The 72,089-nt window shown below is 38.3% G+C and overlaps 2 protein-coding genes across 3 annotated transcripts in view; one reads left to right on the forward strand and one right to left on the reverse strand.

The window, feature by feature from the left end:
- Window positions 1-4,797: 4,797 nt before the first annotated feature.
- Window positions 4,798-60,555, reverse strand: LOC136850699 (uncharacterized). 2 transcript variants are annotated; one of them, XM_067124518.1, is made up of 14 exons: window positions 59,937-60,555; window positions 54,584-54,689; window positions 43,780-44,000; window positions 41,338-41,538; window positions 37,610-40,898; window positions 35,184-35,330; window positions 28,654-30,641; window positions 18,488-18,618; window positions 18,296-18,371; window positions 17,981-18,146; window positions 15,152-15,446; window positions 12,184-12,318; window positions 8,191-8,305; window positions 4,798-7,098 (listed from the first exon to the last, which is right to left on the reverse strand). In XM_067124518.1, the coding sequence occupies exons 2-14, from the start codon at window positions 54,652-54,654 to the stop codon at window positions 6,908-6,910; spliced, it is 7,026 nt and encodes a 2,341-aa protein (XP_066980619.1). In that variant the 5' UTR covers window positions 54,655-54,689; window positions 59,937-60,555; the 3' UTR covers window positions 4,798-6,907. The 2 variants fall into 2 exon arrangements, with proteins under 2 accessions (XP_066980619.1, XP_066980620.1); XM_067124519.1 differs by having other exon boundaries at window positions 5,481-7,098; window positions 18,488-18,615.
- Window positions 60,556-71,426: 10,871 nt separating this feature from the next.
- Window positions 71,427-72,089, forward strand: part of LOC136850701 (testis-expressed protein 2) — a 44,790-nt gene continuing 44,127 nt past the window's right edge. Inside the window, exon 1 of the mRNA XM_067124522.1 lies at window positions 71,427-71,566. The gene's annotated coding sequence lies outside the window, so the exon portion shown is untranslated. The remainder of the gene's footprint in view (window positions 71,567-72,089) is intronic.

Genomic DNA, 72,089 nt, shown 5'->3' on the forward strand with positions numbered 1-72,089 from the left:
CATAGGGGCTGAAAAAGGCTTTCATTCTTGAACATATTACAGACCCAGTTAAGGATTTTTACAAAAGATGTGTCATGGAGTGTGCTGAGCCTCCCCAGCATGTAAGTGTTCTACCAACAAAATACTATCCTTGTCTAAAATCAAATATGGCCCTCCTCAGTGATGAGTCCCAGGAACATTAGGAGCTTTCCAAATAGGAGATGTAATTCTGAGTTTGAGGTTTTTTATCTAGTTCTTTTTGTAGTTTATATTTTCATTTTAATTTGCTCAATGTTTAACAACATATTCGTGTCTAGTTCTTAGGGCATGATTAAATATACACAAACCAACAGACTGTTGTCAGGTATCTTAACTATGATCACTCAGGCAGCACCAACATGAGTAAATAATTCTATTTGTTCTTATGGAATCAAAGTTATTCTAGCATAAATTTGTTAATCAACCTTGTAGCAGGTAATAAAAACCTTACAGTACCTGTATGTACATGTATTCATATAACTATCATTATCTATTATGTCAGCAAAATGGGACACAGGGAAATGGAAGTTTCAGAGAGAAACAGTTTTACCCAGGTCAGCTGAAGTGGCAGTGTGACTGGAAAATGACAATTATGCTAGTTTCACTGCTGTTTCCCAGTGGTCCCAAGAACCTCAGGGCATAGTCTGTGAGGTACATATTATAAAGGTAAAAAGTAAAATAAGAATTAGAAATTGTCTATATATACTCAAGTTATTTGACATACATAAATCCTATATTACACATAAATCTTCATTCATTTTCAACAGGGGAGGCACTTTCCTTAATAGCATGAAGTATAATAAGTATATAATGACAAATACACCGATTCCAAAGAAAACTAAAAACTGAACAGTAAAGAGAATTATGCCCCAAAATATACAGATATAAATGGTTATTTGAATATTCATATGTATACACTGGTATGTACATAGTAATCAGATACAACACACTACAAAGAATAAATTGCCTCAGGGCACTACTGGTCCAACAAAATGGAATGGTAAACATGAAAACAAAATTAATGGAGAAAAAGACTGAAAAATGTAATACTGTGTAGGGGTACATAGATACAAGTTAATGGATAACTTTAACCGATTACAGCTAAAACAGAAAGTACAAAATTCAGTTTGACCTCTTTAAGTACATATACAATGTCATAAAAACAAAACTGTCACAAAACCTTCGTACATAACATCCCAAAGATGTGACATTTTTGTTTTGAAGGATCTACTTCAGTTTTCACAGGACTTTTCCATAAAACTGATGTTAAAGGTAAAATACTTCAGATGTTAGTAAAAGCTGATGGATACCTGTACATGTAATTTTACCATATTGAGGTAAGACTTGTAGAACTTACCCAAAATGAGATTTTTTTTTGTCAAGCAAGTAACAACTTTTTTACAGCTTGCTAACACAATACTGATGAGGACTTTTGAATTAACATCTTATGAAAATCAACCTCAGGTAATCATCACACTAGCATTCAATTAAAAATTAAATACCATATTGTACAAGACTTATAGCCTAAAAACCTGCATTGTTCCTTCAACACACACTTTCACATTCATGGTGAGGCTTTGTTAAACACAAGAAAAAAAATCTTTTCACTTTCATGGTGAGGCTTAGTTAAGCACAAAATAAGAAAAAAAATCCATCACCAACCATCAGAGATTTCATGACCACTTTTACACTACTGTGCTAAAATACAAAAATGGGCAGTGCACCTGGCAGTGTCATGTACTGGAACAATGTTGACAGTAATGCAGATTACAAAAGCAATCTGCAAACATAAGCAGTAATAATGCTTAAAATGTGTCACCCCCAACATCACAATACTTGTGTACAGCACTGCTAAAACAGAAGACAGCCTTTAAAAAATATGTAGCAACATGCTCACACTTGTCATACTGTAGGATTATTCATCACTTGGCATCATAATTTTACAACTGGAAATTTTTAAATCTCCCAAACATCATTCCCTAAACCAAAAAATTAAAAAATCTTGCAAATTCTGTATTACAGATGATAATCTCTTAACAATCACCCTTACACAGTACCATAATTGCTGTACATACACAATTATGTATGCAAAAAATTCATCAGGGTTATCCTTGTAGATTGTTATTTTAATGAATAGTTTAGCCAGACAAGAGTTAAAATTCTTAGTTTCATAGAGATGGTGCCAAGGGGTTTGTTCTGAATAAATATACTGATTGTATTAGACTGCTGTCTACATTGTACCCTCTATGGCACAAGTTAAATAGTAGTGATGAACTTCAAAGCATTCCTTTCAACTTGCTGGTGCTTTTCTTCAATCGAAACCCCACTCTTCTTCTATGAGACTGTCCAACTTTTATCTCAACACATACTCAATTTTTGCCTTATAATTTAAGAATGATTTCCTGTAAGAAGCCTTAATCTAGAATTTTAACTCTTTGTTCAGGTTATACTATAAATTATCTAATGCTGAATCTGATAGATAGAAAGCAAATTCATCATCTTCAAAATTTATAGTTTTGAAAATTAAACAAAAATACTGTGTTTTGTCCAACTTATTGGCTAAAGATGAATTATACTATTACCTCTACCATACAAAAATATGATTATCATCAACACCTGCTCAGTCTAATTTGACTCTTATGTATAGCACAGTATTCTCATTCCTAGAATCTAGGCAATTAAAGTATTTTGATTTTGTATATCAGACTTCAATTATAATACCTAAACATGCCTCTGAATCAAATATCAATAATCCTGGCAAGGGTTACCACTTACAGTGTGCCTTCCATATTCCTTATAGACAGAATTAAAGGTTCTTTGCAGGGTCCCTTCCACTCCAACTCTTTTTACCCATTCTTTAGGTCTCTTGCCACATATCTGTCTACCTTCTTGATTTTTTCATTGCTACATTTTCACATGTAATATAAGAAAAAATCCTTCGAGCTAGCTGTATGTGAGTCTAGAATTGTGACTTGGTGGTCATGTTAAACTTGGTGACCTCTTATTAGTACTTCATTTAACAAGACCACTGAGTGAATATTCTTGACTCTCATATGGCTAGCCCAAAGATCAGCCCCTAAAACAAATCCAATTTCTTTCTTCCTCAACATCATATACTTGAATTTAATAAGCAAAAGTACATACCTTCTAACATTACCCTCATCCTACAAATTTACTGATAAATTATAATTACTGTAATGACAATTTGGGAAGATATGTAGGGAACATGGGCCCAAACAAATTTTACTCAAGCTAAAAAAATCCTCTTGTACTACCTGATCTGGGTGCCTGTTAACTATGCCCATCAATTGACAAAGGGATGAGAATCTAGGAAGAGCAAATACAACCCATACTAGCAAGCAACTCTTTAGACAACCATACTTGAGAAACTTGACATGTAACCATAATTCTACATAACAAAAGACTAAACAAAATAAGAGGGTTATGACAAAAATTAAATCCAACTTATACATACTTTGAAAACCTGCTTATTTTGATTTCATCACAGCTGCTATTTAAAATTGAAAAAACAAAACAAAAAAAGGCTGAATCTTACAAAGAGTAAAATCCTAGTAGATATTATGCAATAAACAAATTTTTTAAATTGAAGTGTTATTTACAAACTCAAAGAAGCCATTAAACTGTTTTTCTGAAAATAATTACCACTAATGGAATCTTAATGAAAAAATACTTAAGTCCAACATTCCCAGGAGGGGGGGTACAGCCTAAAATGTGCCAACAGTGAACTGTACAGGTAGTGTGAAAGATCTTTTGCATCATCCCAATAAAACCCCAAAGAGCCCTGTTTTCTACTTTTACCTTTCATCCACTCTATGCACACCAGGAGTCTGGAAATGTGATCAATGGTTATAAAGTTTACAGTAATGAAAACACTGCCAAAAATTACCTAAGATTAAAATAAGCCAATTCAAAGCTATTTTAAAAGTTGCAGAATGCTTGTATTATAGTTACTGGCAAGTCCTGGTAAATATTCAATTCAGGGAAGTATGAATCCAATAAAATTAATGAAGGTACATATTCCATAGCAAACCCTTTAAGGAAAAACTGTGTATCAAACTAGTATAGAAAAATATTCATGTTAACAATCCAAACAAAATTAAAGAAATTCACAAAAATTTTGAAAAAATGGGACAAGCTAGCCAAATTGTTCACCACAAAACTTGTATTTTATAAAATAATAAAGTATAAAGAAAATCAAATGAAGTTCAATACAGAAGCATAAGAGGCTAGCATACCATACATAATCTTGTTTAAAAAAATTTAAACATTACTTGCTTGATAGTCAGTTAATAGTCACCTATGTTAAACCATGCTAAGAGATGACTATCAGAGATGAATAGGGAAACATATAGTGGCTATATTAACTTGGTCAAGCAACAAGATGATAAATATGAAAGTTCCTTCCTTACAAAGTTCATCTAAAAACACTTTCTGCTGAGAAGAGAAGTTTGTTTCAACAAAAAACAAGACAGCACTCACTCCATTCACACTGTACGTATATGGTAATTATGCAAAGCTGCTAGTATAAATAATATCATCTGAACCCCAGCATATGAAACGTACATCCTGAGGAAGATTTTCAGCACCTGTCAAACACATATGGCAAAAAATTTATTCTTTTATGCTGTTACTTTTCAGATTAAAACACAAGTGAAAAGAATCAAATTCACAAGTTTTCAAAGCTTTAGATTTTTTCTTGGGATTTCAATCTTTTAATATTGCTATTATCCAAGAAAACCTTGATCAAATACCTTCCAAGAATGTGCAGTAAATATTTTATTTTATGAAGTACTATACATATCTCTCAAAAGACAGAAAATAATTACTGTGCATTTTACAGACGAGATACAGTAGTCTCCATCCATATTTCTTAAATACTAATGATAGACATGATTGAGAGCTAAAGAATCAGATACATAAATAAAAGGCAACCTCATGATGGAAAAATCTCTAGAACCTGTAGTAGTAGATCTTATTGTAATGTAAACCAAATGACTGTAACAGTTCTCAATCACACAACTATCTTCAACTTTTTAGTTTCTTTAAGAAGCACACTTTCAGTTTTGTTTAAAAAGTAATATGCATCTAGTTCTATTCATTTGTGATGTAGAGTATGAATAAAATATGAATACAAAATCTCCAGGAAAAAATTCATTCTACGTTGGTTAATTGAATATGAAAATAACCAGAGTGCAAGAAAAGTAGTTTATTAACTTCACGAAGTCTAACCAGACTGCTGAGCACTACGTTGGACTCTCAAGAAATTAGGCCTGAGGATTCACATTTAAAAATCACCATACAATGAAAAAAACTACTTACAACTGTAAGAACATCTACAACTGGCAAATCTTCCAAAGTACTGCCAACAAGTGTACCTTACATAACACACTGTAAGCTTTACTAAAGTCCTTTATAACATCCCCAAATTTTCTAGTTATTCATTTTTTGTATATATTCAACCATTCCCTTTGCTTTCTTCTCCCTTGGCCATAAAACTTCTAGTTCAGTTTTTTCTCTCATTAAGTTCAAACACCTCAGGTTAGCCTGAATATTATAATCAAATTTGTAGCTGCTAGAGGACAAGTTATTTGCTATCAAGTCTTCTCCCATTAATTTGCATTGAAACCCAATCTTAGATTACTATTATCTGCATAATTCACACAACAAAAGGTTACATTTCAAGTAAATCATCTAAACAAATTCCTTCCCTGTCCCGAAAAGTTTACAATGAAAACAAAGACACATTTAAACACCTTGAACACAAAACAATAAACTCAAGAACACTTGAGTAATTACAAATGACAATTTTACATAAAATATCTTTGGTCATCAAGATAGAAAGTATAGAGGTAGTTAGTACACAGTCAAAGGGAATTTTGTATATATATGGTCATGAGAAGGGGCAATAAAAGTGTACAAAAACTTTCACAAAAATGAAAGATAATTATTTGCAGTAACTAATATGATGTAGTACAGTAAAAGAATTAGAAATATTAGACCAATTATTCAGTTTTCACTTTCATTCTCAAAATAATATTCCATGCACACTAAAATAAATTTTGACTTAGAAAGAACAAGCATACAAGCAAAGAGAAAGAAAGCAATAAGAATTCTCCTTATAAAATATATGAGCAGGACATGATAATTATATACACATTAATAACTAATGAATTATGAGAAACTTTTAAAGTATACCCCTCGCCAATTATCCAACCTTCTCTCTCATTTTTGAAACACAATATTGCGCACACACACACAAACACCAAAATAAACTTTGCCTTATCAAAGAAAGAACAGATGTACAACCAAAATGAAAGAAACAAGAGTCTTCCTTTTAAATATATGAGTATAAAACAAAAATCATACACACACCAATAACTAAAGAATTGAGTAACTTTTACCGTATACATCTCAACTTCACACTTACAAGGAATACAGTAAATTCTTCAATAGACAGGGTTAAAATATTCTATAAATAATTTTGCCATTATTTACAGCATGTACACAAAACAATATGAATATCTGCTGCCCATACAGTTGTAAGAAGGGTATTCTTGTATCCTTTCTCAAGCACTATGGATTCTTGAGCCTTACTTCCACTGTTATGCCCCTATACATATAACTATCTGCACCTTCACCTTTTAAAATAAGGCTTAATTTCACTGATTATATCTTCGAAAATTAAATAAGTACAGTCCTACTGTATAGTGTATCAAAAGACTAAATTTTGACTTGCACTGTTTCCAGCCTTCAATATCAGGCTATAAATGCAAAAGCAAAAATACCACTAAAGCTTTTGCCACTGTTAGTATCACAAGAACTCACTATTAAGGCAATTATTTATTTATGCTCCTTATCACAGATATCACTAAGGTACCTGTGAACATGATAACTCCTGACTTTCTTCCAAGAGTGCTGCTGGAATTCCTGAAGATGTAAAGTGGTGCTTGCGTGGGTTTCCTACAACAAATGGTGTAATGCAAACATGAGAATGCATTCCAACACATTCAATGATCCAGTCATGTCCCAGGGTAACTTTCTGATATTTTGTTAAATAACCTGAAACAAATATTACAAACATTGTTAACTGCTACTGTAATACTCAATACCAAGAGCCATTTCTTTATACAGTACCGTATTAATTTTTTCTTAGATTAATATTTTCAATGTTTCTAAAGTCTACCAAAAACTTAAAATATTTTTCACAAATTTTTTTATGATTCAAACACATTCTAAATGGTCATTCTCAACAACACTCAACCTAAAACAAACAAGAAAGAAAGAATATTTAAATTATGTTGCATTAATACAACCTTCCTTTATAAAAACCTGTTTTCTCCAGTTAAAAAGAAAACATCAATCCCAAATTACTAATCAATGATAAGCAGTAGTCACTAGCAGGTGAAGTATCCACAGTAATGAGAAAATACCTCCTTTACCCACTAAGTTTTCTTTTTTTATCTTGTACTTTCATGAACTAATTGGTGGGGGAGGAAATAGAGCAGCCAATATAGAGGAACAAGTTTGTAGTTATTTAAGAAAAATTGTCAAAATTCCAGATGAATTCAATGGAGGCAAGAATCATTATTTAAAAACACCATTCTTATACGGATGGATGAATGCTGATATTCTGAATGATTTAATGGTTAGAATTAATTTACTAACCAAAAGAATGTTTAAAATTAATTTACTAAACAAAAGTTTAGGTCAATATTTTGTTACACTTGTATGACTATGCGGTACAGTATCTCCAACCATTCATAAACAAAAGAGGACAATTTATGTAACAAAAATTTTTTGTTTAATTTCCTACTTCATGGACACTGCAATTTACTACAACTTTATGCCTATTCAGCCAAAAATACATGCTGAATTGCCAGTTAACACAAATGAAGCAAAAATCTGAAAATAAATAGGTCCTCCCTTGAAAGAAGTCATATCTAACCTGCCAAAAGCCATCTCTTTACAGAAGTTTTGTAAACTGGCAGGGTTGACAGGACACTTCAGGTAAAAGCAACAAGTACGTTATCTATATGAGAAATCCTTGAATCTGAAACAAATGACTAGAACAAAATGGAATCCCTTCATATTTTTAGTAAAACAACTTGCATGTTTATGATAATAAATTTCCACAGCATTAAAAGCACTTACTTTGGACATCGTGTTTGGTATCTGTCTGGACAATAATTAACTTCATGACGTTTTTGTTCTGACTGAACTCTCCAGGAGACTTTATGATTCTTGCACCACAGAGTTCAAGAAGATCCTGTTGGAAATAAAAGAATTTCAGAATCATTCTTAACTGTTTTTTACCTTAATTTTTTATCAACCACAATCTGCATATTTATAAAAGGAATTGAAGTGAATCAACTTCCATAGCAAGTTTTCAGCAAAACACAGCCCACATGTGATAAAAGAAAGAGATCTAAGAAAAGAAAATACAGTAGCTGGGTACGTTACAGAAGCAAGTTATCTACAATATTGTGGATATACAAAGAAAAATCACAGATTTTTAATCAATTTGTATTTTTCCTAACATACAAACATGTGGCCTTTACAATGGGAAATTCTCCAGCACAGCTGGAATACTAGTTATGAAAAAATTCTGTGTAATATGATCAGGGTACAGTGGAGTAATACATGGCATTATCCAATGGGGCTAATGAGTCGGAGGATTCTCATCTTGCTTGCCCCCAAGAATCCTGTAATGCAGCCAGTGAACTTCCAGCCCAGGAAAAACTGAATGAGGGGGTGGCTGAGGTGAGCCATTAATGTAAAGTATTCAGGTTTGTATGTTAGGAAAAATACAAATTAATTGAAAATTTATGATTTGTTCCCATACAAATACAAACCTTTGGCCTTTGCACTGGGAGACTTACTTACTGGTGGATGGAAAAGTAAGTACAGTAATGACCGACTGTAGGTCTGGCTCACCTGAGCTCACTTCTTGACTATTGTTGGAGTATAGGAAGGAGTTGAAAGCCTCTGACAAAGAGGACAAGCAGTTTTCCTAGTAGCCAGACATCCAGGCTTTTGCCACAATGGGAATAAGATTGAGGATTTGTACCTGTTGTAAAACCCACAACTGGTTAACTACCTGATCTTATGAAAAGAATACTATGTTTACAGAAGGAAGAATGACGTCATTTCCATTTCTGAGATTAATTCATTGTATGAAAAGTATAGAAAAAGAAAGATGCCTTCCTCACCGGTATCTAGACAGACCCATTACCAAAGATTGTTCTCTTTGCTGCTCGCTGTGAGCAGAGAAGGAAAAGGAGAAAGGAATAAGACCATTCACCGCAATGACAATCTCTTTCACACCAACATCTAGACTAGATACAATATGCCCACAAGGAGTATTGGCAAGTTAGACAACTTGTTGGGCAGCCACCACCGGACCCAAGGAAAAAGTGTCCTAGAACCTATGAGTGACATCCTTAAAGTAAAAAGAGGTAAAGGTGGTCTGATGATTCCACGTACCAGCCCTCAAAACTCTTTGCACTGATAGATTCTTCCTAAAAGCGATGAAGGGGCCGAGACCCCTGACATCATGAGCCCTTGGTCATAATAGGTTGTCATCTATACTAGATCGAACAATTCTTCGAAACGTCAAGATGTCATATTTGTCTGTCATACACCCATCACCCTGGAATGTGTCTGGTTGACCGCTGTGCTGAGTGTACTACCACAAACCCCTGCACCCGCACCATCAATGGAATGTCTCTGGTTGACTGCTGTGCTGAGTATGCTACTGAAAGCCTATGCACCTGCACTGTCAATCAAAGAGATGATAGGACACTAAAACCCATAGGATCAAAGGAAAAGGAGTATGTCAATTTGAAGTTGTTGTACCACAGCCTCTCTCAAATTCATGTGGTTTCACACCAAAATACAAAAGCAATGGGAAACTTCCAAGGCTTTAGAGCAATGGAAATCTATTGCATATAGCAAAGCATTTTCATGATTAAAAAAATGACAATGATGACAGAGCACTAGCATCTGCTAATGATTTCAGTTAAATAACCATAAGGCTGTTCCAGGTATGTACAGAATAATGGTTTCATCTGCCATAAATAATTAAATTCTGACTTTAACTTTTTCTTAAAACACTTCTTCCTGTCATAAAGGAATCCAAAGGAATCCAGCTATCTGTCCCCTCTGCACATTTTACAATTTAGAACATCAATTTTTCTCTTTACCTAATGTTTACCACTCTTTTAGTCCTACTCTTATATGATGCCTTAATACGTTCTGGTGGATTTTCCAACTGAACAGTTCTCAAAGTTACCTTTAACAAATTAGTTGTTATTCATGATGATCCTTAAATCTTAGCACTCTTCATCTTCTTGGAGGGTCCTACCTCTTCAGAAATTACATCCTCTATTAAGCCCTCTGCCAAGCTAAAATCCTCCAGTTCACTATCATTCTATTTTAATCAGTAGATTCTTGCTCTATCAATTCATCATTCTTTTCTTGATAACTTTATATTTTGCTTGTCTGATATCTTTTCTATCTTTCCTCATCCATTGCATATTCAAACATTTCCTCTTCCCCTGCTGTAGGATTCTGATTCCATTCTCCCTACATCTTCTTCACTGTAGCCACATGTATTTTGGCCTCCCCTCTTTCTCCTTTTAGACCCTATCCTCTTCCCTGCCTGACCTTTGCCTTGTGGCTTTGTTATTTATGTTCTTTTTCAACTGCCCACTACTGTATACTGTATCTCTTTTTTGTCACTTGCCAAATCTCACAACATGCACTTCTGCTGTCTTTCATAGGCACTCTTTAAAACCTCTCTAACTTTTCAATATCTTTTATTCTACTGTAAGGCTCCAATGCAGGTAGTTCAGCATGTTCACGGAAAAATCCTGAAAAAACTGGCATACAAAAGAATTAAAAAAAAATACCATGGTATAAGGTACAAGAGAACAATGAAGCAGTCTACAATAAATGAGAAATTGTATGAAACACAAACCAGCCAGTTTTACATCTGACTGCATAGGAATACGTTCTCACATTTGAGCCTAAATACCATTCAATGATACGGGTTCTAGATTAATGTATCAAAATGTACTGCTCTGGCAAACAGAGAGTTATAACTGATGTCAGTGAAAAGGAAACCCAGTCATGTCAAAGAAACCATTCTGTTAATGGTCTGGACATTAATATTTAATTTCAATCAATCACCCAATGGAAATGCCAAGAAAAAATTCCTTGCCAAAAGGAATATTCATCTCACCACTTAACAATTAACCCAGAAATGAGGGTCATAGTGGTGCATTACTAACAGACTACTGAGAAGTCACACATACACCATTTCCCAAGTAATTTAATCTACAAGAAATAGTACAAACATTTTCTGACTGGAAACAGACAATTTGTTCTTTCTGACGGCCACCTTCAAGTGCTTTTGAAAATGATACTTCTACACTGCTGCTTATCATTTTCCATCTTTTCTAATTTTGGGTAACATGAATATCCATAACCCTCTCTGGGTAGATGTATATTTGTCAGTATTCAACAAGGAAACCATCTATCCTGAATCACTGATAACTAACATGTACACATACCTTGTCAATCATTGATGAAAGTAATTACAATTCAATCACAGATTCTAATTGGGAATATATGAATGATCAGTTTGCCAGCAATCATTTGTGAATTATTCCTTAAAGTGGTGTTAATAAAATAGAAAAAGCTAAGTGGAATATATTTATACAGGAAAGCTCAATAGATGCTGCTACTGGGGAATTTCCCTGGATAGATGGTGCTTCAGAGCAACTAAACACTATTCTATCAGTAGCAGGGTCTTTTACTTTTTTACAACAGAACATTCTTTGCTTTGACCTGTTCCACAGTGGAATCATAAGTGTCAAATATCACATGCAACAATAAGAAGAACAAAGATACATTTAAATTTAAAAGGCACAACTGTGATCCTACCAAATTAAGTATCAAATACAGTTGTAAGAGTTTAATTTAGACTTAAAAGATGTTAGGCTATCCTTAAATTCAATACTTTACTCATAAGAACACAATTTTGTCAAAATTATGAATAAACAAACTGTTATATCATCCATAAAATTTACCCACTTTAAACTATTTATGTTTTTAACATTACAATATTATGTTTAACAATACCTTGAGCTGGTCAACAGAGACTTCAAGAAAGGGAGGTTTAAGGAAAAACTCGTAATTTTCAAAAATAGGTTTAAAGTACGTTCGACTTCGACGTGGTCCAGGAGCTCCAGTGCAATCTAATACTTCATAATCAATCTGAAAGTAAAAAACCTATGCTGTAAAGACACTAAGTTATATTACAGTGGAGTATTAAGAAGAAAAATTTTGTGTACAGTCTTCCATTATAGTATAATGACTCCATGTACCAACTGAAAAGAATAAAAACTAAAAATGTATGGAAAAATTTTGGTTCTAATAATCACAAAACTTTTTTTTGCTTCTCATATATATTATTTATAATACCTCTTTATCCCACCAAAGTGGTCTTGCTGACATCTGTTTCATTTAAACTTTACAACAGTATCAGAACTTCCATCAACACTCATATTGTATGCAATTTTAGTCTGTCTGATTCCTAAATCTTATTCAGCCTGCTCATTGTCTGATTTGCCTTTTTTATTCTTTTGCTAACTTTCACTTCAAGGGAACCAGTACTGGGTGTCAGTGTTCCTAAATATTTGTAACTTCAGTGTTCCTAAATATTTGTAAGATTCAACCTCATTAGTCCTTTTTACATCTTCCTCTGCCCTCATTACTTCTATTAAGCAAGTTTTGCAAATCTTGTGGTATTCTGCTGATTAAAACAGCATCATCTGCATACTCCAAGTCTGTCAAGTTCATAATGTTACTCCAATCTACACTTTCTCTTTCATCTCCAACCACTTTTTTCATTACAAAATCCATGGGAAGGGCAGTCAAGATGGCATATCATGCCCTGTTGCACCCCACAGTTTATGACTAATTCATCTGATAAGACTCAGCCAACATTAACTCTGTATCTGCATTGTTCACAGATGATTTAAATTAACCAACACATTTTACAGGAGTACCATAATGACACAGTAACTTCCTTAATATAGGTCTGTACATGCTGTCAAAGGCCTTCAGAAGGTATAAATTTTTGTGCTTTTTACAAATGCCATATTCTTATTCAGTGGTACTCAAGCATTTACATTCCACTTCATTCAGACTGTTGCTACTCTTTCTTACTGCCCTCTCAATATTCTTCACAGTCTAGCATGTCCCTAAGTTAAGTAAAATGTTCTGACCTCCCAAGACCTGCCACTTCACCTCTCTTTATACATTTTAGGTATAAAAAATCTCTATTTATGAAGGTCATCTATCATCTGCTACAATTGATACCTAATACCAAGTTTACTCTAACACCTCTTTTACAGCAACCTCACAGCAACTTTCCCAACTGTATTTATTTTACCTCTTTGCCCATCACACTAAGCTTTGTTTTTTCATTACACTGAATTTGAAACCTCTTGGTCACCATTACACTCTTTTGTCTTGTAAATATTTCTATAACATCCTCCAGTCATTCTGTTACACAACCACTAACGTACCCTGGGTGCTCATACTCTTGGCGCTGATAAGCTGGACTGGCACACACTCATTTAGGGTCAGAATGCACTTTCACACCTGAATGGGAGTGAGAATCTCTCGCTGGCAACTCCCAAAAGCTACAAGAAGGTAGAGGGCTATATTCTATCTCTCTACAGCTCGCTTACGAGGCGGGGGCGAATCTGAATCCAAGGAAGCACCCGGCCTCTTCAATGGCCTAGAAACTTTGGCAAAATGGTCACTGCGTTTCTTTGATGCAAGAGAATCTGAATCACTTGAAGACAGGGCGTGCACATCCATTCGAACACCTTCCCAATGGCTTTCTTCCGCAGCCCGGGATTGGCGGACAACAGGCTCGGATGAGGCAACAACTGCTCGTGGGCAAACCCCACCAACCTCCCTTGGACTGCCAGTTTGCTTCCTCCCAGGTTGGCAAGGGGAGTTTAGCAGGGACCTTGGTCTAGGAGCATTGGTGGGATGAACAGCCAACCCCTACACTGAAACTTCACTCAACACTACACTATTAAATTTGTCCATCAGGACCTTCACAGAACTCCCGATCTGGGAAACAGTATTGACAAGTAAATTAAATTTTTTATCTACCTGTGCTTTGAAGCTGACAATGGCATTGGGTTCAGCAGAATGAGAGCTAGGTAATGGAGTGACAGGGAAAAACTGGAGGACTGGAAATGGGAGAAAAAGCTGTCACAGGCATTGAAGGGATAGGCATAACATCAATATTAACTCCTGGAGAATGACCTGTACTAGCGGAAGCCTTAGCTTCGGCCCTAGCTGTAGCTTTTCTAATTCGGTCACGCTGCAATTTGTCTAAGTGTGTCTGTAAAGTCTTCCATTTACCCTTCTCCCAGTCTTTACATTCGTCACAATTCAATTCCGGAGAACAAATTTGTTCCCTGCAAGTACAACAAATGATATGTGAGTCATATTTTGCCTAGACAAACTAGTCAGACATAATCAAAATTCCAATTAGACAAGTCACAATCGAAGAAATAATCCAAATTCTAGCGAAGCTAAATAGCTGCGCTAACAAAAGCAAAGAGTACTTCACCAAAGATGATCTCCAGCCATCCGGCAAAAACGAATAAGAGCTGCTAATAATTGGTGTTCAGTCATTAGCCAGCAGAAATTAATTGAGCTCTTTAGCTACGTTGTACCTATTCATCCCTGATACTGGGCGGGGCAGTATACCTACACCCAAAACAAAAGAGCACTACCACGAATTTCGAATTTTGAGCTGCAGCGTAAAGTAGAAACTATAGCTATGTAATTATTTGGTAAGTTACTTATATAAAAATAATGGATGGGCACAAAAATAAAACTAAAACAAACAGGTTTCATGTATAAAAAGGATAGACTGTACCACGTGGTATATTGTAGTGATGCAAAATTGGCTAACCTTTTGTCTACACCTTACTTTTATATAAATAATACAATGCAAACATGGATAAAATTAGAAACTAAAAAAACAAACAAAAAGGGAGATATATTTAGCACATACCTCTGGTAAAACTTTATTGAGAGAAAGCGAGTCAAACACCCACTGTAATGAAATGACCCAGCATCCAGCTGCCACACCATATAGGTACTTGAGAGTTCGTTGAGCAAGCATATCTTTATCAGTTTTAACAATCACATGAGTAATATTAGATGCCCATGATTTCTTTAAAGATGATCCTGCAATAGCTACTCTCTTGATAAATTCATCTACTTTCAACATTTCATTTGAATTGAGACCTGTACAAACTAGATGACATGCTTCCTGGACAGGTGGACAGACAGCCTTTCCAGTGGATCTGGAACCGAATACAAAAGGAACACAGAATTACCCATTAAGGCAAAAAAAAATATAAAATAGTCTCAATCTTATTTCAATATCAACAAGGGTCATTTCTTACATTAGCCACGTCATGTACAGCTATTCCTCATTTTATGAGAATTATCTGTTCACAAACCTCATAATTCATGAGATTTGTTCTTAATAAGAATCCACAAGCACACACACATGAAATACTATGTATATCAGCATCATCAATAATGTTTGTATTACTGTACAGGCAGTCCCCGGTTAACGGCGGGCTTGGTTAACAGCGATCTGGTTTTATGGCACTTGTCTAGCGACGAAAATCGGCAATGTTCAGCGGTGAAAATCGCCGATTTCCGCTTATTGGCGCCAATAATTGGGTATTGGCGCTGATACATACCTAACAGAGGTGCCGATAACCGAAAATCGGCGCCAATAAGCCCCAAAAATCTCTGAAACGGTTAGCGGCGATTTTTGGTTATCATCACACCCTCAGAAACGGAACCCCACCAATAACTGAGGACTGCCTGTATTACATTTTCCCTTTGCCAGGTTAACATGAATGAGTTCTCTCCACTCTCATCTGTTGGGATCACTTTCTGCCTGATTTCCTAGCTTGTATTAATGATCATCTATGCATTTCCTCACCTTTGTTGTCCTTAAATATACCAGTACACTGTACAGCAGACAATAACAAAACCTTTACCAAATTAGTGACCACTTCTAATAAGTCACAATTACTTTTGTATATTGTTCTTTTTGATTTTATGAATTCCATATTCCAACTTGGGACTTGATATGTTTTAATTTGTTCTTATCTGGTTCATTAGGCCATATAATCCACTATGAACTCATTCTAATATGGTTTAGAGATGTTCTATAATAACTAACTTGAATATCTTAGTTTGATCTTACAGTTTTTGCAGCTTTATTGACTTCTTCAGTTTCTTTATTGCCTGCATGGGCCAGAATCCAACATATTCCTACTCTTTTCCCAGCTTCATATAATTGGTGAAGTGAGAGTAGTTTAAACATGGGTATTTTTTGCAATATAATTACAAAGGGTTTATATAACATTTCTAGAGAAACAAATCCACAGTTATGCAAGGGTATGTATATTTAAAAATAAATCTCTACAGAGAGCTTTTGGGAATCTGTTCGATTCCCCTTCGATTGAAAAGGGGAATCGAACAGATTCCCGAAAGCTCTCTGCAGAGATTTATTATTCAATATGTGTACTTATACATAACTGTGGATATGTTTCTCCATTTCAAGACTCATGCTACTACTATGAGTATTTTTCTAATAACATTTCTAGTCCCTGAAAATTACAAATTTCTGCGGTAGCATATCTCTAATCTTTGTCATGGCTGATACAACTGCACACAATCCTGCTGTGAAAACAAAAGCATTGTTAGGCAAGGAACATTTGTATGTTTTTTTGGGTGACATAGTTACAAAGATTTGGACCCATCAGTGTATAATACCTAATCTGAGCCTTTACATATATTTTTCTATTGCATATTATAATGTTTTAAATGATTATTTTCAGTGTAAACAAATTTATACCTTTTGTTTAATCCAAAGAGAAGGTAGTTCTGTTAGTGGAAGAATTTTAGTTTTGACTCAAACAGTCTACTGGCTTCAATTGGGAATGATGTTAAGTAACTATTTATAAATAAATCTCTTTGATCAAAAAGTTTCTAACCTGGAAAGAAGAGTATGGGGAAGCCTTAAAAGCTTCAGTGCATACTGTGAGTCTCTCATTATGAACTGGATCCAGGTTTTTTATAAGTTGTATCTGAGACTGAACTGTATATCTTGCACCCACAGTCACAATAAACCAAACAGAAAAAAAGCAAGCCAACACAAATGTTACCTGTGCTTAATTTCCTTATCTTTCCTTTTGTTTTCTATGAAGTATTACCGTACTTTAACACTGTTTACTTGTATGGAAAAAATTCATTTATACCTTATCCAGATCAACTGAATTACTCATCATTCTAAGCTACCTAGAATTAGAGTGAAGTCCCCTTTACAGTTTCATTTTCAGCCTCCCCAACCTCATAATTTTACCATCATATGAGCAATGGCTAAAAATGACCCAACTATACAGAATTTAATGAAATATAGGTTTATTGAAAGAAAAAACTGAAAAACTTTCCTCTTACATCAAGAAGCCATCTTTTGGTGCCATAAATCAGGTACACATACCTTGTCTTTTTCATATTCATGAAAACTATTTCACTGAGAGTTGATAGAGAAAAAAGTCTTGCATGAAAATACAGCATGTCTTTACATCTCCATGCCTCAAACACGAATGTTACCAAGGAAAAACAAATTTACTACTGGCTACAAAGAAATAGAGCTAAAAATTATTAAAATTTGTCATCATTCAATATCATTTAACAGAATAGTCATTTCTGATTCACAAATATGCACAACCTTACTGTTTTTGCATACTTCCTGCACAAGACTGTATAAGAAAAGTAAAATTTCTACAATATATTTAAGTAACACACTTACCTAATGGAACTGCTGGGTTTATTAGTAAGAGGTAAAGATGGCTCTGTTGAGGGATTAAAATCTGGAAGACTTGAGAACAATTCATCCTCAGATTCATGACCTTTGTCATCCTTATTCTCCTTGTGGCTAACTGGCTGTTCTGATCCCTTTGAATTTGTATCTGAAACTAACCCCAAATTATTTATATTACATCTAATAAAACATTTCTGGTAATGCTCCCCAATGCTGAACTGAGCCTTGGTATTGCATGAAAGGAATTAACACACTTCTTCGAGTTCAATAACTATGAGAACCTCTTTTGCTGAAAGAACTTACTTTGCTTTTCATTGGATTTCTTTTTCATTTCAGCTTCCAATTCTCGTACTCGTGCCTTTAACAGCTCTACTTCACTCTGAAAATGTGGTAAAAATACATTATTTTCAGTTCTTATTTATCATATAAGCCATATAAAATAGATCATTCACAATTATTATTCTTGTATTACAACAGCTGTCTTGAAAAACAAACCTGAACTTGTTTGTGTTTCTGAGTGCTTATTGCCTCACTCTGAGATGAATGTGCACTGCTGTGACTGACATTATCCAAATCCCCTTCACTGTCATCATCTGACTCTCCTATTACTTGTGCATCAGATCCTGCTTTGAGAAATAGAACTGTAAATCAGAACCAGCTTTGAAAGATGGTATTACTTATACAAAAATTTTACTGAATCTTCCAAGTGCTGCCACCATTCATATATTTCATCTATAGTATGCATAAATATGTCAGATTAAAAAGGATAGATGTTCAATGAACCTCTCCTATGTGCCTCTATCATTGGCACGTACATACTTTCAAAATATATTAAATAAAAAGTAAAAAATCACACCCTTTGTTCATGTAATACATTTCACATATGCATAGCTGTAAAACTCAAAAAAATTAACACCTAAAATAAAAGTCAATTTGCAATTTCAAACTGACAGAATTTTTTGTCTTTAAATAACAGGAAAAATAAAAGTCAATTTGCAATTTCAAACTGACAGAATTTTTTGTCTTTAAATAACAGGAATACATTATATTAACTGATGGGAATTCTATTTACCAGTGTTCTTGAAAGCTCTAACACTACCAGGTACCAAAAATAATGTAGGCTTATTTTCGACTTAGATAATGAATTTAATAATAAATTTTCATCGAAAATATTTTCATTTTTAAATACTAGGATGTAAAGCACTTTCCTCTAATATGCCAACTAGCATGATTTTTGGATTGATCTACTCAGTTTTGTAGAGCTGCTAATGTACGTTTAGAGGTATGTAGCAGTCAACTTTTTATAAGTAAACTGCTTCCCAAAAGATTTCCTATTTGGCTACTTAAGAAACTAGTAACTAAATTTGAACACAAAAAGTTACACTCTAAGTTTAATTTTGCTATATAACATGACATCTTTATAATAAAAGTTTTATATATACTTACCAAGTAATTACATAGCTATTAGTTTCATTTATTTGCAGTAGCTTAAATTCAAATTTTGCGGTAGCGACACCGATGTTCTGTGTAGGTGACTAGTCTCGCCCCCAACGAGATAGTTAGGAACAACTTAGCAGAGAATCCTCAGTCTGTTTATGCTTATGTCCATCAGCGGGGAGGAGGGAGGGCTCCGATCATGTAATTACTTGGTAAGTATATATAAAACTTTATTTTACTATAAAAATGCCATTTCTATATAAGTAACTTATCAAGTTATTACATAGCAGAATCCCACATTGACATGAGGTGGAAAACATGGACATATTCTACTCTAAAACATTAAGTCATGTAATGAATTAGAAATAGAAAGTTGCTAGCATTGACAATAATGCTTGCAGTTCCTTGTTAGTTAAGAGAGCCTGCAGTATAAACTGCCTCTGGTTGGTGCTCAACTTAACCTGTAGTGGCCGGCAGTAAAGCCGAGGGTTGTCTCTACTAAAGAGGGAGTTTTGTAGTGGAGGAGTACTCCGATTGCTACCAAAGCATCAGTGGAAGTTATGCAGTCAAGGAATTATCCGATGGCTAGCAGAACTTTAAAGGTGCCCTTGCCCTGGGTGCAGTACCGTAATAAAAACAACCAGATTATGTTGTCACCTACACTGAAGTAAAACCTAAACCCATCCACCAAGAGTGCCAGGTGCTCCGGGTACGCTGGATCCTGCCCGGCTACCCAAATTTCAACACTTCACAGAAAATCCTACGCTTCCTTCCGTGATACCATGCCAGTAACTAAAAATTGCAAGATACTGCCAGATTTTTAAAACACTGTTTAAACTCCCTCAAAATGAGAAACGAAGAACAGTCATACCACCAGTAGGTTGATTGCTGAATTGACGTACGAGATATATAGCGTTTGAAAGATGATGAAGTAGAGGCTGTTCTGACATCTTTAGCTTTCACTAAGAGGAGAAAAATGCTTCTCTTAAATCTAAGCGTGTCTCAGAAGATAAAGTCCATTAGGATAAAGAGCAAGATGTTCTAATCAGAGAACGAGACGAGCTCTTGTCCTAACTCCCTGGGTTATGGATGACCTGGGACTACTGGCTTTTAGGCAATACTATACTATCTAGCTGGGCAGAACTCTCTAAATTCCTCCTCAGAGCCAGTGAGCTCTACGGCTCTCTGAGAATGAGCTGGCATCAGGTGCAGTTGCTGCCAGGAGTTCTAGTCAGAGGAAGAAAGCAGTTCTTGCCATTACACCATAGGTTCTGGATGACCTTCAAACATGAAACATTCAAACTGGATAGAAAACTTTAGTCTTCCTCAGAGCTAGTGAACGCTACTGGGTGCTTAGAACGAAAGCTGACATCATAGCCAAAGCTGGTGCAAGGCTGTTGTTAGCAGCAAGAGAGCAGGGTGCCAGACGAGCTATGAGGTTGGATGTTGTCTGGCGCTCCTGGAAGACATGGATGTCTGTAAAATTCCTGTGAGGGGGAAAAAAAAAAAAAAAAAAAAAAAAAAAGATCCATGGCTTGGATGGGTCCTGTCCTTGACTAAAATCAAAGGAGAAACAAGCAAACCACTCCTTCCTTGCTTGGGCGTGTCAGGAATTTCAAAGGAGACTAAGATATCGATGCTAACGAACTAGGTCTCCATGCTTATACATGAGTTATGCATAGTTCGATAGCCCTTCATGGGGTAACTGTAAAAGGAACACATACACCTCGCAGAGGAGACGTAGGGCCTGAGATGCTAGCTTCGGAAAGTCGATCCCCAGGTCTAGAAGAAGGCGAGAGAAGATCAACTTCCATGTCTTGCAATGGTCTCTGCATTACGTCTAAAACAAAAATCTTCAATGATAATCCTCTGGACAGTCTGAAGTCTGTCGTGGAAAGATCTGACTACCTTGGATGATCTCTTGAAGCGAGGTCATCCGAGAACCCAGTGGGGGAGGATCCTGTAGAGTCCGCCCACAACTGAGCATGTTCAGGGACCATGATACAGGCTAGAATAGGGCTCAGCAGACAACATAACTTGGAGTTAGCACGAAGATTGTGTCATTCCTTCTTGACTGTGATGAAGGACATGAAGAGAGGTGTCCAACGGATCTGTCTATAGCATGAGGTCTGTTGCACATCCCTATGGACCACAAAAAGAGGAAAATCAAGATCCCTTGAAGGAGCAAGCAGGTCCAAGACAGGTCTGTCCCATAGATTCCACAGATCCCAGCAGCCTGGGGATCAACGGTCTCCTTCTGACGTCTCAGTACGCGTCTGACAGAGACTAGAAGACCTGATTGATCTGTCCACAGAAACAGGTCTCTTCCCATAGAAGTGGGGAGACGAGGGGTACAGCCTGTGTTCTAGTCTGAATGGTTACCACAGTCTAGGAGTGCAATAAGGTCAAAAAGCACTGAAGTTATCAGAAGAAACTTCCAGCTCTATGAGAAGGAACTGAAGGATCAGTCTTTCTGGGGAACACACCCAGAGAAAACCCTGGTTCCTTAAGAAGGCTCCCCAACCCACGACTAAAGAGTTGAAAAGAAATCCAGGACTAGGTTCACATATGAAGAAACTTCCTTTCCAAAAGACTCAAGTTCAGATGACTATAAGATAAGGGCTCTAGAGAAAACTTGTGCTGTCAGGAGGCCGACATCTGGCAAGGACAAGGAAGGGTGCTTCCTGTCTCCAAAATCCATTCAATAGCCAAGAAGATTAAAAGAAGAGGCTATCTGGTTCGTCCTCTATCCGCTGTGGGCATGCTTCACATTGGTGATCATGCACTCGCAGCCAAAATGCAAACTAGTAGAAGGACATGCAGAACCACAGACAACCCTACAAAGAAGCTGCTAAATCTGCAGACTTTTATGACAGCCAGGAGAAAACATCGAAATCCTTGCAGATTCAACAAAAACTCAACTTGATAACACTTAGCGTGGACCCAACGATACCCTCGTACAACAACAAAGACGTGCAGAACTGTACGCCAAGGAAAATTCCATACCCGTAAGAACCTGGGCCCTGTGAGCTTACGCCAGGTGAACGGAGATGGCTGCTGAATACTAGAGATGTATTGATGAACACTCTAGTGGTGTTGGGCACTCAACGAATGTGCCAGGCACTAAGAAGTGGTGCCAGGAGCTCGGGAAAGGGTCCAGGAAAACGGGAATTGGCACCTTATAGGAAAGGTCGTTCAACCAAGAACAAAACTGCAAGAAGACCATGAAAAGATGATAGCTTTAACTGTTGACAGGAAGCATATAACAGCAACTGTCAACATGTAGATCTTCAGCGGAGTGAACAGCCAAGAAGCTCATGGCATTCAGTCTTCCCCCAAAACCTTGGAACTGAAGTAAAATCTGAGGACACATTTAGATCTGTCCAATCTGGCCAGCGTTTTGTGGGAGCCAGAGCTAGAGTAGGCTCACTGCTAATGTCCCGGGCATGAAGAGGAGAATGAGGGTAAAACTCTCGGGCCATCTGAAAACAGAGATTCTTGGAAGACAGAAAAACTCGATAATCCGAGAGATTCTTTAGGTTGACAGGAGGACTCTGGCCAGTGTTCCTGATGTCAGTCCAGAAAAATAGGACTGCCAACAATCTTGACAGGGAGGTCTAGATCCAAATAGGTACTAGAGTGAGGGAAGATAAAAGACGTTGTCTTGCTCCTTTTAAATGAAAGCCAATTTTCCAACCTTGACAGATGCTGGGATGACAGAAATAACCCAAAGAGGGAGCTTCCTCTTGGTCCCTGCTCAATGGCAACTGGTGCACAAGACAGGACAGCAGCGTGTTCTTAAAATTCAGGCACTGAACCAAAAAGGAACTAGCACCAGACACAGCAGGTTGGCGCTTGGATCCCTCAGATCCCACTGGACACTTGGATCCCTTGGATACCACTGGACACTTAGATCTGTCGGATCCCACTGGACACTTGGATCCCTCAGATCTCCCACTGGACACTTGGATCCATCGGATTCCACTGGATACTTGGATCCATCGATCCCACTGGACACTTGGATCTGTCAAATCCCACTTGACTTGGATCCATCGGATCCCACTGGATACTTGTATCCATCGATCCCACTGGACACTTGGATCCGTCAGATCCCACTTGACTTGGATCCGTCAGATCCCACTTGACTTGGATCTGTCAGATCCCACTTGACGTGGATCCGTCAGATCCCACTTGACACTTGGCTCCAACAGATCCCACTGTACAATTGGATCCATCAGATCCTGCTGGATGCTTGGATCCATCAGATCCCACTGACCACTTGGATCCAACAGACCCCACTGGATGCTTGGAGCCATCAGATCCAACTGAAAGAGCATTTGGCGCCAATACTGGCACTCCACAAAATACTCCCAAAAGCGTCAACACCCCGTCTACACTGGGATCCATGTCTGTCCACACTAGGATCCTGGAAAAACACCGTTGATGCTTCTTACATATATTGGAATCCGTAACTGTTCACACTGGGATCCGTATCACTAGAGGACAAAGAAAGCACATCCCTATGGATGCCTTTCCAATGGCTTTCCGTTGAGACCTACGGACAGTATCGACTGAGGAGCAACTACCCGGGGGCAAAAAACCCTTCAGATCCCCATGGACCAACAGTATGTCTCCTCCCAGATTTAGGGGAGTCTGACAGGGACTGGGTTTAGGAGATCCGATAGGGCCGGATAGCCACATCCTCCACTACACATCCAGTAAGATGCCTTTCCAGTGGCTGTCTGTTGATACCTGGGACCAGCAACAGGCTCGAATGAGGGGACAACTACCCGTGTGTAACCCCCCGACTTCCCTGGGACTTCTAGTATGCCTCCTCCCAGGTTTAGGGGAGTTTGACAGGGACTTTCCATCTAGGAACATTGGGGGACGAGTAGACACCTCCTCCACTGCACAACACTTCACTATTTCAAGGTTAACTTTTGTTACCCAAGACACAAGACTGGCAATGGCATGGGAAGGAAGCGAGGGAGATAGGCGCAGGAGCAATACGAAAAAATTAGAGGCCTAGCAGTAGGAGAGGATCCACTGGGCACTCGGATCCACTGGGCGCTTGGATCCACTGGGGGCTCGGATTTCACTGGGCGGTTCGCCAGGTGCTGGGTACTCCCAGGTGTAAATGGCGCCAGGCAACTGGGCTTCAAACGAGCTAGTACCTCGTAAGCTAAGAAATCGGGGGCTGGTGAGTGTACCTGGGCGTTTAAAGCCGATCCTTGGCTGTCAAGAACGTAAATTCTTTCGAAAGCCTAGTGTAACCAAAATAAGCACAATTCTCTCTACTACGTTCTGCCCTTACACTTTTTCAGTTCTCTGCAAAGGAAAGTGTAATAAGACGATTTTAATTAATACTTGAGGTACACAGAGTACCATCATACAGACAAATCTCAACTCCTAACAAACATTATTTGAGACTTATGGAAATATAGTATATAATTATCAACCTTGTAGCGAATGCAAAGTTTACTTTATCACATTACTCTGCAGCACTTAGCATTATTACATTACTCGTCGTAGTGAATGCAAAGTTTATCACGTTACTCGGCAACACTTTACATTGTTAAATTACTTGTCGCACATGCGAGTAAAACCATAGATGTAATTTCACCACTGTAGCATCGAAAAATTCAGTTCAGTAGCGAACATAAATACTGGTTTGGCAACAAACCAATGTTTACAATGTAGTACGCCACTCGGCAAAGCAGTTAAACGATTAACTGCAATTTTCACTGTCAAAGCGAAAAATTGATATACCATTTAGTATCAACAAAAGGAAAACTCATCCTGAAAGTTTTCAGCTGAAGCTACTCGACTTTCGGCTTGAACACCGAAGTCCAGTTAAATAACCTGCGAAAAAAGAAAAGCTGTTGCCGACACCCGATGTTAACACCAGACATCGCAGAAACAGACAGGGATTGTCTGCTAAGTCGTTCCTAATCATCTCGTTAGGGGGCGAGACTAGTCACCTACACAGAACATCGGTGTCACTACCGCGAAATCTGAATTTAAGCTACTGCGAATAAAAGAAACTAATAGCTATGTAATTACTTGGTAAGTTACTTATATAAAATTATACTTTTAATAATTTTAATTAATGAATTCTTCTATTACAACTAATCAATTAATGTGGTTGCTTATTGGTGTAGTTATGTATAAAGCTATGGATTAGTTAGTTACAAATGATTTGTTTAACCAGACCTCTGAACTCTTTTAGGGTTCTTCTAGGGCTGGAAATAAAGCCATCGATAAAAGTATATCTTTTATAGTCAGGTATTCCACATAATTATAATGGAATCACATAACTTTCCTTCAGCACCTGCATAACCCACAGATCTGTACTTAATTTGTTCAAGACAGGCCAAAATTCAGCTAATCTGGCTCTCACTTGGATCTATGGGTTTATTTCTTTATTTCCTTCTATGTTCTTTTCTATTAGTGACAGAGGCACTTCTACATTGAAAGGGTCTCTCTTCTGGGAAAAGGCACAAGAGGACTGTGTCAAAATTCTTCTAGTGGGTCAAATAACTTGAGGAAAAATGTCTTCTCTTGGTCAGAAGTCTTAAACTTAGGCTTAGAAGTTTAAACACTCAAGTTCTTTGTGTCCCTTTTGGAGACCCCCACTGAAATGTTTTTCAGAAGAGCCATGCATGTTTGGTTCCAAGTGTAAAAGTCTTGAGAATCTATCAGACCATTGGAGGGCTCTCTCTCACATTCACCCTCAAAGGGGAATGTGAAACAATCAATATCTCATGATGGGGACTACCGTCAGTAGAATTTTTAACATTTCCTTTTATTATATTGAACATCTGCGACATAATTTTCTAGGGATATCTACATCCCTAGTTAAATTAGCTTAAACTTCAGGAAAGTCAAAAGAAAGAGATTGATTTGTAGGAGTAGAAGGAATAGGCTAAGGGATGATAGAGGATGGAAGAGGGCTAAGTAGCAAAGGATCCTCCATTAACCTATCCTCATATACACTAGCATTAGTATTCTTACTTTCTCTAACTGCATTTTCTCTCTATCTTGAAGCAATTTCTTCATATATTTAATCAAAACATTGATTTCTCTGTATCACTGCCTTCACACTCTACAAATATTTTCTAAACTGTAAGTCTGGCCAATGCAACCCTCACAGTGTGTGTGTGTAGCCATCATCTTTTTGAGCACTCCTTATTGAACTCTCATATGATGACACTGTCACAAACAATAAAAATTAAACAACAGACTATAATCCAATGGCACCACTCTGAGAAGAGAGCCTTTCTCAATGGAGGTGACTGGAAAATGGGGAAATTCACTCAAGCTACCTGCATGTGAGAATTTAAAAAACAGACCGCCTATCAACCCAACCATGTATAACTGTGAAATAATTTCTTTTGCTACATTGGTAAATTTATTGCTAAATGAATGTTTGGTAAATTTTACTGAAATAAAAGAAATTACCTTGGTAAAAGGACCTTGTTTAGAGCCCTCAAAGAAATAGAGATTTTTTAAAGTTATTTGTCTGGGAAATAAAAATGTTTACATTTTCAGCTTTACTATTATACCTCAAAACAGACAGACAGGCAGACAATCTCCCTTCATGCACATCTTTGTATGATGGTCTACCTTTGACCAATTTTGACTTAAATCCTTTAGCTGTGTAGCATGGGTTGCAGCAAGCTAAGCATGATGAACACGATAATGAATGGACAGACACATGCCCTCTCTTTATACACAACTATGCATGATGCTCAACCTTGGTGCCAACTTTGACTAAAATACCTACAGCCATGTAGGAGTTGCACTGGCCTGGAAAAATGGGAAAGTTAACTGACAAGCTGAAAGACAGACAAACAGATGTTCTCCCTTCATGTAGATCTATGCACAATGGTTCATAATTATAACAAGTTTTAATTAAATCCCTTAAACCTTGTAAAAGGAGTTGCACACACAGACAGACAGACAGACAAACAGGTGATTTTCCTTGATGCAACTCTGTACATTATGGTCTAGCTACCTTTGTACCAAGTCTGAATGAAAACCATTCAACTGTGTAAGAGTTGTGATGACAAGGTAAGCGAGGCAGTTGCACTAACCAACTGACAGACAAACATGGTCTCCTTTCATGCATATCTATGCATGTCTACGTTTGTACTAAGTTTGCATGAAATCTTTTCAACTGAGTAAAGTTGAAATGACATGGCAAGTGTGACAAACACAATGATGGACAGACAGAAGGATGATCTAACTTCATACACACCTATGCACAATGGCCTACCTGTGTACTAAGTTTGACTGAAATCTCTTTAAATGTAAGCATGCAAAATGGTCTAGTTTTACAGAAATGCCTTTTATATAGGGGGATGTGCAGTGACAAGGTAAATGTGACAGGCACTCTGATGGACAGATAGATGGATAATCTTCCTTTATGTACATGAAGATTTGTTGATCAACCTTTGCATTAAGCTTGACTGGAATCCATTTTAAAAAGTAAGGGACTTAAATAGCACAGTATATGTGACTAACAGAAAGAAAGATGGAGAAAGAAAGGAAAAACTATTGTACCTCCTTTTGTAAGAAAGGAACTATAGAAAGTAATCTTATTTACCTCAACATCACGGATATCAACCGCAAATGGTATTCAAAAGTACTGTACTCACAAAGCAGAATCTAACTACCAATAGTGTGACCTAATACTGACTGCACATTTGAAGACTTATGTACAACATTAGCATAACTGGAGTCAAAACTAGCAAAAGCAGTACCAAGGAATTTCTTTGTATTACCATCATTAACACTAGACATGATTACAGTGGAACAAATATTTACTGGGGAAGCAAATACAAACTGTAATATTAGAAAAATTACTATCATTCATCACTATGATAAAGAATAAAATGCAGTCAGCAAGCAAACCTCAAAACCAAAAGATGGCAAAGTGAAAAGATGATCCAAAATCAGAGAAATGTGCACACACAGAGGGCATTCAGAGGAATGAGCCACTAGACTTACATGAATGGGGATAATCTTAGTTGAGCCACTCATTCACACTAACTATAACTCATTTAGGAGTTACTCCAATTAGGCTGGTTTTCTTTCAGCCATAAAGGCACAACTGTTTGCACAAAAAGTCTTATATTTGTATATGAAAACTGGTGACTTGGAAAGGGAAAATAAGCTTCAGGGTAAAAACTTAAGAAAATATGGCAAATCAGGTGACATACCTTTGGTTACTGTACTGGTACTAAAAGACTTGCTGGACCTCTCCGCATTATCTGATGTGGTTTTAACAGAAACAAAATTTTTTCCTTCAATAGCAGGGGTGCAGAAATCCTGAAACATGGCGTCTTCACAGTCTAAAAGATTTTCTGCTGCTGAAAGATTCTTTTCTGCTTTGTTTAATAAGCTCTTTGTATTCATAGACAGAGATGGAACACTTAATGAGGAATGATCAGATACCTGAGAGGATAAATCAACTGTCACTGGAGAATCTTCTTTATTCTGGCGCATTTTTCTAATCAAGGCCAGATCTGCTTCAACATTTCTCATCACATCATCAGTATTAGGAATATCTTCATCAGATGGAATAAGTTGGTCAGCATGCTTATCTGACTGTGAGGCATCTTCTATTGTTATTGGTGACTCTTGACCTTTTTCAGTACCCTCCATTAACTCCTTGTCAGGGTGTCCAAAATATTCCCATACATTTTGATCAAATCTTTCCATGACTGTCATTTCCTCAGAATCAAGGATATGTTGCCCCTCCTGTTTTTCTCCCTTTTTATCAATCTTTGTTATTTTACCTGAAAACGACCTGTCGCTACCACTTGAGACAACTTTTAATTTTCTCTTGCGTGCTACTGTAATATTTTCAGAGTCACTATCTTCTGAGCTTGAGCTACTCACAGGCCTCTTAATTCTTTTAAATTTCCGCTGAGTAGAATTATCATCATCTTCTAAAGCACTCCCACCCTCAATCAATTCTTTATCTTCTATGGTATTAGAAGACTTATTATCAAATGGAGCATTTCCCCTTGTTGATCTACTTGAATTATTTACATCATTTAAAACTAAACACTTGGTACTGCTGGGTCTCTGTGATAAGAGTTTTGAACCTGTCTGTGACAACTGTCCACGCTGAGATGTTTCAATTTTCTCACCTACAGGAGTCTTAGCATCTCTGATACCTTGTGACATAATGTTTTGAAGATCAGGAAGCCCAGATTGCAGAGGTCTCCTTTTGGGTCTGTTAATAGCTAACTGCAAGTTGCTCCTATTTTTAAAGTTTTCTTTCTCTATATCTACAACATCAGCATTAATTTTGAGAGATGCACTTCTTTCCTTATTCTTTGGATTTTGCTTTTGTAACTTTTCCTCAATTTTTGAAACATGATTATACTTCATGCTGTTCAAATCAGTTGCAGTTAAGAGACTTTCTGACTGCTGACTACAATCAATTTCACAGCTGGAAGGTAAACAATCTTCTAACTGACTAAATTCTTTTTCTATAAATTTCTCACTATCTTGGGAAGATGTTTTTGTACTACTTGATGGCTTAACATTTTTATTACCACTGCTACTAGAAATTTCTGATATACAATTGTTATCGGCTTCATCTGTTTTCATAAGTTCACTTGTTTCTTCAAACTGTCCCCACTCCACTTCACACTGGTCTACTGCCTCTTTTTCATGCTGGCTAGTTTCTTTGAGACAACCAGACTTACTGTCTTTGCTCTGACTAACTTTTAGTGTGGGCTGACTTAACTGTGAGTCTCTTGTACTCCTTCTGTTATTACTCACATTTTCCTTATCTCTACCAATGCTCTTTGGTTTCAATGAATCAGTAGCAGAAAATGACTTGCTACCTATCTTTTCATTCAACTCCTTTTTCTCTCTTGTCTTTTTTACAAAAGTTTGACTTATAACATTACTCTTTCCCCTGTCCCGAGCTGAACGAGTGGCAATACCTGACAATGGTAAAGGAATTGCCATTTCCAATTCCTCCGTATCACAACTGTTTGGTACTTCACTATCACATGGATGGGTATTTATACACCCTGAATTATTTTCATCATCAACTTTCTCAATCATAACATTCGTATCCTCTTTGGGCATCACTTGTTTTTCATGAGAACCCACTTTTGGCAGTTCTTGAGATCCTAAAGAACAGCTTCTCCCAGATAACTCACCAACCTTGCCACTGCAACATTCACTGAAATAAAAAATATCAATTATCACATAAATCAATTCAGTAAAATGTCATAAGAGGGCAAACTACTACACCTAACATATTAGATGGAAAACTTGAAATATAGTGCTTCAAATAACAATACAGTGGACCCGGCCTATTCGCGGTTCTGGATTCGCGGCTTCACCTATTCACAGATTTCCCTGTGGAACATTTATACACATTGTTTGTGGAAAATTCGTCTATTTGCTGTATTTTTCATACAGAAATATTCACACATTACTGTATTTTCATATTGTTTTCATGAATAAATGCACTTTTTGGGATAAAACTACTAAAATATTCAGGTAAAAGCATTTTTAGAGGGTTCTTTGGTGTTTTGAACTATCAAAATAGGCAGTTATAAGTGTTTTTAGAGGGGTGTTAAGTACTCATGGATTTTAGCTATTCGCAGGGGGTAGTGGTATGCATCCCCCACAAATGCTGGGGGTCGACTGTAATGGGTATTTTTGTTACAGTAAGTCATCATTCATCTTACAGCTAAATGCAACAAAAATGCATGTACCATCAACCTTACATATCCATCTTTGGTAGGCACATCTGGTAGTATACAAAATCAAAATAATATCCACATTCCTCATGTACAAACCTTCAAAAATCGTGAATGTAAAGAAATACAACTGATTCATCACAATCTATGATCCACAATAAAGCTACATGTTCTATGGCTCTAATATCCTCTTTCCTGTAGCATGTGCTTCAAAAACTTTTGCTGATGCTCAGTTTGAAGACAATAATGTAACTTTGAATCTTGCTCTTAACACCATAATCATGAGACTTTAGAGACTAGAGTCAGACACTTACTGCTTACCATTTAAGAGCTGGGTGCTGAACAGCCATTTGTCTGATGACATAAATATGATACAGTATTTTCATAATAAAATCAAGTTTCATATATACTTACCAAGTAATTACATAGCTTATGGACAGTCTGAATCCTGTCAGAGCAAGAGTGGACAACCCTTGATGGTGTCTTCTGAAGTGGAGTTGTCTGAGTAGATATAGTTTTTGAGGAAGCAGCCTTGAGAAGTCTGCCAGTAAACGAAGAAGGTCTGCAAACCACTCTCTCAGAGGCCAAAAAGGAGCAATGAGGGTTATGGTCACATTGCTGTGCATCTGGAACTTGTTCAAATCCTCCCCGATCATGCAGAAGGGAGGAAAGGCGTACAGGTCTAGATTTGACCAATCTTGTAGCATGGTGTCCATGGCCTATGCAAGGGGATCTGGGGTTGGCAAGCAATACAGAGGAAGACGATGGTTCCTGGAGGTGGCAAACAAGTCTATCATGGGTTTGCCCAATAACTTCCAAAGGTCTCGACAAACTAAGGGGTCCTAGGTCCATTCGGTGGGAAGGACCTGCTTTTGTTGGCTCAGCTCGTCCACCATCACATTTAGTCTCCCCTGGATGCATCGAGTGACCAGAGTCCCTCGATTTCTGTCTGCCCACACCAATAAGTCTCTCGCTGCTTCACATAGAGAGAAGGAATGGGTCCTGCCTTGCTTTCAAATATAGGCTAAGGCTGTGGTGTTGTCTGCATGAACCACTACCGTCTTGTTGCAGACTAGGGAGGCAAAACTCTGAAGGCCTAGCTGAACTGCCTTTAGTTCTCTTACATTGATATGTAAGTTCTGTTGAACTAGAGTCCATGTCCCAGAGACTTCTTGATTCTCTAGTAAGGCTTCCCATCCTATGTCGTCCTAGGCGTCGGAATAAAAGTTCAGGTCTGGGTTCAGCAGATGAAGGGACTTCCCTTCTGACAGCCTTTCTTCTGAGAGCCACCAATGCAGGTCTGATTTTATCTCTGGGGTGATCGGGAAGACATGACTGTCCGGCTGCGACCCCCCAAAGTTTTGGGGCCACCAAGAGACAAGAGTAAAATTCCTCTGTGTCGGTGTTCTGAACCTCCTCTATGGCTCTTTTCTGTAAGAGGGAAGAGACTTCCTCAAGAAGGGCCGAATGTCTCTCGGAGCATACTGAGTATGCTGTCAATTCTATGGGAGAAGTGACCAATGGTAGGCTTTCCAAGAATGGAATGACGTAGCCCTCCTTCAGAACCTCAGCAATCCAAGGCTCTACTCCTCATATCAGCCACTCCTCCCAAAACTCCTGAAGTCTGGCTCCTACTGGTACATGGAGGACTTTTGACTGACTTTTTCTGCACTGACTTGGCAGAAATCTTTCTAGTGTTCCTGGATGCAAAATGGACCGTTGGACAGGCCCTGAAAGACATTCTAGTTCTCCTTCCACGAAAGGGATATTGCTGGAAGGGGGAGATGGTCCGGGGTTGAAGAGAGGAAGACAGTTCCTTGGGGTGCCTTGACGAATGGGTCAGCAAGTCCTGAGTTGTCTTTTTCTGCAGATTTGTGGCTATTTCCTTCACTGTATCTTGAGGGAAGAGGTGATTCTTGTCCAGTGGTGAGAACATCAGAGCTGACTTTTGCAACTGGGTAACCCCCTTGGATGGGAAGGAGCACCAGAGCTCTCGTTTCTTGGGTACCCCAAAGGTAACAAGAGCAAAAAGCTCAAGCAAGCCATCTCTAATGGTTTTGTCTGCGCAGGACAAAACCACGAGCCATTCCGAAGCAGTGTCTGCAGTCAGATCCTGATGATCCTTGATCTTCTTGGCTAATGTGCCCACTACTCAATCAAGGAAACTGAGGACTTCAAAAACTTTGAAAATGTCCTTTAGTCCTTTCACATATGATCGAGTTCTGCGTATTTTGATAAACTATGATAAGTAGAGCCAAGACATAATTATCGGCATGGTGGAAAATTTGTCTTAATGTTTGTGTGGATGAATCCTTACATATATGGAAAGTTGGCAAAGTAACAAAAATTTTAAATAAGTTTTCATCTCCCTTTGGTGATTCACTTTTTGGCTGAAATTAAAATTCACTATATCTATGGGATTTTTATTTAACTTTTTTTTTTCAAATAATCCCTCAACTTAAAACTACCAATACACCAGACTTGTCAGTGTTTATCACAGTTAGATTATCATCATCTAATAACTCATATACAACCACTTAGAATCATTTGGGCAAATTGAACAGTAAGAAAATAACTATAGATATCTATTTTGAAAAATGTGATAATATTTCTATTGAAGATACAAAAATAACCCAAGGAATTATCTTTACTGTGAAAAGCTAGATAATGCTTCAGCCAAGCTACAGTCGTCTGCTGAGTCAATTTACTTTATTGGAGAAGCTGATTCCCCACAGCCGCTTCAAGAGAAGGTCAGTGCAGCTGTGGCTCTTTAAATGTTAGCCAGCTTCAGTTCTCCAAGACAAATACACTTTCACACCCTAAGAACTCCTTCTAGAGCTCTAGTGGTGGCAGGACCAGGGAAGATGTCCCTCTTGTTCCTAAAGTCCCTGAAACCTTTCTCTTCATGGATGATCTGACACATGGTTGAGAAGTTCACTTTCTTGGTCACAAGGCAACATGGTCAAGACCCAGATAGCTGGCAGTCAACTTCGTCATATGTCAAAGAGATCAGTATCCTCCAGGCTAAGGCAGATCATCCTTCTGGTTTATTCTGTCCTTTCATAGAATGAAGCTGGCCAATTAAGAGAGTGACTACACAAGAAAAAGGCCCTTTCAACTTCCCTACCCTTCATGCAAAACATAAATGCAATATGAATGCAGGTGCATGAAGATGTCAACCAATTTTTGCCTGTTCTTACCACTCAAATATTTGTACAAGGAAATGGGACTGTAGGCATTGGAACCATTAGCAGCTACACTTACTTTCACTGGCAGCAAAATAGATTATACAGTCTTCTTCCCCTTAATCACTCCATTGCTTACTCCTTCATTCTCAAGAGACAGTGTTCTGGTGTTAAGAGCGCTCCTTCATTCTCAAGAGACAGTGTTCTGGTGTAAAGAGCGTCTACGTCTAACCTGGGTGGTTAGTTGATCCTTGCTCCTTTGCTGGCATGTCAAAAGTAAAAAATGTCTGCATTACTCTTTGGGATACTCAGCCACATGTAGCATCCCATGAGAATTCCTTGGACACTTGGTTCCTGATCTGATCTGTTCACAAGTAGATCCACCTTCAGCCTAAATTACTATTCAAGCTCTGTAAGACTGATGGGTTTATGAACATATCAAGTTTTATGACATAAAACATAATTTTCATACAAAATCATCAATTTACTGAATATCCACTTCCCATCCCCTTGTATTTGCAAGGTCACTTCCTTTAGGCGCAGAGCAATGAGGTGGACAGCTTCAGCCTCCTATTGATGGGTCAATGGCACTCATGAGCGAACAGTTGATCCTTGCTATTCTGCTTCTTTATGTTTGTTTAAAATATTCTAATAACTTCAAATGGAACATTAGTTACTAATGAATATACTTGTGAATGATGATGGTGATTGTAAAGGTATAGTTTACGCTCACATCCAAGTGTTATGATTCTGGAAATGGCAACATGAAATGGTTTCAAAATAAACCTCATAACAACTTAAAAAACATTAAGCATAGTATTCCATAATTACCTGTGACGTTCCTTTTCTGCCAACAATACATTCATGTACTTCATAAGAACTTGATACACTTCACATGGGATAGAATGAAGACACAAGTCCTTAACAAAACTACCACATGCCTCAAGTTTTGTAGCCTCTTCTGATGCTGTGACACATCTGAAAAAAAAACAAAAATATATGCAACTGGATAAATGAACACACCTAAAATTTTAAATATTTTTGTACCTTAAGATAAAATCCACTATAGAAACCCTTGATTATTTACTGAGTTATGTACTCTATGTACTCTATGTTTCACTAGATTCTAGTAGATTGATTAAAATCTGACCAAGATAGCTGAATGTGCATGAACCTCCTTTACCAACATTCATCTAGGTAAATGTCAAGATAGTATTTTACCAAAAAAATTAACTTTTTTCATTTAGGTTACATCCACCTATATAGACCACATAGTTATGAGTATTAAGAAAATATTAATTATCAATGAAACATTAAAGTGATATGTGATAGTAACTCTGGTAAACACTGAATCCAACTATTCACTGAAACTAACTTTCCATGTAGATTTCCAACCCATACTTTTGGTTAAAGTGAGTTTGACCATGAACAACAAAGAATGATAAACCTTTAACATTTACTTCACTCTTACATACAGTATATAAATCTACCAAAATCAGATACTTTTTACTACAACCTGAAATGGCCCATCCTTGCCATCATATGACATTTTAAAGGTTTCTCCTTATAGGCTGAGATATACAGTATACAAATCTATTATTCAGAATCACATGTATCTTCTTTTTTTTGTATAAAGCCAACAGTGACCCCCAGACATCCTCACACTTTTGAATACTACTGTGAACACTGAATTTGAAAGGGTTTTGAAACCAGCATGGTTGGTTAAAGTGAGTGGGGGATACACCTCATGACATACAGTGTTCCTCTCCTCACTTGGCTGTCTATTTTCAGACTCCACCTTGATTCGATAATCATTCACTAAAACAAAGCTCACTGGACCTAGGGCAACTGCAAGTTACAGAGAACTGAAAGATACTGGTTTAGAGTGCTAAAGAAAATAAAACTTCTAAAAATTTAAAACTGAATAACCAAACTGAACATTATAAGCATTAAGTGAAAAATTATAAAATGATACAAACTATGAAGAGCTGCTTCACAAAATTTTTCAAAACATCAGAGGTATGAATAATAACCCACTCACAAGTGAAGAGTAACAAAACTTACAGTAAAAAGGACAAAAAGAACTAGAAATCAGAATGAAAAGGAATAAGAATACTCACAGTAGCTCACTCTGGAAAGCATTACACAGTGATTCCCCATGACACTAACAGTTACTGTTATCATTATTGTTATTATTCTTTACTTTTATTGTTATATTATTGCGTATTTTAACCTGACCACTGAGACAAAATACTTACCGCCAAAGGTTTGTCTCTATCAAATACAATTTAGATTGTCTCTAATAACTTGGAATTCTTTAAAAATCTTTAATTAGATAAATTTAAAAATTATGAAATTTCTGACAAATTTCCTTTATTGATTTGGAGTCGACCCCTGCCTGTTCGCGTTTCTGGATTCACAGCTTCACCTACTCGCAGAAAATTCGCTTATGCACAGAGTCTTTCATAGAGATATATTCTCTAATTACTGTACTGTATTTTCATATTATTTTCATGACTAAATACAATTTTTATGATACATAAATCTATTAAAATAGGCAGTTATAAGCATTTTTACAGTGGGGTTGTGGTCCCTATCCCCCCCAAATCCCGGGGGTCAACTGTACTTCCAAAAGTAAATCAAGTGTGACCAACTCAAAGATGAAATAAAATGGAATTAGTGAAGTGGTCTTTTAGCTTCAGAAAATGCCTTAACTCAACCATGGGTTTCATTTTCTTTAAACTGTGTTTATCAGTTTCCTTATTCCTTAAAGTCTGCCATTAATTAAACATGATACATTTCAGAGGTGTTGAAGAACCACTAACTGGGATGGTTACATTTGATATGTTCATGGAACTGCAGTTTTGACTGCTTTATCAGCATCCTCATTTCTCTTTATGATCATATAAGCAGGGGTCCAACATACTGCATCATTTACACCAACTTCATATAACTTGTGAAATGTAAGCTTAATTTGTTGTACATGATAATTTTTTAACAATAATTTCAAAGGCTTTAAGGGCTGCTGAATCACAAAGTTTAAGGTCTGCAATTTATATGGACATATATTTTATGACTACGATATAGAAACCATCCAACTAATGTGTAATACAAAATCACTACAATTATAACATAAATTTTCTCTTATAATGTTTAATATAAACATTACACAATAATATTTTCCTTACAATTTTGCTTTCAATGTGAAACCAATAATAATGAAACTTTTCAGAGTAAAATTTAAAACAACCACATACCTTTTTGTGCATAAAGCTCCAACACTTCTGAAAGGGATTACTCGAGAAGTGAAACTCTGAATACCCAGAGATGTTGCTGAGGTTGAGGCAGAATCTAAAATTACTTCCTCTGGGATACCTGCTCGAGATGTTGAAGCCATGCTGGGGCTTAAGGTATGATGAGGAAGTCGTGGTTTTTCTGGAAAAGTATCTGGACAGAGTAGTGAAGGCTGCAAATTGGAAGAGGCATTGATTGCTGAAGATTGTTGCAACTCTAACGAAACACTAACTGCTTGGGAAATCTGAAGTTCTGAAGGAGCACTCGAAGCTGGTTTAGTTACTTCTTTAAAGGAGGTTGCCTGACTATTATTACAAGGCTTAGATGTTGTTCCTAATGCTTCTTTCTCTTTCTGTGGAGGGTTTGCTACACAAAGTGGGGATTCAGTTGCTAATATTTCTCTCTCTTTATGAGGCAAGTTTGCTGAAATTCTTGCTGATACCAATGCTCCATTTTTAGCCGTTTTCACACGTTTGTCCATATCTTTGCCATTGTCTCTCTTTCCCCCAAGATCAAATGTTTTTCTAGCCAACTTTGAAGGTTTCTTTGTTTGTCTACTTTGCATGTCTTCTGAAGAAGCATCATCTGCTTTCCTCTTCTTTGGTTGTGTATTACCGATACTTGTAATAGAAGACAGTGTTAGATCTGGAGGATCAATAGGTATGTCGGAGCACTCAAATGGTTCAGTTTCTGTTGGGTAATTTGCTGAGGACTTTCCAAGTTGTGATTCCTGTTCAATCTCTCTTTCTTTTATAAGCATCTTGTCAACATTTCCCTCTTTGTCAACCTCATTCTGCTGATCCAGCACCTGTTCCTGGATAGATTCTGGAATTTTGTCCTCACATAGTTTGGGCATCTCTTCACTATCACCCTCAGCTTCCCTCAGCTGTTGTACTATGTGCTTCAGTTTTTTAGCACGTTCAACTTTACTTTGAGATGACTGTAAATGTTCAATGTCATTTTCTTGAGTCTGATCATCAATTATTAAATTGGTCTCCAATGAACTAGGAATATATGAAGTGTGATTGTGCATCCCACTTTCAGCTTTTGTATCAGTTTCATTCCGCTGCTCACCCCCCGTGATATTGAGGCTAGTGTGACGTGTTCTGAGATCCTTCTGGGCTCCTGTGACATGTGACCAGCCAGGGGATTTTGAGTCCTTGATGTTTATCGAAACAGCTTGAATCTTACTTGGCTCCAAGATCTTCTGCTTTGCTTCAGAACCATAGCGAACATTTGTCTTGACTGAAGCCTTACTTAAGCCTCTACCTCGTGAGGATTTGGCAACAGATGCTGATGCAGATGTGACAGATTTAGATGAAGTAGATGATTCATTTCCTTGAGAAGTACTTGGAACTGGAGGCATTTTTGACAAATCAGGGAGGAATTTGACTTTTCTACTTCGTAACGGAGCTTTTGGTGGAGGCATGGAAATAGCTTTTCCCTCTGATATTGTCTTATTCAATTCAGTATTTTCTAAAGTTTGATTATGCCAAGATATATCTTGCCTCAGTTTATGATCTTTCTCTGTGTCTTTAATTTTCCTTTGCTTTTCATCTTCATCAACTGATACTGTACTGAGCTGATGTTCATCAACTTCATCAAACAGGGCCTTAATAGCTTCTATTTCCTCTTTGGCTTTCGCAGCTTTGGACACACTTTGCGCAACATTGCTCTTGTTACTATGGCTACTGCTTTCAGAATCTGAACTTTCCTTCTTCGACTTTGATAGTTTACTACTCTTCTTTGCCACTAAGGTTTTCTTACTTTCAGTATTTTTAGATTTATTAAGTTTTGTACCTTCTTTCATCTGTGTGTTCTCAGCTAAACATTCCGCTTTAACTACATTTGGTAAAACACCATCCTTGGCTTCAACATCACCTGTTCCTTGGGCAGGAGTGACAAATAACAGGTTCTCTTCCTCCTCATCATTCTGAAGATTAGTAGGATCATTTTCCTCCCTAAAACTTGAAGTTTTCTCTTTAACATCACTAACCATTTCATCAAATTCATCCTTGGTATTGACAGGGCAACTATCTGGTATACCATAATAGTCATCATCATCATCATCATCTCTTGTACAAACAATTGTAGATTCACATGGACCTTTCTGATTAAATGTAATATCAGAATTTTTTATAACACTGACATCGAACTCCTGCATAGCATTCTTTCCCTTGATAGCAGGTGTACTTTGAGTATGTGAGACAGTACTACTCCGCAAACCAAAGTCAGCTACTGAATCCCTGCGATCTTCCATACCCCCTGGCACCGAAGCTCTAGTACCTTGACCACGCACCCTCATTTTTCCTCTGGTAATATTCAAACTTCCCCGAGCTTTAAACCTTGTAACTCTTCCTTTCTTTGGCTGTGCTTTCTGTTTTGGAGTCTTCTGGCTTGGAATAAACTTATAAGGGTCATCGGGCGTCCCTTTAAATTCATTTCTTGTTTCAAATATTACTGTTTCTATATCATCATCATCAAATTTCTTAAAGTCATTTTTTTCAAAATCTTTGTCATCTGCACCATATATGTTTTTTGTTTTTGATTTAAAAAATTTAGGCACCTTGGAATGTGATGAATTGTGCCCACTTTCACTTGCTGAGTCAGATGCAACATGTATATCACAAGGAGCTTTACCCTTAATCACTTTGCTACCAGAACTACTTGTGCCACCTAGCACTTTCAGAGATGATAATGAAGCTGATGGTTTCACAGCCTTCTGGTCTTCAATTACATGAAAGGACTGTGAATCTTCAGAATTAGGAACAGACATGGAATCAGAGGACTGCTTAAGACCAATACGAAAACCCACTTCACTACTGTTATTGAGCCATTTCTCAACTTTGTCAGCACTTGTTTCATGATCTAATTTACACCCTAGGGGAGCCGATGTTCCTTCCCCTCCATTCAAGACTGCATCATTGAAGTCTATTTTATTGTCAGCTTGCTGACTTGCAGAAATGTGATCATCACTGTTACCCTTATTCATGTAAGTGTGAATTGGTTTGGATAAAACTTTTCCTGATTTCACAGCCACAGATCTTGATTTCCCTCTTGAAGCAACTTTCCCTTTAGATTTACCAGGCTGACTTCCTTTAATCTGCGCTGACCTTTCATGGGGTTCCTGTTTAGTAGGAGATGAATAAGAATGCTCTTGGGCTATGTAACTATGTAGGGTTGTCTCTCCATGCAATGGTGCTGCATTAACGGCAATCATTTCAGTTTTGCCATCTATACAAAGGTTTAACTCTGGAATGTAGATAAAGTTTATATTAGTCCATTTCATCATGCAATGTAGAAAGTAGCTGAAAAGCTTAATTTCAATTTAGGAAATTAAAATTTATTTTAGAAATCACCATTACAAGAATTTGATGGTGACAATCTATTCTACTTCTTAAGACTATCCTAATATTCAGTATTCTCCTGTACTCTGTCTGTGGCTAATAAAGAGGATCATGATACTTGTGTAACACTCTCATTTCAAAATGACATATATACATAAACTAAATGTTTCAACAGCAACTACTGCTAACCAAGCTAATACTTCAGGTAATCATAAGCCAATAAATTCTGTACATAAAGAGAATGCAGCTTATACTCGGAATAAATAAGCTGCAGGATATAGCCTCCATATTAAAATAACTTGGTTAAAATGATCTAACACTGAATTACGAATTTCACATCTTACCTTCGCCACCGCTGGAGGCTAAAATTCTCTGTTTAGCAGGTTTAGCCCTTGGTTTAGGGACATAAACTTCTGGATTGTAGTGGCTTGTTACTGCCCTTTTTCTCATTCCACGCCTGGGTTCATCATTCTCTTCATTTTCTGAGTCATCTTCCTCACAAGGTATCACTGGCTGCCTTCTTGGTCTGTATTTTGACGGGGTGACTGAATGAAAAAGAGAATTATTTAAAAAGATACGAAAGTTTTAACAAAGTAATTCTGTCTTAGGTAAAAATATTGCCTTGTATAGCTCATTACTTCAGAACTCGCAATTACAAAGAAAATATTGAAATTTTTCAAAATTAAACTGCATTTTTTCTAGACATACAAACCGTAAGTCTTTCACATGAACTAACCTTAGCACAAGTTGCTTCAATCACTGAAGCTAGTTAAGAAGATAGTTCAGTAATGGCAGGTAGGTGATAGGGTGTGTCAACCCTCACAATTTCCTTCAACAAACACGGAAAAATATGGGGATGGTTTGTATACCTATAATACAAATTATCCTAAAAAGTGCAATTTGTTCCTATGCGAGTACAAATCTTCATTCTTAATACTTAAGACTTACTCATTAGATGAGAGGTTTTTCTCACTCAAATTGCCTTGCATTGTTCTAAAGGAAATCACAGTATGAGATTACATATTTTCTCTTTATCCCATATGGTTGGTGCCTACGGCGAGAGACTGATAAGATGGCCCATTGTCACCTGGAAACGCAAGCTTCCTAGTTACATGCATCAAAAGAGAAGGGAGGGAAAGAGACCAGCTATCCATTGCACCTGCTTCATCAATCTAAGCCCACCATTAACCTCAGGTGAGATACGATCTTATGTAAAAAGAGTTCATTGGATAGCTACACAACTGCTTCAGCAATGAACATAGAGGCCAGAGAAAAGTTCAAGGGCCTGCAGGGGTCCTCTGGTTGGAAAAGAGGAAGTCTGTGTCTGTAAGACCCCAACCATCAATACCAAACATCAATAATTAGAGCTGAATGAGGGTTAGATGACTCTCCAAACTGTGTATGCTAAACAAGAAAGATCTAGCTCCTCTGTGCTAGAAAATTGGAGTGCCTACTCGAAGGACACATAATCAGAAGGGAAGGAGCCAAAGTCACCTTTTACTTGGCCACTGCTGTGAGGAACCAGCATCCAACAGAGACACTGTGACCTGACTGAAGCACCTGGGAGAAGTTCCAGATTATGAAGCCCCAATCGTTTGATATGAGGTTCCAAGGGAAGACACAATGCATATCTCCCTCTGAGTTGAAGGTAACTGAACCACACTCAGGCATCAAGAGCAAAAATGTGAAGAAATGTTAGTCATAACCCCAGGAAATTGCTCAATGAGAAGAATCAACAGATAGCCTAACTTTAAAGTTGAGCTAGCACAGCTGACTGAATAGTCACTGGAAGACACTTTGTACAAGATTCTAACAGGTTCTATGGGACGAGATGCCTCCTTTTCTTCCTGGGTATATCTGGAAGGTTTAGCTGGACTGAAACCGGGACTAAAAGGGTAGCTGCCTGGATAAGATCGAAAGGGATAGCTAAATTATTGATAATATAAATATCTCATTAGTGGAGAGAGTAAAGACTGTCGCACATACACGAGGCTTTTACTGCTGTATGCAGTGAAAACTTGAGTACAGTACTGAAAATGAAAATACAAGACATAATGAAAAGGTGTGACTATAGAACATTAAGAATCATGGTCAAGATTTGGTGGGAAGATTATATTACGAGCAAGGATGCGGTGTCCAGTAACTGGAAATAGACAGATATCTCAAAAACTGAGATGGTTTGAAACTATGAAGAGAAATGAGGAGAAGTTGGTTAGAAAAACAGTAGACACACTAATAACTGGAGAATGATGTAGGATGGCCAAGGAAAAGATCGAAACAAGAGTATAAATGAGGACATATACCTGGTAGATGTCAAGATATAAAGTGTACAGGACAGAGGATAGTGGAAAGAACTCATTTCACATCAAACACCATAAAGGGAAAATCCAGTAAAATGTTTTTGATGATTTATGAAAATCAATGTAAGATTTTTGGTAAAGATTCAGGGAAATATATGGATCACACAAAAACAACGAAGAGTTCATTATCCATTAATAATTTGAAACATCCGAAGATATGGTAGAATATAATGTATTTTAATCTAGCTTTTTTAACTAGGATTATTCTTTGAAATACTCTTAGTCACATTCTTTGAGTTGTTTGTCTTTACAATTTTTTCCCATTTTTTCAATGAATTGTAACTAAAAGCAAGATCCTTGAAAAAAAAAATAATTTCTCGCTTCAATTCTTGAATGGATTATCAAGGAACCTTGATTTATGAATTCTGAATCAATGAGGCTATGACTTACTGCAGTTAGCAAATAAACTTTCCCAATCACACTTACCTTCAAAACAGCAGTCCTTCTTAATGCTAGCTATAATATCCCTTACAGCTGCCACTAATCCAGTAATCTTTCTGTTGTGCCCCAACGAACGTCGTGTAACATGACACAAACAAAGCGGGCACTGGGCTGCATTGCGTGAATTTTTAACCACTTGGTGAATGCAATCAGTACAGAATGAATGACCACATTTGGTAGTGAGAGGTTTGTTTAACAGGTCCAAGCTGAAAACAAATGCATAATCAAAATCTAAAATATCATGTACCTTTAGTCATTTAACATACTGGTTTGCTAAAACTAGTATTATGAAGACTGATATCTATTACTCTATTACCATACTACAGTACACAGAACGCACTACCATCAACCAGCTGCCATTATGCAATATAAACTTCTTTCATCATTTAAAATCATACCTGAAATGAGAGAGAGAGAGAGAGAGAGAGAGAGAGAGAGAGAGAGAGAGAGAGAGAGAGAGAGAGAGAGAGAGAGAGAGAGAGAGATGGAAGATTGCAGTGTATCAAATCTTCTGATGTTGTAGCTTGATGACAATAGCCTACATACTTTGAGTGAATGGGCAAATTTCAGTAAAGACTGAATGACAAGTACTGAAGTCAACTCCTTTCAAGAAAATTTGCCCAGCTCTTCCATATTTTCAGTGCATCCTATTGCAAAGGTTTTACACAGCTGCAATGTTTTACATGAAATATGATATTTTTATGATAAAATAAAGTTTTGTACATACTTACCCGGCAGATATATACTTAGCTATAGTCTCCAATGCCCCGACAGAATTTCAAAACTCGCGGCACACGCACAGGTAGGTCAGGTGATCAACCATACCCGCCGCTGGGTGGCGGAATAGGAACCATTCCCGTTTTCTAATCAGATTTTCTTCCACCTGTCTCCTGAGGGGAGGCTGGGGGGCCATCAATCAGTATATATCTGCCGGGTAAGTATGTACAAAACTTTATTTTATCATAAAAATATCATTTTTGTACATGCAACTTACCCGTCAGATATATACTTAGCTGAATGGCACCCTTGGAGGAGGGCAAGAGACAGAAAATAACTAAAAACGGGAAACAACATATGTTGTAGGATAAACAAAAACCATGGTTCTTACCTGATTGGGCAGAAGACTTCATGGATACTGTCTATGAGTCTGCTTGCCTCAGGAGCTTCAGCGAGGATGTGACCTGTGACTGACAGCCCTTCTGGATCGTATCAATGGGGATGACCCACTAACATGGCAGAGCCTATAGCGGATCGTGTCAAAGGGGCTGACCCACTTACATGACCGAGCCTACACCTGAATCGTATCAATGGGGGCTATCCTCTTACATGACAGAGCTAGGTGTCCATACAAATTACAAGGAACATGACAACCAATCCCGACCACCTGACCAATCCTAACCTTGTTAGTGATAAGAATTGAAAGGGAAGCATAATTCCATCACCCTCTTTCAACCAACCATAAAAAAACACACACTACCAAGCCTAAAAACAACTAAATTAACTAAACTAAATAGGATTGGATTCAGCTCCTGTCCCAGCACCGAATCCACAGATACGTACGCTCCTAGAGAGAAGCACTTATCATAATGTTACTCTAATATCTCGTAAGTAATGAGATGCTAACGTTGAATTACACCTCCAATAGGTTGCCTCTAAAATAGACTGGAGAGACAACGTCTTGTGAAAAGCCAGAGAAGTAGCAATGGCTCTCACTTCGTGTGCTTTCACTCTAAGGAGCTTAAAGTGCTCATCCTCACATGAGATATGAGCTTCCTTGATGACGCCCTTAATAAAAAGGACAGCGCATTCTTTGAGATCGCTCGTGAAGGATTCCTGACAGAGCACCAAAGACTTTCAACCGATCCTCCCAGAGATTTCTTCTTTCTAAGTAGAATTTAAGGCTCCTGACAGGGCATAGAGTCCTCTCCAACTCATGTCCCGTCAAGAAGAAAGACCTTTAATTCAAAGGTTCTTGGCCACGGTTTAGAAGGATTCTCATTCTTCGCTAGAAAGAATGGTTTAAAGGAGCATATAGCCGAACTTCCCTTAAAACCAACTTTGCCGTCTAAGGCTTGTATTTCACTTATTCTCTTAGCTGAGGCAAGGGCAAAGAGGAAAAGTGACTTCCTGGTGAGGTCCCTGAAGGAAGCTTGATGAGGAGGTTCGAATTTTTTAGACATTAAGAATTTCAAAACTATGTCTAGATTCCAACTGGGAAGTTTCGAAGTCATGAATTTTGACGTTTCAAAAGACCTTATAAGGTCATGAAGGTCTCTGTTTTCCGAGATATTCAGATCTCTGTGTCTGAAAACCGAAGATAACATACTCCTGTATCCCTTAATTGTGGATACAGCGAGGTTGCAATGTTCCTCAGGAAGATAAAGAAATCAGCAATGTTTGTCACAGAGGTACTGGAAGAGGATATCTTATTGGTCCTGCACCATCTTCTAAAGACCTCCCACTTCGACTGGTAGACGCCAAGGGTTGAGGATCTCCTGGCTCTTGCAATAGCCTTAGCAGCTTTGTGCGAAAACCCTTCGCTCTGACCAGACCTTCGATAGTCTGAAGGCAGTTAGACTGAGAGCGGGAGATTCTTGTGGAATCTGTTGAAGTGGGGCTGTTTGAGAAGATCATTCCTGTGTGGAAGCGATCTTGGAAAATCTACTATCCATTCCAGTACCTCTGTGAACCAGTCTTGAGCTGGCCAAAACGGAGCTACCAGTGTCAGTCTCGCGCCTTCCGATGATGCAAACTTTCTTACCACTTCTCCTAGGATCTTGAATGGGGGAAAGGCATATCCGCTCTAATCCTGTCCAATCTAGAGAAGACTGTCTATTGCAACTGCTCTCGGGTCCGATATCGGAGAGCAGTAGTTTTCTAGCCTTGCATTCCAGTGGGTTGCAAAAAGGTCGATATTCGGCCTTCCCCACAGGTTCCACAGTCTTTCGCAGACTTCTGAATGGAGAGTCCACTCTGTGGGAAGGACCTGATCCTTCCTGCTGAGAAGGTCGGCCCTCACATTCCTCTCTCCCTGTACAAATCTGGTGAGGAGTCTGATCCTCCTCTCCTGAGCCCATAACAGCAACGTTTTTGCCGTTTCAATGTAAAGGGAGAAGGAGTGTGTTCCTCCCTGTTTCCTTATATAAGCCAGGGCAGTAGTGTTGTCTGAGTTCACTTGGACTACTTGTCCCAAGCGACAAGGAACTCGAACTTTATGAGAGCCAAATGAACTGCTGATAGCTCTTTCTTGTTGATGTGCCAGTTCACCTGGTCTCCTCCCAGGTGCCTGACACTTCTCTCGACCCTAGTGTTGCCCCCATCCCGACTCCGAGGCGCCTGAGAACAACACTAGGGTAGGGCTCGGTAACTGAAGAGACAGTCCTTGGCATAATTTTCGAGGGTCTAACCACCAGTTGAGATCCTCTTTATCTTGTCCGAAATTTGGAACAAAGTTGCTAAGTCCTGAGACTTCTGGTCCCAACTCTCCTTTAGGAAAAACTGAAGAGGTCTCAGATGAAGTTTTCCTAAGGAGACGAACTGTTCCAGCGAGGAAATGGTCCCCAGCAAACTCATCCACTCCTCGCTGAACAATGTTTTCTCCTTAGAAAAACTGTCACCTTTTCTATGCAGCGATCTATTCTCTCTTGGGATGGAAAGGCTAGAAAATCCCGAGAATCCATCAGAATCCCCAGGTAAACAATGCTCTGCTGCGGAACAACCTGGGATTTCTGTAGGTTTACTAATAGTCCAAGGGACTGTGTCATATTTAGGTGATCGACAAGTACTCCAGACAACTGTCCTTTGATTGAGCTCGAATCAGCCAATCGTCGAGATACATTGATATCCTCACTCCCTCTAAGTGAAGCCAGCGTGCCACATTCCTTAAGATGCCCGTGAACACTTGTGGGGCCGCTGAAAGACCGAAGCACAGGGACCTGAATTGAAAGACTTTTCCCGAATCACGAACCTCAGGAACTTTCTTGACGAGGGATGAATGGGAATGTGGAAGTAAGCGTCCTGCAGGTCCAGGAGACCATCCAATCCCCTGGACGAAGAGCTGCAAGAACCAAGAGGTAGTCTCCATTTTGAATTTCGTCTTGATTATGAAGAAATTCAGGGCGCTTACATCCAGAACCGGTCTCCAACCCCGAGGATTTCGGAACCAGAAAAAGACGGTTGTAAAACCCGGGGAATGGAGGTCTTGAACAGTTCTATTGCTTCCTTTTCTAACATTTGTTCCACTGCTAGAAAAAGAGCCTGGTTCTTGATGGGATCCCTGTAGCTGGCGGATAACTCCTGGGAGTTGATGTTAAAGGAGGACTTTCCTGAAGGGGATAAGGTAGCTCTTCTTAAAATGGAGAGGGACCAGTCGTCCGCCCCCTCTCTGTGCCCAGACCTCGGCGAACTTGTAGCAGTCTGGCACCCACTGTCGTCTGGAGTACTTGTTCTTCATTTGGTCCTCCTGATAGAACGAGAGGAAGACCTTCCTCTCCTCTCTGGTCTTTTGCTCCTGAAGGAGGGTCTGACGAAGGACCACCTCGAAAGGGCTCCTGAAAGGGAGCCTTCTCCTTCTTGGCGAAAGGGGACGGCAGGTCTGACCCTCTTCAAGACTGGGCCAAAAGGTCTTGTGTCGCCTTTTCAGATAACGAAGCGAGAAATCTCCTTCACCAAGTTTTGAGGAAAAAGGTGAGGAGAAAAAGGAGCAAACAGAAGAGAGGATCTCTGAAGAGGAGACACAGACTTCGTGAGGAAAGAGCTGAATACTGACCTCTTCTTCAGAATAGCAGCTCCGAATAAGGCAGCGACTTCATGAAACCGTCCCTCACTGCTTTGTCCAAGCAAGACAAAACACTCACGAAGTCATCCAAACACAGGAATTCGGGATCCCGAGTCCTGTTGGCCAAAGCTCCAAGAGACCAATCCATAAAGTTGAAGACCTCCACAACTCTAAAAAGACCCTTGAGGAGATGATCCATTTCACTCATTCCCAAGTCGCCTTCGGCTGAAGAAAGGGAAAGTCTCCTGGAGGAGTCAACTAGATTAGAGAAATCTGCGTCAGCAGATGTGGGGAGCCCCAACCCCATAGGCTCCTTGGTCTCATACCACATTCCTGATTTTCCCAAAAGTTTCAAAGGAGGGAAAGAGAAAACCGTCTTGCTTGCATCCTTCTTAGACTGCATCCACTCCCCTACTCCTTTAAAGGCCTTCCTCATCGAAATCGTAGGGCGCATCTTGACAAACGAAGAGGGTCTAGTTGACTTGGTGCTGTCCCACAAAGATCCCGGAGAAGGAGGGGCAGCATGACAAAGAGAATCTCCAAACTCCTGAATTAAAACCGAAGCCAACCGTTTGTAATCCGAAACTCCAGCGTCCTTAGGAGAATCCTCTTCTGAAACTTCCTCCAAAGCAGCAGGCGGAGAGGAAGGCTTAAGAGAAGAAGAGCGCCTATCAGGAGAAGCGAGCCTGGAAGGAGAAGCACTCCTGTCCAACGAAGAGCGCCTACCAGGAGAATGGCGCCTGACCCCGGACGGGCGCCTGTCAGGAGAGGGGGTCCTGTCCACTGATGAGAGCCTTCCAGGAGAGGAGGCCCTAAAACGAGGGCGCTTGGTAGGAGAGCGGCGCCTGCCGGAAGGAGGGAGCTTGGAAGACGACGAGCGCCTGCCCAAAGGAGAAGTACAGTGAGGCGAAGAGCGCCTGGAAGGAGAGGCGCTTCTCTCCGATGACGAGCGCCTGGAAGAAGTGCGCCTGCTGGGAGACTGAGCGCCTGTTCAGCGAAGAGCGCCTGACGGACGAAGAAAACTTGCTGGACGAAGGGCGCTTGGCAGGAGAAGAGCGAGAAGAGTTGAAGACGAGAGCTTCCTGGAACTCTTGACAGGAAGAAAGTCATCCTTCCTACGAGAAGAGGAGTCCTTAGCAAGAGATCCAACAAGCGCCGATAACTGCTCCTGGAGGCCGATCAAAATCTTCTTCGTCCGAATCCTTCACCCCAGATGGAGAGAGGAGGATCTTCGAGCTCTCTTCCTGACAATAGGAGAATCCTCCGGGAAGCGCTCAGGGCTCGAGTCCAAACGCTCTACTCTAGGAGCCTTCCAAGATCTCTTCAAAGGGCGCGACTCCTCAGCCGAACTCCAACCACGCCTCGGAGAAGACGCGAAGACGACGAAACACTTTTTCAGGATGCCTTTCTATGGCGATCCAAGGCAGCCTGGGGGACGCAACAACAGGATCTGCCGGAAGGGACGCCTGATCGTTGGGGATGCTCTACATCCTCCCTGCGGCTTTCGACATTCCTCCTCCACTGGTCCTGGGAGTTTGGAAGAGGTCTAGGCCTAGGAGCAATGCGGAGCCGATCAGACGCCCTCCACTACACTGGGGACACTGCACATATCACTGTCACTCTTACCTTCCTTCATCCATAGCGCAGTTGCGATTTCACACTGCAGAAGTTCCGCTTTCATCGCAGCCATTTCAGAGGACGAATCCACAGGTTCGATGAAGGGAGAAGGGCTGAAACCAAAGGATTAGGAGAGTCTACTGGGTTAATTTCTAAATCATGCTCAGCAGAGCGAGACCTACTGAGCTTCTGGAGGAAGCCTTCCTAACTCTATCCTTTTCAAGCTTCTTCAGATAAGAAGACAAAACCTTCCATTCCTGATCAGACAATTTCTCACACTCCTTGCACCTATTGTCCCAAGAACAATCATTCCCCTACACCTCATACATACAGTGTGAGGGTCTACCAAGCTTTCGGCAACCTCACCTTACATTCTTGCCTAGCACACACACGGAAACACAGGCGAAACATTAACGTCAGACATCTTAATGAACAATCCAAAAGCAAATCCAAAAACAGTCCACAATAGCGTATGCCAAACCAAAGATCCAATACGTCACCAAAATCAGGCCAAATAGATCCTCAGCAAGCGAAAACGAAAATCAAAGCAGGAGGAACCAACAACAGATGTTGCCGAACCAGCGACAGAGAAAATCTGATTAGAAAACGGGAATGGTTCTATTCCCGCCACCCAGCGGGCGGGTATGGTTGATCACCTGACCTACCTGTGCGTGTGCCGCGAAGTTTTGAAATTCTGTCGGAACGCCGGAGACTATAGCTAAGTATATATCTGACGGGTAAGTTGCATGTACAAAATTAATTAACCTTGTTCCTGTTTCACTTCCATTTAACACTGACAAAAAACCAAAAACCCAAAAGTTTCCTTGGGAGGCTTATTAGGGCCCTGTTGGGTGATATTTTGGAATTTAAGTCTGTCATACTTCAGTAAAATTAAAAATGAAAACCATAACTTTCTAGATCACTTAAAAGCTGTCTGAATGAAATTACATTCCAGGTATGCAGTTTTACTTTTGGGTAACATTTTGAGCATGTGTACACGAAGGGTCTCAAAAGGGAAGCTCCTTTGGAAATCAAAGGGTGGTGAGACCATATTAAGACTGATATCTGCTGAGAGTTCAAAGACACTGGGAAGAGATACTCCTAGGTTCCTTCAGCATGCAACCGTTTTTACACTGAATAATGTAAAGGTCACAGACTGATCACATAACTAATGCTAAAAACTGTCAAATGACAAAAGAATGCCTTCAAATTCTCATAGGTAACCCATATAGACTAATCATCTACTGAACGAGAGCTTATTGCCATTTGTCTATGTCTGCATGAGGAGCATCCCACCCTGCTGAAGAGGAATTGTTGAACAAGATTTGGGGATGGAGTTTGCATGCTCCTGGTAAGCACCAGATAGACAAACATTCTTTTTCCAAATGTAAGTGAGATCTTGAACTTGACCATTATGTTTGGAAAGACAGTCAGGGATGCTGTGCCAAAATTCATCCCATGAAGAGGATCTGTCACCTGGGTTATGCAGAGTACAGCAATGGCCATTGTCAATAAGGATACCCTGTAGTACACCAATCTACTTAATATCACATTATGCTAAGCCATTTTCAATTTCACAGTTGGTTATTTATAATACCAAACTGAGCCATTTCCTATGAAGTTTGGGTGACTGAATGTTTTACGAAAAAGAATTCTAAACACCTACACTGTGATTTCTGAAGGGATTAAGTTTTCCTATGTGACTGAATAAAGTGTTTGAAGTATTGTTAACATCTTAAAAATGTCCCCAAGGTGGGGGGGGGGAGGAGTAGCTGATGACTTTTCCTGGACTGGAAAGATTATGGTAACATAAATCTATATTTACTTTTGCTTTTTCCCTCATAATATAAATCTTTTATGCCTGATACTGTATGTGAGATGTAAGGCATTTGATTATACTTGGGTCCAAAAAACCTGATAAAGGCTAATGGGTAGGTGGAATATGATCACTTGGAGGGCAACCTTACTTTTTACATAGGAAGTGAAGTTTGGTATACAATATTTCCCTTTATGTGTTCATGATGCAACAACTCCATTATATGCACAGCCAACTGTATACTGATTCTGATGTTGAGTTGTCCTCTCTTATCCTTAGGAACCAATTTGGTTGCATGCTTTTTGCATTATACTCTTCAAGGCTACTTAACAGCAATAACATTCTTCAGTTATCACATCTCCAACAATGTTGCAACTGCATAGTTCACCTTCTGCCAGTCAAGTGTGTGAACATCAAGGTTAATTTCTCCCTGTGATATTTTCACTATATGTCTGAACAGGGAACCACTACAACAATTTTTGTAATGCATGTCAGTCCAGCCTTTAGATGTCTTGTGGATACTATTAGCTGTGCACACACTTCTATGTGAACTGTCCCTTCCATCCCAGCTACTTAATCTTTGAGAAACAATCAGGCTACATATTAGTAATGGTAAACACATTAAAATATCCCAGTTGATTTTATCTTCTTTGTGGTTCAAAATCACTTGATATTGCTTCTCAACCTAAAGCCTATTTATTCCAGCTCTTCCCAGTCTGTCAGATATTTTCATGGTCATGTCTTCTGTAATGAGAGAATTTATGAAGATTGTACATGAATCTATCATCTCAAATAGTACACCACAGCAATAAGATCCTCTTGAGCCATGAAAACTAAACCGACTGGGGCCACTAAATCTCCTGATAATTACTACACATCCCAATTGCCCCTTCTAGGGTAATTATGCCTTACCCAAGCATCAACCCTAACCCCGATATAATCTGCATCCTAGCAGATACAAGGAATAAAACATCAGCACTGCCCTCTTTGCACATTCAGTCCAGAAAGGATGTTGCCCCATCTTACGGCTATAAAGCCAAGCCCTGGAGCACTTTCAGACATTTAGCACTTGACAGTGAAAAATGGGAGTCTGAGTGGTTGGACAGCAAGACGGAAGATATGAAATAGGAGTGAAGATACAGTAAAGGGCTAAAAAGTGGGTGCAGAAGGGGTTGAAGGGACACTGCAAACAACCTTTAGTAATACCTACAGCGCACACATAAGGTGCACTGATGGCACTAACCCCCTCTGGGAGTCAACTGTAATGATCCATATGATGAAGTCTGTCATCATTTTAGAGGTTTGGCCCTCACTTCTCTCATTGGATCAAGCTCATGTAGGCCAACTATACCCAATCAAATTTAAGCCATTAAAATCTCCATGTAACGAATATCATTCTTGTTATCCCTGCAAATTTCATTTGCGTTGTGGCGCTACAGAATGTAATCCAAATACAGAATCTTTGGCAGAAAACCTGAGACTCATCAAAAAGGTTTGTAAGTACCCATCCATCTGCACAATCATCTGACTGAATGGTAATGTGTCATTCATCAAGCTTTTCACTGATCATCTAACTGCACTGTCACCAGCTGGATGCATTCAAAACCTCACTCAAAACCTAATGAACACTGAATACTGTATACGAAATATATTAAAATATGCACAATGCACCATGTACTGTGAAATACACTGTACTGATAAAAGAACAAAGTTATGAATCATTAAATGTTTTCCATCAAAAGGATTTAAACAATAGTAACATCAAATACTGTGCATTGAAACCATTAATCAAACAATTAAGCAGGCTAACTTGGGCAAATCAGATCACTAAATACAGTAACTTATGGAAAAACTGTATTTTCTTTTGAAAGCATGAGGTTGTTTGGGATGAAAACATCATAATGGGCAAAATTTTCTGTAAGATCTTAGTCAAATACTGTAGTTTAAAAAGGCAAAAATTACTGGTGTTAAGTACATGAATATGAAAGGTTGTATTTCTAAGTATGTCTACCATTCTTTTTGGTCCCAGTAATCAGTAAAAGCATTTTTTTTTATTTCTTACAGGTCATAGCCTACACTCATTAATCTGTTCATAAATGAAATTACTATACAGGTACTGAGATTCTCCATGATGGAAAGATAAAGAATTGATAAGGGATAAACAGCCACCCTTTCATATATAAACTGAACACATAACAGAAATACCAATACAGACACAAGGAAAATACACTTCTGAGAAAGCCTCAAAACTTTTGTCTAAGAAACAGTGCCTAATCATGCTTTCCCACCCATGAGTAAAATGGACACATGAACATTAAAATATTTCCAACTCTCTTCCCATTACTTAATAAGTGTATAACCACAATTTGACCGTAAATTTGGATCTTTGTTTTCAATTCTTTCCAAGGTTGAGCTAATACTGGCAAAATTGTGGAACTTTACTGTTAATTCTTTCCAGACATGCAGTAACACAATTGTTTGCAAAGCCACCTTTCCAACCAAAAATCTTATAAAGCTGCTTCTTCAACCAAGAACACATGAAATAGGAAATAAACTTAAGAAAAATAAAAAAATATTACCATATATTGCATTCTAAAGTTTTCTGCATTGACTGCAAGACAGCATTCATCTGGTTTAGGCGGTCCTCCATCTTGACTTTCCACCATTCCTCTCACACTAATGTATCTACGAAAGAAAAACATCAATTAAATTAGAACAACATCCATGCAAACTTGTATTTAATAGAGTAACTGCTACATACTCCCAAACTTGAATTCAGCTCTTGTCTATCCACATTAATGGATAAAATTTTCTTTAAAGCAACAAAAAATAACTTTGCGTAAAAAACCTAATAGTTAATGAACAATGAGCATGAATACAAATGTACTGTAAATATTTGAAAATATGTAAAAATCATTTTTCAGTAGCTATGATTTATATGCACTATAGGAAAGCTAAACATGCTGCAGAAATGGTCTTATGCCTTACATCTCATGGTAGAGAACCTACATATGTCATAATTCAGGAACTTCTATTTATTAATACGATACAAATACATCAAAAACTCCTTATTTGGGAGGGCTAAAAATGAATTGAGAATAAGACAACACATTATTATTATTGTTAAAAATATAACCATTTCAAGTGCATTTTTTGTTTACTAGTACAGTGAAATTCAATCAGTAGCTAATATAATTTAAGATCAATTAAGCTATTAACAAAACTTATAATACTTTTGATATACACCACCAGATGGGGCTATGATCTGTCACACCAACAGATGGCAGTGTAGTCAACCTATCTGTATTTTAGTCTGCTTGGAGATATCACGTGGGAAAACAGAAAATGCATACAATCCTGGCCTTGTGTCTTGTGTGAAAGGGATCTACAAACTGTGTTTACAATCAAATTAGCCCATGAGTGTTACATAACCTTTTCAACAAGGAAGGTGGGACTGAAACTAGTTGCTACATTGAAATGGTAACAACAGCCACTTCTCTTACTTCATAAGTGTATCTCCCTAACTGCAGTCAGCAGCTCCTTGGACACATTCAAGAAAGAAAATATAAACCATTCGCCTGGTATCCATTTGATAGTGCCTTTGGTGGTAATGAAGGTAGTTTGCTCATTCCTTGCATCAAGCAAACGACACCTTCCTTTAGCAGTTGATTACCCGTGCACTTACATTATACAACTTTCGTATTTCATTCCTTTGCTCCATTGGTCTTTCAATGATGGTTTGAAAATATTCACTCATTAAATATTAACAGTAAATGTGGCATTTTGTCAGTGCTTTAACAACCTTGTTGCTGCCATTCTAACCTTCATTAACAAACTTGATCATAACCCTCAAACTATTGCTGTCCACTGATACCAACTTCATTAAGAATAGATGTTTCTTTTGTGATATGTTAAGGTGTTGTGTATTTCATCTTCATTACAATTTAACTTTGTTCCTCCTTTCAGTATCGGGTATAAATGTCTACCCTTACTTTCAAAATTAATACTCATTTTCAGTATGTGTCAACTGGACATGAAGTTAAATGACCTTGTTATGCAACAAGTAAATTTTTGTTGGTTTTCTGAACTGGCTGATTTACCATGTTGTTCTAGTGGTCTGGTAAAACTAAGGTATACTTAACTTTTCCAACCAGTGTCTTTTGAACAGAGTATACCACTGGATTATTCATTCTTTTTGTGAGGTTTTGAGTGTTTCCATATCAGTGCAAAACCAAACATTTCTAACAGTTTGTATTTTTATTATGTATACAAACCACAGCCATTTATGTGTATTTCATGACATGAGCTGGAATTGGTTGCTGAAACTTGGTAACATGGTAGGTAACTGGTGGTATGTGGTGCCATCAAACACTTTATACTTCAGCACCAGGAACTAAGCAGGTGTTTGTGGCATGAATAAGGATCTAGTCTGTATGGCTAGGGAAAATACAGGTTGCCCAGATCAGAGGAACCCTGGTGTCTGAGTCAATTGTCAACAGATGGGTTCAGATAACAGCTTGACCAATTCAACACCCCCACCTCCATTGTTAAAAGGGAGAGCAGAGGAAGTCACACCTTATAAGCCAAAACTGTAGGCAAGATGCCCAACTGTGAAGTCTATGTGCATCGTGGCCCATCCAGACATATTCATCCTGACAGCTGTCTGGCAGAGGAAGGATGGAAGGAGGAAAGGAGAGAGAGAGACAGTTGCTCAACCATTGAATCTCAAGCCTTATGCCATTTAAGTATCTTGGGCAAGATAAGGAGCTTAAACACTAAGCAACCTGTTGAGTAGCCACCTCATGTCTTAAGCCTGCCATCATTACCTGGGAACCAAAAAGTGCTCTTAACGTCTACGGAAGGGCTAGCACCCCCGGTTTTGTAAGCCCTCACTCGGGGAAAAATATCTTCCTGACAGGAAGCGATAACTTTAAAAGCCTGGAGTGGTCATCTACAGCTTCCAGCATATTCCTGTATACCCCAACATCCCCTTCCCCTCCTTCCTAACCAGAAATGGAAGGGGGAGGCTGAAAGAGACAGGAAGGTTTCCTATACACCAGATGCACAAAGCATGGCAACCCCAAAAGGCTTAGCCACAATACCCTTCATCACCGCAGAGGACTTAAAGGAGCTTATACAATGGATCTAGGTGTCCTGGCCATCAGAATGCCTATTCTCTACCACCTCCTTAACGTTATTCTTCAGAGAACAAAACGAGGAACTCTCAATAAATCCATTCCATTAAGCGAGATTACTCTCACCTGCTTGTCAGAGAAGAGCATAGACATAAGTAATCTACACATCTTCTGGCTTGTAGAACTTCCTTTGGAGTGTCAGAGGTGGGAGAGTAGCTTGCTTGATCAGCTGGACAGCAGGGAATCTTCTAATCTGCAGAAAAGACTGTTAGCCTGATTCAAAGTAAGCAGCTAACACAGCAATCAGAATGACAGCATCAGCTCTCAGTCACATCCTACAGTGCACTCTGTGGACAACATAGGCTCAACAAGGGGCAGTGGTTATTGACCTGATCCAAGACACCCCGACCAGACAGCTAACAGAGCAACCAGCATGATAGCTTCACCTCCCAATCACATCCTAGTGTCCACTCTATAGACAACATGGGCTCAACAAAGGGGCAGTAGTTATTAACCTGATCTAAGATGCTACAAGCAAGCTGCTAACAAGGTAATCGGAATGAATGACAGGTCTGTGGATGTCATGGGCTCAACAAAGGGACAGAGGTTGCCTCCTGAGATCATTTAACCCACAATGAGCCAAACAATCCCTCTGTTCCAACTCTGCCTGGAGAAGTTCTTAAAATAAAACCTTAGGTCCTAACCGATACCCCAAAGCAAAAGTTGCTATCTCCCATAAGAGAGGCTAATACACCAACATGTCTGGGTGAGCAATGTCAGACTGTGGACAGGAGCAATCAGACCTGATATCAACTGCTGAATAATGATTAGAGGAAAGACTGCTGCAATCTAGGTTAGAGCCTATGTTCTCCCTGTCTTTGAGCTAACATGACTCCTCTTAATATGAGCCACTCTGATACACCCAATCACACACATCTCCCCTGTCAAGGTAATGTGTATGCCATCATCCAAACTGCAGTGCACCTCAGACTTTGGGTTATGACTCATCTGTGGCCAGTGTGTGTGTGTGCGTGTGTGAGAGAGAGAGAGAGAGAGAGATGTATGGCTTACTTGTTCCTTCCTTTCTTGGTGGCTGATGATGTGATCATCATTGCCCACACTTAATCATTTGTCATTACAGTACTACTGATAATGGTTCCTTATGTGTTTGCCCTGTAGGGGTAATGCACATCCCTGCCTTCTGCTGAGTCTTGTTCTATTATTTCAAGCTGCAAAAAGACAAACTTTTAGTCTGTTTCCAGTGAGTAGTCGTAACTTCAAACCTTGTTAGAGCCAAGTATATTTTCTATGGTTACTAACAACTGAATGTAGAGTTCAGCAGTTGTCAGCTTTAACAGCAACCCATACTACAAATTCATGATAATTTCAGGTATAATAAGAATGACAAGGCATTTACTAGAACCAGGCTAACCAATTTCTTTGGTGCACAAGTCACATAGCCCACAAGTTCCTGCTGTGTTCAGGCTACTGAAACTGACTGGAAAAACTGACAAACTTTCCCCCCTCTCCACAATGTAAGCAGGAAAACCACTGCTCAATACAAGATTGTTTAATTATAGAAGCTCTAGGTAACTACTCTTGTCTCAATAAGGATTTTACTTATAATTTGGATTACCTAATCTTATTTGATGACATACTATACAAGTGCAAATTTTAGAAACCGTATAAATTTTAGAAACCAGTATTCTCTTGTTATGACAATTTGCTGTTCCAACTTGTAGGCCTATTAGATTATTGCCTTGATGTTTTTCAACACCGAGAGCCAAATAAAATCCGACTTCCTCACTGGATGCTTTCGTGATAGGCCTAGCAAGTCTAAATTTCTAAGCTTTGAAGCTGCACCAAGTCGTAAAGCTCTGTCTAAACCGGAGAACAACTGCCAGGCTAACAAGCCTAATCCTGAAAGGAACCATTTCAAAGATGAGTTTATCAATGGACACCTTCAATTCAAAACTTTCATTTGTCATATCCTATCACCAACAGCCATCGGCTGCAGAGTTGGGTAAATGCTCCTGGCTTTGGCTAGACTGGTTAGGCCTATCGTAGCATACAGTTGGTTAGGCCTATACAATCCTAACCCAAAGACATGCCAGAATTCAGTGTTGTTCTAGGTCTGACTAAGCTGGCCTAGGATACTATCCCATTCTAGGAGTAGATTAGTCTAATCCCATTCTAGGAGTAGATTAGCCTATCTAAAATAATTTCACGGAGTAAAACAAAAGTTGTAGGCTATAGCCTAGCATAAGATGAGGATTGGGCTGACTCAGCTAACCTAAGGATAGGCCTAGCTTATGCTATACCCAGGCCTAACGTAGGATGGAAATTCACTCCACAGGCTCAGGCCTTGTTTAGCATATAATATATTTTACTGATTCAACAACATGAGGTAAAATCGTTTAAACGGGTAGTGGGCCTATGCAGAGTGGGGAGCCCGGGGTAGGCACTAGTAAAACGCCCTCAGTCATATTACGAAGGTAAAGTCTGGTTAGGTCGAGACATTGCATTCTAGGAAAGGTCAGGTTTAACAAGTTGTCACGGTCGGATTTCTCACGCCTCCCCCTCTCTCCCTACTCTGCATCCGCTCCAGATCACCCGAATATCAAACAAAAAAAGTGAGGCATAATGTGCAAGAAACGCACAGCCACACAGACTACGCCGGGCGGCAACATCAATCAGACATCAATAAACAACTTCCTGGACTAGAAGTCGCGACATGTCACCTGGCGGTGGCAGGAGACACGAACCTCCCCCAAAAAGACGTGTTTGGCCAGCTTACCTGAATAATGGAAAGCTCTGACGGGTCCTCTCGACGGTAATCAAAGCCGTATTTCTTATTCACTTCGCACCGCCCGAATACGGACAACGGCAGCCGAGGAGAAATTATAGTAATTCCTTCCCGCCAAAAATTTCATAATCTCTGCTGCAATGAAGACAGTCAACATTCACGATCAGCTGATACAAGACGCAGCGTTATTAAGGACACAACTCATACATCTCACATTTTTCACGTTCCCCGCCCTCACCGGTGATTTATTTAGTGCACCTTTACCATTCGACATGAAAAGCAATCGACTTAACTGTAAATCATTGAAAATAAATGGCCGTAAAATACGCCGGAGCATTCAATGTTTGTAACCTTTCGCGATATACCACTGAGCAGAATTATATGTTGCAAGTGTTGTATTGTTCCTCAGTTGTGTTGCAAAATTGCGAACTCTGCAACGCATAAATGGGCCTTAGTCATCACACGATATTCTCATTTAGACGTAGGATAAATAAAATAAATTTAAAGCATTTATCGACGTGCGTTTAAATCCCATTTATAATAAACGACGATATTTGCGCACTCGGCAGCGCTTTAATGGCCCCCTAGTCATCACACACCATTCCCATTTAAACTCAAAATAAATTTAAATCATTCATCGACATGCGTTTAAATCCTATTTATAATAAACGACGACATTCCCAAGGAGGCCATGCATCAGTACTCGACTAGAGCATCCTCGTACATCAGAGTGGAAAAGTCGGGGGAATGAAAGGGCGTTATGTTTACCTCGTGCAAATTACATAACACTGCCCCGCCTTGCGAAGAGTCGCGATTTTGTTCCATAAAATATGAGTCATTTAGCGAGCACTTAAAACAAGACAAGGACTGATGCGATTATTGCTAAGCCACAAGTTGAAGTAATTAGATGGTTGCAACAATTTCGTTTTTGCTTGCTGCCATTGTCGTGGATGACGTGTTTAGAGTAATAAACCTACAGTAGATTATATATCTTCCATGAGATACAAAAATTCTGACTTAAGACCACAAAACAATGTAAAATTGAATAGGGATACTTCACTTAACTTACAAAATCTGGTTATTATTTCTATTAAGGTTTCGTAACCGTTCTAAGCAACTTTGGTGCACTCATGACACGCCCTTGAGTAATGCATCAGTATTCATGGAGTAATTTTGGGAGTAAATTAACGCTGCTACATCCGAGGAGGTTTCTCTTTACTTCTCTCTTGTAAACTTAGTCGCTGCCATATTCACCTAACAACTGTTGACTCAAGATAGTATCTCATAAACATACATATATATAGTATATATATATATATATATATATATATATATATATATATATATATATATATATATATATATATATATATATATATATATATATATATATATATATATATATATATATATATATATATATATATATATATATATATAGCATATACAGTATACACAAGGCCAACGTAACACTCAAAATTGAGGTTTTTGAGTCTGGGAATTACAACTAAATAAAAATAGCAATTTTTTTTAAGACAGACCAATCTGTGATGGGTAACACCGTCAGATGAGCGTTAAAAATAGACAAGTAAATTATGCGCCGCAATTTCTTCGGCGCAATCGAGTTTACTGTACAACGTATAATGTTATATGAAACTTTCAGCCACGGCCTATGAAACTCTTAGCAGCGACCCATGAAACTCAGCCACGGTCCGGTGGTGGCCTCAGCCACGGCCCATAAAACTCTTAGACGCGGCCCATGAAACTCAGCTAAGGTCCGATAGTGGCCTGTGTTGGTACCTATAGCAGTGCCAGAAGCATGATCATGGCTAACTTTAACCTTAAATAAAATAAAAACTACTGAGGCCAGAGGGCCAAATTAGCAATTTGGTATGTTTGATGATTGGAGGGTGGATGATCAACATATCAATTTGCAGCCCTCTAGCCTCAGTAGTTTTTAAGATCTGAGGATGGACGGACACAGCCGTCACAATAGTTTTACAGAAAACTAAAATTACCATTTCAAAATAACCAAAACGTTGGTTATCTGGAAGACAACCCGAAAGTTTTGTTTAGTTAACAAATAGCTTAACAACACTGATTGTAAGTCTCACCAGTTCAAGGATATTCATTTAATGGTGCCTGAATAAATCAACTTTGAAACGTAGATGATCAAAACCTCTTATCTGTTTAAATGCACATGGTGACTGAATGACATCACGAGCTATTCGTACATATTGATTTAATCGCTTAGACTGAACTCCAAGTGAGCACACTTCTCTACTCTTACATAATAAAAGTGTCTTGGGTCTGGCATCGTTCTTTATTCTTTACAGTGGTCGTCTTCTTAACCATTGTGCGTGTGTGTGTTTTTTTTTTTTTTTTTTTTAAGATCAAGCAACTGATGAATGTATTTTCACCTGAATTAACTTTCAGGTCCAGCATTTTGAGTTTGGATTGTATTATAAAAATAGTATCTTTTGTTCTTTTATCTACTGTGATGCTATTGTTTTCAACAATCTTTTTTGTTCATTTATCTTATTTCATTGTATATTTTCTATCCGTCAGTCCATTCACTTTTGTATGTTTTTCGTTGGCTTTTATCGTAAATCAGTAAGTCTTCTATCTTGATATAATTATCAGTTATAGCTTAGATCTCTTTTTTTTTTATGTCACCTTGCGGTAATTACTCAAGTTACTGTATTTTAAGAAATTCCGGGAAGCTGCAACTCTGATGAAGAAATTTCATACCGTACTTTCTTTCTGTTCTAGTTCCCTCAAATGCCTGGGCTATACTGGGATGCAAGGTTGACCTTCTTACTGGCTCTGCATTGAGAATAATGTTCTTCATTAGTCGCCGTGGAGAATTGCCTGGCAATATTGTGATCCACTTCTTTCATGAGATAGATATTGCCAAAATGGGGATGAGTAAATCGTCGTAAATTAGCTATATTTTTCTTAGAGATACGTTTTCATATTTTTATATTTTAATGATGTTGCTCATTTGTAATAATAATGTTTCTGAGCAATGTTCAGTTAGTGTCATGTCAATCAAAATTGAGGTACATGATAACCGAATGTGGCTTCCTGATTAACTGTACACACACATGTATATAAGTATATATATATATATATATATATATATATATATATATATATATATATATATATATATATATATATATACACACACACACACACACACACACACACATATATATATATATATATATATATATATATATATATATATATATATATATATATATGTCGATAAATAGAATTTTTCTTTTGTAATTAATGGCTTCATGTATTACCCTTCCGATTCTCAGCAGTTATTTTGGAATAGGGTAGATTGTTCTCCATTTCCTCATATACCCTTGCTGCAACCCGCCACAGCCGACTGACTACCAACTCCCTAGTTCATTGCTTAGAAACAGCTGAGACAACGGTATCTAACTGATCGCATCTAAACCGTTCCTCTAAACCCGAGCTGTGTTGTGGGAGAACATGTAGTGAATCTGTTTTGCGACTAGTCAAAGTTAGTGTCTAAATTGTCCGGCAAAAAAAAAAAAAAAAAAAAAAAAACATGCAAGAATCAAATTGACACACTGGAGTTGATGGTGACTAAATGAATAATTCAGCCTCAACATGTGTTCAGTGTCTTAAAAGATGCAAGGCTGTCAGCGGTTCGGTGGGGTTTTGAAACTCTAGCAGTTCTGAGCAGGGTGAGTCTAAAACAGTCTTCAATACACTTTACGTCAGCTGTGTTCTTAAACTTTCATAGTCATCAAGCATGTCATAAAGAATTCATCACACGCAATCGTTATCAGGTATAATGGACAGCTTTGCAATATTCTATAAAGAAATGTTAAAGAATAAACGTTAGCCCAGTTAATTTACCAAGAACTACAAAGCAGCAACATTACTACATTTGTCATCAGGAGCCGAGTTTGTGGGTTTATAGCGATCGCCTCTCTGTCTTTCCTAATTCAACATTTACTGCATGAAGATCTATTTTAAGGCACTACCTAACATAACGGCGAGGTTTCACAGCTCTACAGCTTATAACTGATTTTTTAGGAATTTTCGAAGTACGTCAATTTTACATCCGCTTGTTTCCGAGCACAGTTAGGCAGCGTCCTTGGCTGCAATACTTTCCGTATTTTGCTATTCATTCGTTCATTTTAGTCTCTTCCCACCTGCCTGTCCATCTCCTTTAAGCCAACTTTGTCTCTTTCCAGTTTTTGCTTTCAGTTTAGAAACCAATCTTTTGAGGATAAATATCTGTAATCAATGTTTCTTAGCCTTACAATGGGATAATATACACATACTTTATAAATATATATATATATATATATATATATATATATATATATATATATATATATATATATATATATCAGTCTACGTACAATATTCGAAAATAACTAGAAGAAAAGCTCAAGTAGGTGGTGATTGTTCATGTCATAAACCTCTCCTTGGTTACTCCTGAATTAGCCTGTGACATTTGTTCCTTATCTGAAGATCAGCCACAAATATAACGACCTTTGTCTGCGCTCCAGCGGTTTTATATACCTTTAGTCTTAGTATTTCATGTACAACAGAGTCTTTTTCATATGTTTTTTTTTTTTTTATCGAACGTAATTTTCATGAGAATCACTTAGAATGAAGGCGAAAGATCTTGCGCTCAGTTGTTTCACTTTCTTCTTGCCACATACTCTATTTGTACTTTATATCACATTTAAATTCTTGTGATAGAGGTTACGCATGCTCAACACACACACACACACACACACACACACACACACACACATATATATATATATATATATATATATATATATATATATATATATATATATATATATATATATATATATATATATATATATATATATCAGATCAATCAGGTCTTTCAATTGAAAGACGAGACCGCTGCCAACCAAAGAGCGTTTTGACTTGTGTGGCTTGGTTGGCAGCGGTCTCGTCTTTCAATTGAAAGACCTGCCTGATCCTGATGAGTCAGAAACCTATTTCTGTTCCATACGTGATTTTGGGTTGATTATATATATATATATATATATATATATATATATATATATATATATATATATATATATATATATATATATATATATATATATATATATATACATATACAGTATGTGTGTGTGTGAATAGAAAGAGATCGATTATTATAGCCACCTCTCTTATAGGAATTAGCTGTTATCTAAAAACATATACTGGTATACATTTATGTTCGTATGGATACAAACACTAGCACATTTTGAAATAATTTGTTTGTTGTGTATGAGAACCATTCATACCTTAGGCATTTATACACTGCAGACGCGGAAGAGGATAAGCATATTAATTCCGATTGAGCTATTCTTGTTGATTCAGTAACAAGTGTTGACGAACAGTAGCTGAAGGCGGAAAAATTTAGGACATTAAATGAATAACTCGCAACCAACAAGTTACACCGTTTTTGCTTGATAAACCTTTGCTTTTATGACTAAACTTCTGTTTTCTTTGCGTTATTTAACTGCTCCATCCACAGGTTCATAGAACAAACAAACTTTCATTTGCCAGAATTTTTGGCGTTCCAATATTTTTATCATTCTTCTTTCCTATCTACAGCATCTTCTTCAATAAGACCAAGCTACCGCTCCTCTCCCCAACACTATCTTTCACTATCTTCAGTATTTCTGATATTCAGTTATAGGCCTTTGGTAAGCAACTGTGTAGGCTTTCATACCTGCCAGACAACATAACTACTATGTCTATCACCTATTATTATTATTATTATTATTATTATTATTATTATTATTATTATTATTATTATTATTATTATTATTATTATTATAGAGAAAATCCACACAACAATAAAGAAAATAACAGTGGGCCATAAATGAAACTAGTATAAAAGGTGGGACTAAAAGGAAGAGTAAAGTAGGTTACCATGTAGAGATGAAATAGTTAAAGCAGATTATACGATAAGATACAGAGACCAGGAAAGACTCTCAATACTTCTGTGACAACTTATGGCATTTGCTTTTAAACGGGGAGTCCATTCTGAATGTCGAAGTGATGAGAAGTCATAACTGGCTGGGTTCAGCTATATGCGTCCTAGTCAACTTGCCCTGGAGAGAAGACGCACTGAGGATATCTGATTACTCACACATGAACAAATAAGACGTTTTCATCAAAAGAGGCCAGATTGTTCATAGAAAATGATAGTATATCACTAAGAATCGGCTACATTGAAAAATAAGAGAGGATATCCCAGAGGATACACAGGATAATACTTACGGGAGAAAGCAAGTCGTGTTTTGATTACAGAATCTAATTCAAACACAATGAAGATAAACGACAACAATAACAACGATAGCGGTATCGGGGCGCAAACAACACTCTAACTTACGGACTTGAGACTGAATTCACTGCGAAATTTAACATGCTGTGAGAAGATACAAAGGCCAGTGAACACCTAATTATTGCTGAACAAGTACGAGCAATTTCTTATGATAAAATGCACGGGTCGGTAATAAGAAAACGAACGCCGAGAGGTTCTGATACATAAAGGGAATTCCAAATGACACACTAGAAAAGTGAAGGGACCAAACCGTAGGCGGATAGAAATCGACTCGAAGAAATTGCAGAGAAAGGGACGAACCTATCGTAAAACTATGCTTCACTGATATTCATTATGAGGAGAATCAATGACAATGGCTAAGATAATTGGACTATAAGCTGAGGCGAGGGAGAAAAACAATCACGCCTGATGGCCTGGAGCAGTGGTTCTCAACCTTTTTTTTTTTGGCCCGTGCACCCTTTCACCATATGTCAGAATGCCATTCGCCCCGCCCCCTTTCCAAAATTGTCTGCCTCAAAAAGTGCATTCCAAATAATATGCATATAATACTAAATATCCTTGGTTACAATTCCCCCCCTGAAACTGAAATTCCACCCTAGGGTGGGAAATCCCCATCCCCCGCATGAGAATCACTGGTCTGGAGGATGGAAGATTTGCTTTTTACGCGTAGAGGTTTTTGATAACAACGATTTCTTGCCATTTTCAGGCACCCTCAGGAACTCGTTTAGTCTCAGTTAATCTTGTTTGATGTTCATCTTAATTCTAAATAATATTAAAAACTTGAACAAGGAAAACTAAGGGTCGTTCAATTGTTATTTTAGCGTAATCTTTATTAACCGAAGTCCATTAATTCACACAGTGGGCTTTGACAGAATAGAATGCGCATGAGAAAAAAAAAACTGAAGAAAATAACCAGAGAATCAAGACAACTCAACAAACTGATATATGCACATGAAAACAACATTAGTGCAGCCATGTAAGATGATGATCCATGGTTCTCTAAGTTACTGTATCAACCAATGCCGATACAGAACAGCCTCTCTTGAACTTACGAGCACCAAATCAATAACGTGGCCAGGAAAGCGGTTGCACAAATAAGTGGGAATGAAAGGCTCCTGGTATGGGGCAGTGTAATGACGTGGCACGTCGACAGACTGTCGACACAATTATTTGCGTGCAAGCAAGCCCAAGCACTAAAGACGCTGATGGAAGAAAACCAAACACATCTATAGGTAATGTTCTGGATTATAATTATCATGACTGGAAAAAGGAAACAGCCACCTCGAGCCAAGTTCCGAAGGACAAAGCTCTTCGATGATACAGGCATGCAAAAAAAAAAAAAAAATCAATAATAGCATTTTCGTAGATCTGAAGTATGTGGCAGCAGGACCATTATTTCTGTGAATATAAGATCTTACAGAATAACAACATGCCCAGTTTTCTGATAGCATTATATACCATAATTTATCATAATGAAAACAGGAAAGGTTGGAGCTCAATGTAACACCAGTTATAGTTAGAATGAAAAATGGAGGTAATATAAGAGAGAGGAAAGACGATAGTCTCCTCGTAAAAACTGCCACGTTTGGACTTGCTTGATCAAGGCACATTCACTCTGCATTTCGTTGGACCCCTAGAGGGCTAGCGCCGTCAGTGCACCTCGTGCGGTGTACTGTAGCATTACTTGAGGTTCTTTGCGCCTTTGGACCCTAGCTGCAACCCCTTTCGTTCTTTTATTGTACCTCCTTTCGTATCCTCTTTCTTCTATCTTACTTTCCACTCTCTCCTAACAATTGATTCATAGTGCAACTGAGAGGTTTTACTCCTGTTACACCTTTCAAACCTTTCACTGTCAATTTCCGTTTCAGCGCTGAATGACATCTTAGGCCTTTGGCCTAAAGTCTGTATTCATTTCAATTCAATTCGATATTTCGTTGGCTAGCTAGTAGCGAGAGAGGCTTTTCCAGAGCAGGATTACCCATAGATTATCTTGTCGATCCTAAAGAATGTTGCATACCGTCCTGAACCTCGAAGACTCGAACCAAAAGTGTCTACATCCTTCGTACATAGGCCTATAGGCCACTAGCTAGAAAAGTTGGCCCTAGAGGAAATACCCTTAGGTTATGTCACGACTCACAGCCCAAGGTACTGGTTGCACTAGAAGTTACCCAAAAATGTCCCTAACATCCCCGTGGAGCGCCAAACATGAAATACCTTGGGTCGTTTACTTTAACATCGTCAACAACTCTCCAATATTAGTCGCTTTGCGTTCCAAACCTTTAATAACCTCCGATAACTGAGGCACAGGGTTTAAATTTATGAGAACCTTATTGCTGACCAAGATTAACTTAGTTTGAAAATCAATGTGAACAAGTCTGGACTGTACGTAAGGTTTCTTGTAAGCCTACAGTGTCCGAAAATAAGTGTTTAGATTCAGTACCTATATAAGGGCAACCTTAGAGAGTATTGGAATTGGAAGGTAGGAGAGTGGCCTTTAATTATAGCTATCAGCATTCAGCACTGATGCAACCTTTTAGGATAGACATCTTACCATCCTATCTTTTCCCAACCGGAAAAACGGTATATATAAAACAAAAACGATAGAATGTGCTGAATACAGGCAAAAGAACCTCAATTGTCTTTCTATAAAATTAGGAAACCCCACCCATAATTTCTCTAACCATCTTTCTGAATAAATTAGGACCCATTTTTTCATATCCTCAGGGTGAAAACCATATCCTGTAGGCGTCTAAAGGAAACGGATACCAGGGAGGTGAACCTCAACTGAAGACGGTTGGGTCTTAAAAACTCTATATAAAGCGACACATATAAGGTAACACATTAGGGTTAGTTAATGTGTTACCCAGCAATGTAGACTTAATAGCTATGAAGCGAGAGATCTTAACGTGGTCCACCATCGACGAAGTTGCGTTATTTCTTGTACTTTGGTTTTCAGATTATCATTGTAATTTCTTTAGATATAACTATAAACCTGACTTATTTCTTGACGACATTGGCAAGGCGATTGTCGTTCCTCTTACTACAACTTCTTTTCCTAATGCAACGTCTTTTCCTAATAACAGGCTGTCAGTTTTTCATGGCATGTACGTACGTCTACAGCTTCATCATTTGCCTGGAATTTGATAGTTTCTTAGCATAGGACTACACCCCTTTTGCGAACCGTGCGAGCGGCCAGGCGACGCTCGTTCATCCCTCCATTTAAATGGTTTTATTCGCTTGTTTTAAAACAAACAATAGAAACTTCAATAGAAGAGGGTTAATTTGTATGTTCTCACATTGCCATAAAATTTAAATGATCTAGCAAGATTATAAGGTACATTTTACTTCTGTTTAAAAACAACAAAATCTTGCTGAGGACCGAACACCAGACAGAGGAAATGACTCACTTTCTCTACTGTTCGGACTGCCATGTGCATGACCTCATCTTTCATATAACGGCAGTACTTCTGGCATTGACAGTTGACACTTGCCCATCTTAGCAGGTCACAAAGGGCCAGAAGTTGGGTTTTTTTTCTCTCTTGTAAATCCCATGGATTTTTATAAAGGTAAGAAACTTTCATGTTGCAATGACAGAGAATTGTATAATTGTGAAGGTATATTTGGGAATGGACTAATACACTAACTTGCAAACATTTCAACAACATTTGCAAAGACACTGAAGACCTTAAGCACAACTGATTCCATTTTAACAAAGCAATTATAAATTCATATAGCGAAATTAAAACTTTTTTTGTTTGTTATTTTCACCCGTTGCCCGAAGATAAACCATATCCGCACTACCGAGAAAATATCTCGGGTAAATTTGTGATTCAGCAATTACAGGGTTACTGTTGCACTGGCTAATGTCTCCTCTCTCTGAGCCACTTATTTGAGAGAAATGACTTGCCAGTTACAGAAAAAAACTCATTTGTATGCAATTCATCAGTAACTGTATAGCAACAGAAACAAGGTTACATTCTTTGATAATGAGCAATTTCACATATCCATTCGAAGGAATGATAAGATTTCAGAATAATTTGTTCCAGTTGGAAGAAAAAGTTAAACTGCATAATTCTGAATCATTGGAAAATAGCAGGAGAGAGAGAGAGAGAGAGAGAGAGAGAGAGAGAGAGAGAGAGAGAGAGAGAGAGAGAGAGAGAGGCTGGATAGGCGGGGTATAAGAGGTGTTGAAGTGGAAGGGTCTGATTATTCAATAAGTGCAAGAGTGCCTACAAGCAGTGTGAAAAGGTCGACACTGCTGGTGAATCTTTTATGTAGGAAAATGAACTGGCTGGTGCTATGGAAGTTTTTCTGGCAGTTATTTCATCCTCGATTCAGCCGTTAAAGGATGGGCACAACAGTGGCTGCCGTTTTGCTTTTTCCTTGAGTCGCCCTACTAGAGGAAACTAGTTCCTAGTGAAAAATATACATTCATGGCAACACTCCGGAAACCCATCTATACCACCCTCTGTAAATATTGTTTAGGGTCCACAAACATCAAAATAGTAATGAGGGCAACTGTTTAATGATTCAGAGCCTTAAAATATTGACAACTACATAAACTTATTTTAGTTAGCTGTCTTGCTGTGCATTATTCGCTTTCTCTAAAAGAATAGTACGGAAGAATTTATGCAGATTAAAAAAAAAACCCGCAGAAGTACTAATAACTGACATGTATGAATTTTATGAAAATATAAACGGGCATGTGCGCAAGTCCCTCGTCCGCTGCGTGGAAATGAGAAACAATAACTACCGCATCTCTCTGTGTGGCTGAATAGGAAATCAAGTTTTGTAAATAGAAATTTTGGAAGAATTTTGGTATAATTATAAACCCAATACAATAACAACTGGTAAAATTGTTACTGTATATTATAAATGTGTTATCTTACACATAAATCAATATTTCCCCACCCAATTTATTATGCCCTTAAAATATTAAATGGAATTGGAAATTCTTGAAGAATTTTGGTATAATTTTAACCCAGAAACAAGGGTAATTTGTAAAATTGTGACATTATAATAGAAAATTCTTATTTTAAATATAAAAAATATTTATTCAACCAATTTATTATGCCATTAAAATATTTTTAAACAATGTTATGGTGATCTATGACGTCATAGTTTATGTCGTCTGTTGTCATCGCAAGTAGCTGAGAGTTCTCCGTCGTCGTGACAAGTCTCAGTCCCGTTAGTATTGCACCACCCTTCAATTATGTCTCTACTCTGAGGACGCTTGAAAACGGTAATTTGATTTTGTGTTCAGTAGATAAGTGTGCACTAACGTTTCGTTTACGAGTAGGGAACGTAAACGAGACGATATTAAGGAGTCGATTGTTCCATGATGATAAGGCAAATCATTCCTAGCATAGAATGTTACAGTGGACGCAATAGTGTAGATAGTAAACATTACCGCCATTAAATTCCACATTGATTTTGGAGACAGTTAATTATAGACGTAGTTTACAAAATTGCCTTTAACCTTCATGAAGTATATAATTCTATTCCCACAAGCATAGACGATTGCTATGTGCGATGTTACAGTGAACGTCAAAGCGAAGGCAATAAACAATACGGCCATTGAATTCCTTATTGTTTTCGGAAATAGTTAATTTCAAACCATGTTGACTAATTTCGCCTTTACTCATGATTAAGTATATAATTCTTTATTTCCATTTTACCGTGGCGATTCTGTGTTTTTGTTATTGTTACTACAGTAGTTACTCAACTAGGCTAGTGGTAGTTGTATCCTAGTCTACTACTTCAGA

The sequence above is a fragment of the Macrobrachium rosenbergii genome, chromosome 22 (assembly GCF_040412425.1).
Source record: "Macrobrachium rosenbergii isolate ZJJX-2024 chromosome 22, ASM4041242v1, whole genome shotgun sequence".
NCBI classification, from domain to species: domain Eukaryota; kingdom Metazoa; phylum Arthropoda; class Malacostraca; order Decapoda; family Palaemonidae; genus Macrobrachium; species Macrobrachium rosenbergii.

Coding starts and splice junctions, on each gene's coding strand:
- LOC136850699 (XM_067124518.1), bottom strand. CDS start 54,654: ATGGAGGACCGCCTAAACCAGATGAATGCTGTCTTGCAGTCAATGCAG. Junction 18,147..18,295: donor GAAATCCAATGAAAAGCAAA/GTAAGTTCTTTC, acceptor ATTTGGGGTTAG/TTTCAGATACAAATTCAAAG. Junction 8,306..12,183: donor TCTCTGTTGACCAGCTCAAG/GTATTGTTAAAC, acceptor TATTTCCAACAG/GATCTTCTTGAACTCTGTGG.